At 41.5% G+C, this 72089-nt stretch overlaps 3 protein-coding genes and 2 pseudogenes across 3 annotated transcripts; 3 read left to right on the top strand and 2 right to left on the bottom strand.

Annotated features, from left to right (window-relative positions):
- Positions 1–3170: 3170 nt before the first annotated feature.
- LOC107160696 lies at positions 3171–4156 on the bottom strand (annotated as a pseudogene).
- A 15148-nt stretch (positions 4157–19304) lies between these two features.
- Positions 19305–20360, top strand: LOC107160695 (olfactory receptor 2T3-like). Its single transcript, XM_015507335.2, has one exon. The coding sequence runs from the start codon at positions 19404–19406 to the stop codon at positions 20358–20360; it is 957 nt and encodes a 318-aa protein (XP_015362821.1). The 5' UTR covers positions 19305–19403.
- Positions 20361–29310: 8950 nt separating this feature from the next.
- Positions 29311–32244, top strand: LOC107160693 (annotated as a pseudogene).
- Positions 32245–38583: 6339 nt separating this feature from the next.
- On the top strand, positions 38584–39564 carry LOC107160692 (olfactory receptor 14C36-like). Its single transcript, XM_015507333.1, has one exon. The coding sequence runs from the start codon at positions 38584–38586 to the stop codon at positions 39562–39564; it is 981 nt and encodes a 326-aa protein (XP_015362819.1).
- A 23038-nt stretch (positions 39565–62602) lies between these two features.
- LOC107160691 (olfactory receptor 14C36-like) lies at positions 62603–63553 on the bottom strand. The gene has a single exon (XM_015507332.1). The coding sequence runs from the start codon at positions 63551–63553 to the stop codon at positions 62603–62605; it is 951 nt and encodes a 316-aa protein (XP_015362818.1).
- Positions 63554–72089: the final 8536 nt, after the last annotated feature.

Raw genomic sequence — 72089 nt, 5'->3', positions numbered from 1 at the left:
GAAAGCATGTCCAAGATTGCAAAACTATTAGGGCGCGTGTTGTCCCACCTGTTGTGTAAAGTGTGTGTTCATGAATTAGATGCATGAAAGAATGTGGGGTGTGTTATCCTGGAACTGTGGCTGGGGGACAAGATTCCAGGTGTTCTTTTTCAGTGTATTTCTACATTGTCTACCATGATTTGAAAAGAACCTCCATTATTTTTAAGTTTGCGAAAACATATTTTATGTTTTTAAAGTATTCATCTTATAAAAATAAAATGAAAACACGTGAAAAAGAAAAGCGGGGTTATCTTAGCTACTCAAGATGTAGGGTTAATTTAGTTTTGTTTTCTGGGGTCCACCCAGTGCTGGGGTCCACCCCAGCCTCGCACAGGCTCAGCATGCATTTTATCACTGAGCTACTTCTCCAGGTCAAGTTGTCGTTCTTTCAAGGCAACATGTTGTCAGGGATAAAGTCTTCTACGCATCACAATTTTCACCAGAAGTATGTGAGGGTACGCAGACCAGATGGGATTTCAATTGAGCCTGAATCCTAGGGTGATGTGGTTGGTAGATAAGGAAGGTGGCATGTGTTGTCACCTGTGACAGTTCCCATGATGGCCTCTGAGAGTCCCCACTCTCCAGGTGATGGTCTGTGACCATCTTTCCTGAAGTCTTCTGAGAACAGTGATTGAAAGGCTGTGGGACATCAAAGTCTGTCTCTGTATGGGCACCTGTGGGCTCACTGTGGGAGTCACTGCAGGCCAGGGCAGCACTGTGGGGCAAGGCCTGNCATCTATTAAAATTAAAACTGTCTGTCCTCTCAGGAATTCTACTTCTTGGAACATTCCCATAGAAATAGAAATGCCAGTGCACAAGGATGTATATACATGGGTATTTTTAGAATCATTTATTCAAAGAGTAAGAGTAACTGGGGTAATAACAGATACAGTGTGGTATATCCAAATAATGTCATGGGATATTGGGAAGTCATTATAAAGAATTAAAGCTATACCAGATACTCAGAAGGATCTCTGAGCTCACAAAGAGTGAGCAAGAAAATAAAATTCAATGGAAATGTAGCAATAAAAGCCCATTAAAAAACAGTGACACAATATCTATTGTATATTTATATGTTTGTATGTGAATATACACCTGCTGATGATTTGATTATGGAAGGTCACCAGGTTGCTTCCATAGTCTGTTGGGAATTTGAAGCTTTATCTAGGGAAGAGAAGCAAGAGGGGAAGAAAGCATGTCAATGATTGCAAAACTATTAGGGCACGTGTTGTCCCACCTGTTGTGTAAAGTGTGTGTGTGTTCATGAATAAGATGCATGAAAGAATGTGGGGTGTGTTATCCTGGAACTGTGGCTGGGTGACAAGATTCCAGGTGTTCTTTTTCAGTGTATTTCTACGTCGTCTACCATGATTTGAAAAGAACCTCCATTATTTTTAAGTTTGCGAAAACATATTTTATGTTTTTTAAAGTGTTCATCTTATAAAAATAAAATGAAAACACGTGAAAAAGAAAAGCGGGATTATCTTAGCTACTCAAGATGTAGGGTTAATTTAGTTTTGTTTTCTGGGGTCCACCCAGTGCTGGGGTCCACCCCGGCCTCGCACAGCACAGGCTAAGCATGCACTTTATCACTGAGTTACTTCTCCAGGTCAAGTTGTCGTTCTTTCAAGGCAACACGTTGTCAGGGATAAAGTCTTCTACGCATCACAATTTTCAACAGAAGTATGTGAGGGTATGCAGACCAGATGGGATTTCAATTGAGCCTGAGTCCTAGGGTGATGTGGTTGGTAGATAAGGAAGGTGGCACGTGTTGTCACCTGTGACAGTTCCCACGATGGCCTCTGAGGGTCCCCACTCTCCAGGTGATGGTGTGTGACCATCTTTCCTGAAGTCTTCTGAGAACAGTGATTGAAAGGCTGGGGGACATCAAAGTCTGTCTCTGTGTGGGCACCTGTGGGATCACTGTGGGAGTCACTGCAGGCCAGAGCAGCACTCAGAGGCAAGGCGTAAGTGCCCGGAGGGTCCTCCCAGGCTTGACAGGAGAGCAGTTGCTACGACAGCTGGACTTCAGTCCCTCACCAGAGCTGCCCCTCTGAACTGCTCCCAGATTTAGGGCCATAGCACCTTGGAGGTGGCTGAAGCCTGCTGTTTTCAGGTGTCTGGGAAGGATTGATGTGGTGTGGGGCTGTGTGGGGCAGGGCGGGGGATCTTCAATGCATTTCATGGTGAAGGGGAAAATAATTTCCAGTGTTTCAGAAGAAAGGCCACCTGTCTGGCCATTCCAGTGGTGAGGGTTTGCTAAGTTGAATTGGACTACTTTTACATTTAAGAGCAAAACACCATGTCATTTTAAAATTGTTAAAATACAACTCTTTTTAGAACACTATGACTGTGATGATCATATGCTGATGTCAACAATAATAAGTTGAAAGGCATCTTCCAAGACCAGTTGTGATTTTAGAACTTCAGATTTTATTATTGCTAATTTTGTTTAGAGACTATATCATTATATCAAAGTTTACCATAAGCCTCAGAATTCTCACTGAAGATGATTACAAAATCCTAAAGTTAAGGCCTTTAATTATATAGATAAATATAAATATTAATAAAACAATGAAAATGAAAAATGGTAAAATCTGGTAGACAAGAAGAAAAAAGACTAAGTTCTATTAAAGAATTTCCTGAATTCACTCAGATTTTTCTATTTACATATGGCTACATCAGAAGGAAAAGGAATACAAGTGCATAAATAATTTGTAACAACAATAATGTAAGTGGACCACAAGAGCTAGGGAAAGGGGGGATTCTCTGGGGCGGTGTCATGGAACAAGAGGCCTTCGGGTTTCAGGCAGGGGAGGTTGAGGAGGAGCTTTGGGAGTGACGGGTGACAGGGAGTGGACGCAGAGGGGACAGTTTACATTAGAAGCACCAGTGCTTCCTTTGTGACCCAGTGCATTAAAGCTAAAAAAGGAGCCAGAGCCCTTACTTGTCTCTGGGCCATCACTGCCAGAATCCAGGAAGTTTCTCCCCAGCTGGTCAGTAGTGGTCAGGGAGGCTGTGTTCTGCTGAAGCCACCACTGTGGGACTGAGAACAGCCCCACCCCCAGGAATAGATTCCTCAGGAATCCTGGTGCCCTTTCTCCCTCCCTCCCTGTCACAAAGTCATTTCCTCAGGATGTGAGGTGAAGGTGGCTCCTCTGAAAGTTGAGGCTAGAACACTCTTGAGAGCAGCTGCAGCCCCTCCCCAGGCACTTCCTCAGGGCGCCCACCACCTCCTTGTTCCTCAGGCTGTAGATGAGGGGGTTGAGCGTGGGGGTCACTATGGTGCCCAGCACAGCTCCTATCTGGTCTTGCTCCAGCGTGTGGGCAGAGCTGGGTGTCATGTAGATGAAGATGGCCTGGCCAAAGTAGAGACTCACCACTGTCAGGTGGGAGGAGCAGGTGGCCAGGGCTTTGTTCCTGCCCTTCCGAGAGTTCATCCTGAGGACGGTGAGGAAGATGACAGTGTAGGAGGCCAGGATGAGAAGAAATGGGACCAGCAGAAACACAATGGTTGACACAAATTTCACCATCTCATAGACGGACGTGTCCACACAAGACATCCTCAGAATGGCGGGCATCTCACAGAAGTAATGGTCGATCTCCCTGGAGCCACAGATGGGGGAAGTGCATGGGGTAGACGGTGTGCACAAGCGCTGCAAGAGCTCCTCCAGCCCAGGCCGAGACAGCCATCTGCAAACAGACCTTGGGGCTCATGAGGACTGTGTACCTCAGGGGGTTACAGACAGCCACGTATCGGTCATAGGCCATGAGGGTCAGCAGGATGCACTCAGCAAGGCCCAGGGTGAAGGAAGGCAAACATCTGGGCAGCACAGGCCAGGAAGGAAATGCTCCTCTTCCCTGAGAAATGGTTGGCTAGCATCTTGGGCACTGTGCTGGAGATGTAAGCTAGGTCAATGACAGACAGCTGGCTGAGTAGGAAGTACATGGGGGCGTGCAGACGGGGGTCCAGCCAGATGAGGAGGAGCAGCGTGGAGTTTCCAGCAAAGGCCATGGTGTATAAGAGGAGAATGATAAGGACCAGGAGGCTGGGATGCCCGAATCTGGGGAAGAGCCCAAGCAGCACGAAATCCGTCGAGGTTTCGTTCTCCTCCATGTTTTCATTCAAGTGTTCAAATTTGGATTGAAAATCTACAGGGGCAAAATAATACCACAGGGCTTGTGGTGTTTTGTTGACATAATCGTTGTCTCTTGGTCAGCACCTCTTCTTCATTTGCTGCTCACCAGGACTTTAAAACTCTGCATCCTAATAAAGAGACATTTAAATAATTCCATCAAACAACGCCATTACCTGGAAATTAGCAAAGTCATGTCCTGTAGTTACTTTGAACTTGGATATATGACGACGTTAGTCCCTTTGTCTGATAACAATCTCCCAGCCCATCATTCTTCCCTGTATTTTGAAGCCTCGATGTCTTTTGGGCTCTTGGCCTTCTCTCCTGGTGGGGGTTCTGTTTCTAAGCGTCCTGTGTATCCACCTCGACCCAGAGGCCTTCCCTGTGGCCCTTTATTACACAACAATACTCAAAAATTTCAGTTGTCAACCAAATTAACTAGAGCTGTTTATTCTGCTTTACTTGTGATGATCCATAATTTGTATTACATTCAGGTTTTTCCATTTTATTCTAAGTAAAAATAATTTTAAACTGTATCTTTGTATTAAATAAAATAATCTCCTATTTAAGCGAGTGGTCTTTTATTGCTGGGTCTGTAGTTCTTCAATTACTGTTCATTGGCCATAGAGTAACATAAAATTTCTTAAAATATTTTAAGGTGTCATATAAAGTCCCATAAATAATTTTTAAGATCCCATGTTTGCAAGGGTGCTGTCTAAAGGCCAATAGATAACACCTGACTCTTTCCCCTTAGGACAAGTGAAGACTTATACCCTCATCTGATAACAAATATCAGATGGTGCTCGATTATCACATGTAAAATGTAACATGGAGTCTTTGATTAGCATGAAAGGGGTATTAGCTGTGGCAGACAGACAAATATTCCATTCCAAATCCATAAGTTGATTTCCTTTGTGTACCCTAATGACTCATGTTCAATATCTTTTGCTTTTGTCAAGCAACTAGAAATTTTACTTTCATTATTTATCATATACTCATATACTTTGGAGACTTACATTTTTTCAACATGGGAGATTAATCCTAGGGCCTCACACATGCTGGGCAAAGTCCCTATCACTGCATTATATGCTGAGGCTTTTAATTTTATTTTGAGACAGGGTCTCACTAAGCTGCTGAGGCTGACCTTGAACTTGTGATCCTCTTGCCTCAGTCTCACTAATAGCTGGGATTATAGGTGTGCACCACCAGGCCTGTCTTCCCATCTCATATTCTTAAGGCTTCCTTTATTTGAGATAATGAAAATAACGCATTGTATAGTGTTAACAGCCAGTGGAAAGAGCCGCCCTTATAGGGTAGAGTCATGATAAGCCTTTCTCAGCACCTCACATCTGGAGAATTTTGTTTCCTCGAGGTACTAGACCCAGGTGCCTTGTGATTTTTTTTTTGTTTTAATATCCTTGTTTTATTTATTTATTTTATGTGTTGCTGAGGATAGAACCCGGTGTCTCACGCATGTGTGACAAGTGTTCCACCACTAAGCTACAACTCCAGCCCCACATGTGATATTTTATATGATGAAAATATTATGAGGTTTTATGGGACTACGTGGTAAAGGTGCTTTCATTAGGAATGTCTTGGTTCTTCAATAAACTTGTAAGCTGAAAAATCAACGTATAGCTCAGGGATTTGGATTTTTCATGTTCTATTTGATCTAAAAGGCTGCTCTCTCCTCTTCAAAATCATAATAAATCAATAGTCATTGATAAAGCCCTCATGCACCTACTTTAGAACATGAAGTTAAAAGCAGTACTGAACTACGCAGCTAGTCGGAGACTGTCTTGACTAAAGGACAAGCAAGGAACTGCGAGTTCTGTCGAATGGTGAACGCTTCTGTCCTCAGTCTGGGAAGATGCAGGGCAGCCTGGGAGGCGGCAGGGAGCTGTGCAGCTGGCGCCGGCCAGGCACTGGCTGATGCACTACCAGGACCCAGAGCCCCTCTGCATCAGGACCCGGATCTACCCCTGTCACACTGATCCTTACCATAGGAGTTGGGTTCCTGCTTCCTCGCTCTTCCACGGGCTGAGCAAATACATTTCACAGGTCATAACTCAGTGAGAGACATCCTTCCATTTCACTGGTTCAAACTTACCTGCTCTTGCTTTTCAACATTTTCTGCTCCTATCGTTATATGCAGTTCTTACACTCCTCTGTTTTTACGTACTGTTTCCCTGTCCAGTATTAGCAAATTTTCTGCTCAGTAAGACATGGTAAGAGCTCTAGACAACCAGAGTTAACCTCCTGCACAGAAAGCAGTTGTTTATTAATAGTGAGTTAGCGTGTTCCCTCTGGTTGCTGCTGCCCAGTGAGCTTCAGGTAAACAGGCTCATCTTGGGTCCCATGGCTCCTTGGCATTAACTTAGTCTTGTCTTGAGGAATCTGACTTCTGACATCTCATCTCAAAGGACTAACTGCATTTCTGTTGCACACCTGGCTGAGGTCTGAGAATAGCATGTGATGGCTCAGTAGCATTTTCTGGACCCGATTTAGTCCACCCACAGCTTCTGGGTGCTGCAAAACCTGGGAACATTTGAGCACTGTCTCATGGGAGTCTGTCCCCAGACTTTAATTAATGACAGCCCAGAATAAATGTTGGGCTCTTAGAAACTCCTTATGAAGCATAATGCTGTCCAGTGTTCTGTAGTTTGATTGCAAAATAACACAGTTGACTTTTTACTGCCCCTATGGAAATGGAAGCATTAAAGAAATTCCAGCTGGGCACGGTGGCACACACCTGTAATCCCAGTGGCTCAGGAGACTGAGACAGGAGGATCATGGGGTTCAAAGCCAGACTCAGCAACGGTGAGGTGCTCAACAACTCAGTGAGACCCTGTCTCTAAATAAAGTACAAAATAGGGTTGGGGATGTACCTGAGTGTACCTGAGTTCAATCCCCGGTACGGGGGTGGGGGAAGAAATTCCATATTGCAAATGTGATAACTAACTGCTTGGGCAAGTTTTAAAGAATGGAGAGAAAATGTAATTTTTTTTAAAAAAAAAGATTCTCCAAACAAACACAATCCTTGAAGCCAAATCCAGGGTGAGAAAGCCAGCAAGTGTCACAAGGCAATCCACTGCACCTATTCCAACGTCACCTGTGCTGGAGGGTTAGTTCATCTCACACCACTTCACTGAAGAGAGGGCGAGCTAAACTGAACTGGTGGTGTCAAGTGTGACTTGCTCAGCTATAGAATTAGCAAGAAATCTCATCTAAAGAAAAGCATTCAACAAGTCAAATCATTTTATCTTCTAGTAATAACTCTTTAGATCATTAAGTGGGACTGAGTGAGATGGGAGCTCTTGGGAGGGGAAAGGTTTCTCAGAAGACCCTTTTGCTCACAAGGCAGGACATAGAGGGATCAGGAAAGCTGTGTGAGAGCAGACCAGAGACCATGGGGCACTCCCTAAGGGCACTAGGGTCACCCTCAGCCTAGGCTAACTCCCCACCCGGTGGGGACAGATGAATTTCCTCTCAGGTGCTTTATGGAGGAGGCCATCACTCCCTGTAGATAAGAGACTGTCCTGGGACTCTCTCAGCTTCTTTTGTGATGGTTGTGGGTTGCTGTTTCCCTCTGTTGCCATTTGGGGTGAAGGGTGGATCAGAAATCTAAGGTGGGTGTCCTCGGCTCCATATCCAGTTGGATCATTTCCCAAGGTTTCCAGATTTCCCTGAGAAACTATAAGAGACAGAATTATCAGGTGACTTTCATATCCTTTAAAAAGTATTCCAGGATGAAAACATATACCTTGTCACAAGATATTTTTGCATGTCATGTTTGAAAAAGATACACTCCCCTCCACCCCTCCTAGGAAGGAGGGCTTTATTCTGCAATATGGAAGAAACATTCTTTGCTCACTTGCCCCAGTAGATCCACCTTTTTTTGATATACAAGTTGGCTCTTGTTATATGTTGTGTTTGTGTTCAATAGTTGTCATTGAGCACACTGAATTAGTGAATAATGAGTCATCGCCCCAAGGCAAACACAGGGCTAAGTGCCTGGGCGCCTCTGATCACATCATCTTCATGTGTTTCCTGTGTTTCTCTTTAAGGACTTACTACCCTTGAGACTCTCATGAAGGTGTAACATGGTGACCTCACTGCGTCAGTTAGCACTGAACTTGAACTCAGCACCTGGCCGAGAGAGGCTGAGCTAGCTCCACTCGCTCTGTAAGCCTCACACAACTTTCTTGATTCCAGTCACATTAGCCACTTTGAGCAGCAAACTTGTCCCCTAGAAAAGCACAGAAACATGAAAAGCATCTCACAAAAGTGCCACAGGAAAATGCTTCTTTACAGAGCCGGTTGGGAAGGCAGAGCACAATTTCCTATGTAACTGGGAACACGATCATCTGGTGCAAGTTTCTCCAGTGCTGTGCACGTTCATGGGAAGCTGTAGAAATGTCATGATCTTGAGATGACGAATTCTGGTGAGCAGGCAAGTCACAAGCAAGGAACTGTCAGATAGAGAGGATGGAGCAAGTGTAGCTGATCATTCATTGCAGCTCTCCTTTTTCATGAAGACATTTTCTTAAACACAAAAATCATGTACAAATAGTGCTGTCTTTTAAAACGATTTTCTTCATACACCCCAAATTGAATTATAATCTATTTTAAATTCGGGAAGCATGCATCTTAACTTTACTTAGGTATTTTAATTTAATTTTTCTATTATTCCCATTGATGGACACATCCAAGTCAGGAAATCCACTAGGCAGTAGTTAAGGAAACATGAGAGGGCCGGCTGAGGGCAGGAAAGGACCGTTCCATTCAGGAACTGAGCAGGTCAGAGATTCCTTGCAGAGGGAGGGAGGGAGAGGACCTCTATTTGGGCATTTTTGAATATGAAATCAACCCTATTATTTTAGTGAGTAGAATTTTACTCGTGTGAAATTATACCACTTCTAATTTTTTAATATTTTTTTTGGTTTTTTGTATGTTTGCCCATAGTTTAAGTTATATACATTTTTTTCTATTAATTTTGTGTGTACTATAAAGTAGCATGCTTGTGGATGTTTCTTAATTCTATTTATTTATTTATTTTAGTTGTTGAAGAACTTTATTTTTATGTATTCATATGCGGTGCTCAGAATTGAACCCAGGGCCTCACACATTCTAGGTGAGTGCTCTAGCACTGAGCCACAACCCCAGCCCTGTTTCTTAATTATAAGAATGTATGTATTGATGAATTATGGTTATATTCATTCTCCTGTATTTCCTCTTTCCCTCCCTCCCTTCTCCAATCCCCATCCTCTATGGTACTGGTCTCCCTTCTATTTCCATCTCCCTCTCTTGTTCTGTTTAATTTCCACATATGAGAGAAAATACACAAACCCTGACTGTCGGAGTCTGGCTGGTTCCCTTAGCAGGATGTTGTCCTGTTTCATCTACTTCCTTATAGCTGAGTAGAACCCCATGTGTATACAGACCCCATTTTCTTTATCTGTTTATCTGTTGGCAGGCATCTGAGCTGGTTCCATAACTTATTGTGAATTGTGTTGCTATGAACAGGAGTATGCATATATTGTTGTAGCATGCCAACTTAAATTTTTTAGAATAAATACCAAGGAGTGGTATAGCTGGGTCATATCATTGCTTTTGAGGAAACTCCATGCTTATTTGATAGTGGTTGTACTAAATTACAATCCTATTAGCAGTGTGTAAGTGCTCCTTTCCTCCCACATCCTCACGAGCATTGATTATTGTTTGTATTCTTGATGACTGCCATTCTAACTGAAAGGAGATGAAATATCAATGTAGTTTTGATTTGCATTTCTCTGACTGCTAGAAATGTTGACTATTTCTTTATTTGTTTGTTTTTTTTAGAGAGAGAGAGAGAGGAGAGAGAGAGAAAGAGAGAGAGAGAGAGAGAGAATTTTTTTAATATTTATTTTTTAGTTTCCGGTGAATACAACATCTTTGTTTGTATGTGGTGCTGAGGATCGAACCCGGGCCGCACGCATGCCAGGCAAGAGCACTACCGCTTGAGCCACATCCCCAGCCCTTGACTATTTCTTTATATATTTGCTCGACATTTGTATTTCTTCTTTTTAGAAGTGTCTGTTTAGTTATTTTGCCCATTTATTGATTGGGTTATTCGTATTTTGGTTGTTAAATTGTTTGAGTTCTTTATATATTTGGATATTAGTCCCCTATATGTACTTGGCAAATATTTCTTCCCCTCCGTAGGTTCTCTCTTTTCTCTTGTTTCCTTTGCAGTGCGAAGCTTTTCTAATTGGATGCGATTTCGTTTATGAACTCCTGGCACTGTTTCCTGAGCGCTAAGGGTCCTGTGGAGGAAGCTGGTGTCCGGGTCAGGATGTTGGAGTGTTTCTGTCATGTTGTCTCCTGGCAGTTGCGGAGTTTCTGGTCTAATTTCTAGGTCTTTGATCCACTTTGAGCTGATTTTGGGGCAGGGTGAGAGACAGGGATCTAGCTTCATTCTTCCCCAAAGCATCTCCATTTTTCCTGTGCCATTTGTTAAGAAGCCTATCTTTTCTCCCAGCCAAGCCTTTGTCATCGAGGTCTCTGCAGTTCAGCAAGCTCGCCACCCCACACCACGGCTGCTCTGCTGCTGCTCTGTGCTGTTGGGCACCTGCCGTTTCCTGCAACTCATGCTCAGGCTTGGTTTTCATCTTCCCAGTGCATGTTTACTCTCCCGTTCTTTTCACTGAGAGGACATGTAACCTCATATTTATCATGTCCTTGGCTACCTTTAGATTTAAAGAACACCTTTGACTTTCCTTTGAGTTTTTTTCTTTCAAAGGTGAGCTGCGATCGGTAAGTGCTATTCACCTTTGTGAAGATTTCTGTAACTTCTTCTTTCTAATGCTTCACAGGCTTGATTTCCATTTCCCTGTGCTTGTTACAATTTTCTTAAATAAACAAACTTCAATTTCTATTTCATACATTTTCACATTAATATATTTACTGGTGCTGTTTAATGTTTATCTTTCACTGCTATTACAAATGTTTGTGCAAATATAACTCACTATTTATCTTCATTCTTTTATACTTTTCTATGGACATTACCCATTTCTTGTATAGTTTTGATTCAAATAGACTGTGATTGTTTTGATTTTAAAAATACAATAGATGATATGTTCATTATCAATCATTGTGTAACAGGCTATTCTAAAACTTAGCCACTTAAAACAACAAACATTGTTTTAAGTTTTCTGAGCTAGATCTGGGTAACTGCTTGGCAGGTGTCTCAGGTCCGGGGTCTCTCACAAAACCAGTGAAGATATTGGCTGGGACAGCTATCCACTGTGGGCCCAGATGGGAATGTCCCCCTTCCAAGCTCCTTCCCATGACCATTGACAGAATCTAGGTACTAGATGGCTGGCTGCTGGCCAGGGCCACTTGGGCCTTTCCATAGGTCAGCCCCAACATGGCAGCCAGCTGCTCTCTGAGTGAGCAACTGAATGAGTGACAGAGTAGGTAACAGTGGGCAGGGCGGAAACCACAGATTGCTAAACACCTACATGCAAACGACACGACTGTCGCCAAGATCCGGTTCTCAGTTCTTAGCCAGTGACTCAGCCCACACAGGGAGAAGTTTCTGATCTCCTTGTTGCAATTTGGTGGCCACAACTGAGGTGTGTGACACACAGTATCAGACAGAGAGCCAACAGGTCCCAGGGGCCATCCCCTAATGTCCATTCATGGCAGCCCACTGATATCGCCAAATCATTCTCATGGGGAATTGTGTTTTCTGATTTCAATTTCCTTTTTCATAAAAATGACATTGTGATTTCTGCTGTATACCTTGTGGTAAATATAAAGGGTACATTCCCACTCCAGGTGGAGAATCTATCATAATCTAAAACGATGTCTCTTTTTTGTGTGTGTGTGTGCAAATTCACATCTGATCCTGGAAACTCTGAATTTTTTTTCAAGTTGAGACTGTAAAATACACTAAAGGAAACTTTGCCAGGAATGATAACTGTATGCTGATAAATAACAAAAGATTTGCTTTGTCCTCTGGTTAAAGTCACTTTGACCATTTGGTCCATTATGTGGCTTGCAGGAAGGCCCTGGTACTCACCTTTTCCTGTTGGGGATCTTGGCCAGTCCTTCAACCCCCTGGCCGCCTCTGCTCATTCTCAGAACATTCCTGGTGGCCGAGTCTGGGAACATTGCATTGATACTTCTGAGCCACAGGGACTCCTCTCTGCATGTCCCCATCTGCTTCTGCATCAGTGAGTTTTCAACTCATGGACTGATACATACTTCTGTCATTGTGCCCCAAATGCTGGTGAACCAATCGGCCACAACGAGGGCATCTCAGTCCTCGGCTGTGAAACCTGGATGAGCTTTCACCTGATGTGGGAGGTGCGGAGTACTGCCTTCATGCTGCCTGGCCCATGATGCTATGTGGCTGTCTGCATTCCTCCCTGTTCCTGTGTCCACATGAGCCATGGACTGAGACTCCTCCTGGCATCTGGCTGCTGGTTCCTGGGATCATTAGATGGCTTCACATTTCACCATGGCAGGTCCTGGGAGACCGGCCACTCCTGTGAGGTCCTGCTGTAATGAAACCCTCCTGGCCCGACACCTCACCTTAGGAGGTTTTCATGTGTCTGAGCTGTGTGCTGTCTGCTCTTTCTCCTGGCTCCCTCATCCTCCTGATGTGCCCTCATTCCCCCACTCTCCGCATGGCACAGCTTTCCCTTTTCTCTTGAGATCTGTGAGTACAGCATTTCAACCTCATTCATTCCTTGCCTTCTCCCGATCTTGGCCTCACAATACCTGCATAATAATAAAACTAATATCTCAAAAAAAAATTTGAACCAATCTACTCTTACTTGCTTCTTGTATTCTCTATTTGACTTGTTTTATCTCCTGTAATCACCATAAGACCAATTCCATTGCAAGTGGAATGTATACGTATGTGGGGATGATTGATTCTTCTGTCTCTGTATATGGTTACTAATCTATCCATTTGTTTGATCTTTTTAAGAATCACTGTCAGGTTTCCATCACTGTAACAAAATACCTGAGATAAAAAAACTTACAAGGAGGAAAGATCATTCTGGCTCATAGCTTTCAAGGTTCCTCCCTGTGGTTGCCTGGTCCCATCACTTTGGCCTGTGGCAAGGCAGAATATCATGGTGTACACCTGGTGCAGCAAAGCTGTCACTCACGGTGGCCAGGAAGCAAGGAAAGACGGGAAGGTGCTGGGGTCCCAACATTCCCTCAAAGACACATCCTGAACAACCTACCTGCCTCCTGCCAGGCCCCGCCTCCTGAAAGTGACACCTTCCAGTAGCACCACCCTGGGAACCATCCTTCAACCCTGGGCTTTGGGGGACATTTCTGATCCCAACTATAGCAATCAAGTGTTTGCTTTATTGACTTTTCTGTTTTTTATTGTTTTTAAATTTTCAATTATGTCTATTTTTGAGTGGAAATATAAAATCAAATGACAATATTCACATTTGAAATCAGTTTTGAAAATTCCTTTACTTCTCACAATGGTCAAATGGGGAAACAACTCAAAATCACGAATAATATGCCATTGCCATAAGACTGAATTGGTGTGGAGAGTGAAAATAAATAGAATCCACCCAAAACTAAGAAGGGATTAACTGGTGAGGATAGACTTGGCACATTTTTGTAGACAGAACATTATGTATGTTTCCTGACACATATTAGGTGACTTCAGCAAATATTTTCACATGGTCTTCAGTCTGCTTAGCTAGAAGGCACATATATAAGGTTGTAGTGTTATTATCCCTGTTTGGTGTGAGCGAAGGCAGAGACCTAGAGTGGCTCATAGAGGGTCTTTCAGCTAATTAGGGAATCTCTGTAAGAATCTGAATCTTGTTGCTATAAGTTACATGATCAGACTGAAGCTGGAGAAACCACTAATATCTAATTTATAGCAGCAACTAAATGTAAATTAAATGTAAATGTGCATGGAAAAAGTTTGATTTCTCAGTGAATTCTCTATTTTGAAGATAACTATTAAACATATGAATAAATATCCCCAATTTTTGATTTAGTGAGAAATGTAAATCTGAGCATAGATGATATTATAATGCTGCTAAAGATGTTTGGTGTCTGATCAGAATGAACCAGAAGAAGAAATCAAAATTACATGTCTTTATTCTTTCCAATTCTAAGAATAATGTTTTTATCTTTGTGATCTTCCTGAGTTCAATCCCTGGTACACACACACACACACACACACACACAAAAAGAATGCTGATAAGTCTCTGCTGCAGCAGATTGGAAGTCCCACAGATCACGGTTCTCCATCCTGACTCAGGGTGCAGACTGGCTGTCCTTCCCTCACCAGGCACAGCGCTCAGCAGTCAGGGCAGTGTGGGCACTGACATAAGAAGCCATGTGACACAGATCACCAGCTATGTGCAGAGAGAATCCTATTCTTATGCTTACTGAACATAATTTCATAAAAGAATGGTAAGAGATCTGCAAGAAGACATGCAAATGGCTGCAAGCTACAGGAAAACTTTCCACAGAACCAGGTGTATTTAGGTGATATGTAATTGAAACTGTGCAAGTCAACATACCTGGCTTGTGATTTCATTTTTAGAATAATTCAAATTGCAATGGCAATGAAAACTTCCCATTAGAAATAAACTACCTTTAAACATTAACTTGTAAGGCCTATGATGTTTACCCAGAATAGGTGGAGCGTCAGCATAAAGCCACTGTCACAGGTATGAAAACAGGATTGAAACATTTTTGCATGACACAGAGCTTTGAAATTTAACTGACACATTATTTCTCTGATGGTTTATGAATGGTTTCCTACAGGAGGGAATAAATACTGAGGATGTATTCTATCTTTTCATTTTGTTTTTGAGACTGACATCTGAACATTTACCAAATCTAATGATTTACATATAATATTGTCTACTGTGATCATTGTCCTCTAATACGGGCAAAGGCTAATGACAGTTAATAACCTATACCACTAAGAAATAGTGTGTTTTGCCTTTTGAATGGAAATAACTTATTTAGTATAATTTATTTAAAATATTTCATAGCTGAGTATGCATATACATATATATACACACATATACATATAAATTAATGTAGTGTTCACCTTGCTCAAATTCCACTCCAAAAATTTGAAAGAAATATCAACTCTTAAAATAAGTTATAGACACATTGGAGCCCTGCCTGTGTCCCTTTGGGTCCCTGCTTCACTGTTCTCAGAAAAAGCACTTCCCTTGCAGTGGGTGTGTATCTTGCTTATCAGTTTTTAATGACTGCAGCAAATATGTGTACTCATATTTAAAATGTTAATATGTCAAGATTTTGCAGGGTGGTGTTTTGTTAAATGGTGTCACACTGATCATTTTTTGACCTCTTTTCTTTCAGCCCTGTTTTTTTGAAAAGTTTCAATGAATTGACATTAATGTTGTTATTTATGCATGCATTTTTCCATAGAGAAGTATTTAGGTTTCCCACTTTCTTTCAAGGTTCATATTTTTGTACATTTCCTTGGAATGCCTAAGGTGTAGGGGAAGAACTTCTTTAAGTTAAAAGCCATTACTAATTCACTCCCAAAGGGGTGGCACTAATTTAATTTTTGAACATAAATTTGCCTTCTCCAGTTATTTATTCACTTAACAGATGCTAATTAATTTTTCCTATGTGCCAGGTATGATGGTATTGCTAGGGGACATGGGGAAGGAAACAAGCACTGTACCTCCTAGCACAAACAAGCAGTGAATGGTTAGAACATGTGACCTCCTCACGCCACATGAGCAGGAGGTGAGGAAGGAGTGTTGCTCTAGGTTCAGACCTGGGTCCCTCCGAGTGGGCAGGGTTGAGAGACACCGACCCCTGCGACTGCTTGAGGTGATGCCAAGTGCACCCCGTGTTGCCGTGAGCACCTGGAGTCTGTTGGTGGCACTGGGCATCCCCTGGTTCAGTCTCTAGGATCCAGGGCCATGGAGAGCTTCATTATTGATTTCTCTTTGTACTCTTGAATCTGTTTATGTGTTTTCTAGATTAACCTTATAAAACTGTTTTTTTTTTTCCTTTTTGGTGGTGCTAGGGATCGAACCCAGGTCCTTGTGCATGTGAGGTAAGCACTCTACCAATTGAGCTATATCCCCAGCCGCTTTATAAATTATTAACTGAAGTGTGATATACATGAGTAAAACATTCATATTATCAGTGTACAGCTCATGGGTGCTTTTACACTATAAAATTTATGTAGGGAGAATTTTGTGGTTTTATGTTTTCAAATACATTCATCCTCCACCTATAATTTTTAAAAAGTTCATATTTTTTAACTTTCATACTTATACAACAGGTACCCTTTTAAAATACCTTCCATTTTAATTATAGATATACATGTCATTCATGCAGAATTTTTGTTGGAATTTGAAAAGAGGCAATGAAATCGGCAGTAGGTGACAGAGGCCTCTGGGAATGGCACTGTCAAAGCTCTGGGTCCCCTTAGAGGTGTCAGCTCCTTTAGGGTACAGAAGACCCTTGCAGGAGCTGGCAGTGCAGTGGGTAGGGTGCTGGAATTCAGACAGCTTGATTGAGTAAGACCAGGCACGGAACAGCCTGGGGGAGTCTCAAAATGCAAAGGCACAAAGGCGCAAAGGCAGAGGAGTGGAGTTTGGAGGTAGCTGGAACCTGGGGGAAGCAGACAGGCCTCAGAGTCAAGGTGGAGATGGGCTGGGTCTCAGTCCCGGAGTCAGTTGGTGTGAACAGACACAAGCCCAGTCAATGCCTGTGCCTCCCTGTGCTGGGAAGTGCGCAAGGGTGCTCAAGATTGGCGTCCCATGCTTTTCCATTTAAGTTAGGTAACAAAGAGACAGACCTTCAAGGGAGGTCTCTGGGCCTGGAGGCAGAGGGCAATGAGAAAGGAGGCTTACCCTGCCCCAAAGAAGGCCTAGACCAAGCCGGGTGTTGGAATTGAATGTGTCTTGCGATTCACAGACACAAGAGTACATGTGCTGCTTGACTGGATTCTGAGAAGCCACAGGGATTTTAGGGTCTCCACTGAGATCACGCAGTCTGAAGCCAGCAGGGCAGCTGGACTGCAGCTTTAGCTGATGCCCATTTCAGTTGTAGTCTTTGCCTTCCCCTGGCGGCCTCCACATGGCTCCGAGTCTATGGGGCTGGGCACTCCCACAGAAACAGAAGGGACAGTGGGAAGCTGTTCTGGTGATAACATGTCAGGCATGAATTCCTTTGAACTTTGGGGCTATGGAGTGAACTTGGACACAACTAGGAAATAGCTGAACTGTGAGTAGGTTTCTTGTGGACCTACTATGGGCTTACAAGTCTGCCAGGAGAGTGCCTACATGGCCCCTATCCTTGCTTGATTAGGGTACTGAAGGGCAATGCTTGGTTGTGTTGAAGAGGACTTGAAGCGGTCATTGGGTGGTGCACAGAACAATTACAGACTGAGGAGAAGACAGTTGGGACCTTCAATCCTGTCTGGGTTCATAGTCTGACTATGTGTGTTCTGCACAATCCTGCCTTTCTGAAATTCAGATTTATTTCATTGAGAGAGACAATGAATACCAAATATGAAAACATGATTTTAAGCTGGGAAAATAATTTAAAAAACAATATGCCTGTCCTACTGAAAAAGATGGAGATTTTTATAGCTTTACCCCATCAAATTGGCAAATATGTACAACTGCCATGTTTGTTGTAAGTGGAAAGTTACAATATACTTGGAAAACCAAATGGGAAAAAAATCAAGAGCAGGACAGCAACAGAAACCAGAAAGGTGGACTTCTGGAGAGGCTTAGGACAGCAGGCGTCCCGTCCTGAGTGCAGGCCAAGCGTGGGGAAGATGGATAGATGACAAGTGGTGGCTGCAGTTCCTAGGTTCCTAGGTTCCCCTGGGGAGCTGGTCCAGGCTTCATCAGCAGCGTGGAGGTCACACAGCAGGTGTGTGTCTCAGTTCCCTCAGGCCAAGAACCTGCTGATGAAACTCCCTACTTGCCTCCCCAGTGTACCCATCGCCCATCTTTAGGACGGGGACAACTTTGCTGGGCTGCTGTGGTGCAGATTCACTCACTGGGGAACAGAGAAGCGAAGCACAAGGCTTTGCTCTGCCAGGTCTGCTGGACTCTGTACCAGGAAGGAGGGGAGGCCAGGGAACACTAGCTGCTGATCCTTGCTGCTGTCTCCTGCACGAGTCCCACTTCAGCTTTCCTGAAGGCTCGCCTTTTCTGCCTGCCCATGGTTCACTGCGCTTTGCTTTGTGTGTACCTGGGACTCAGCTGCTGTGTGACTTTTCCTCTGCATGCTGTTCTACCATGAGTGCAGCAGCCCCGGGACAACCAGACTGACAGCACAGAATTCCCACTCCTCAGTAGTCTGCAGCCTGACGTCTCCTTAACTTTGAGTGCAGGACGATTTTCCTCATGCCCAGTGTGACTCACACCAGTCAGCTGAAAACCTGCAGGTGCATCTCAGGTGGAGCTGTTCCTGAGCAAAGCTGTGGATCCTAAGGGATGACTCTACTGGTTTTCTAAGTGGACTTCAGGGCTGGAAGGATCCAAAGACGGGCAGGGGCTGCAGCACCGAGTCTTAATACAACTGCTCCCATGGCCCTTCAACTCCATTCCCCCATCACGGCACATGGAATGTTGAGCTCCCAGGCACTGTTTTAGGGGAGAAACAGCACCCTCAGAAGGAAAAATAAGTGCTTAATTTGTTTTTAAACTAAATAGTTGATATTTAGAGCATCTCCAACTTTTATTTCTGCCATTTCTTGTACATATCATGTTCCTGCAGGATGGTTAGTGGATTAAATCCCTTGTAGGGGTGGCCAGCCACTGCTGCTCCTTGCCCTGCACGGGGTCCACATGATGCAGATATAGGAGGAGAGGATACTGGAGGAGACTGTGGTTTTCAGAGGATGTGAGGTGTGATTTTTAGCTCCACTGACATTATCAACCTCGACAGCTGCCTCACTCTGACTTCCAGCAGTGAGACCCGGATGAGCCCGCAGGTCCCGAGATTCTGGAGCAGCTTAATCTGCTCCTGGGGCCGCCTACAGCTTCACTTCCCTGAGATTTGAATTTACGATTACACCTCGGTTTAACCCAGTGTGTGGGGAAATAGCTCCATGTGCATATCTTACCCAAGCAGACTGGGACAGTCACGTAGGCATGATGGAGGGAGAGTGACAACCCTCACTCTTCGTAGGTGAAACTACCTGCTAGATATGCATGTGGGGAAGGAAACTTCATGGAATCAAACTTAAGCACCAGTTTCCTCCTCGTGGGACTCTTTGGGAACACCACCCACACTACCCTCCTCTACACTTTGACCTTCATCATTTTCTTGATGGCCCTAGCTGGGAATGCCCTCCTCATTCTTCTCATCTACTCAGAGCCCCGCCTCTGGACCCCCATGTATTCCTTCATCAGCCAGCTCTCTCTCATGGATCTCCTGTACATCTCTGTGACTGTGCCCAAGATGCTGGTGGGCCAGGTCACGGGAGACCATACAATCTCCCCTGCAGGCTGTGGGATCCAGATGTTCTTCTACCTGACCCTGGCAGGGGCTGAGTTTTTCCTTCTGTCGGCCATGGCCTATGACCGGTATGCTGCCATCTGCAGACCTCTGCATTACCCACTGCTGATGAACCAGAGGGTCTGCCGGCTGCTGGTGTCCGGCTGCTGGCTCCTGGGAGCACTGGACGGCTTGTTGCTCACGCCCATCACCATGAGCTTCCCCTTCTGCAAGTCCAGGAAGATCCTGAGCTTCTTCTGCGAGGCCCCTGCCCTGCTGAGGCTCTCCTGCTCGGCCGTCTCCCTCTACAAGATGCTCATGTACCTGTGCTGCGTCCTCATGCTCCTCGTGCCCACCGTGGTCATCTCCAGCTCCTACACCCTCATCCTGCTCCTCATCCACAGCACCAGCTCAGCCGAGGGCCGCAGGAAGGCACTGGCCACCTGCTCTTCCCACATGACAGTGGTGCTACTCTTCTTTGGTGCGGCCATCTACACTTACATGCTCCCCGGCTCCTACCACACAGCGCAGCAGGATGTGATGGTGTCGGCCTTCTATACCATCCTCACCCCTGTGCTGAACCCCCTCATCTACAGCCTGCGCAACAGAGATGTCACTGCGGCTCTAAGGAGCCTGCTGCAGTCAAGGAGGCCCCTCCCGAGGGTTCTGAGAGGGAGTACCTGGGAGTGAGCCTGCCTCTTCCCCTCCCTCCTCCTCCCCATCTCTCCTCTCAGCTGTCCTCAGGATCCAGAGCCAACAAGGAGCCCTCCCATAGTCCCACTCCTGTCTGGAGCTTCTCCTCTATGCTGCTATTCATCCTCTTTTCTCAGTGCATTTCACTTCTTGACATCATTTAACTGTGTCTCAGTAGCTGACCTAGTGACTTTTACTCACCTGTCTCCATCCTGGGTTCACAGGGCATGTCCTGTGACCTAGGGGCCAGCCTTAACCCTAGCAGAGACTCACTGTGCAGACTTCAGACCTTGTAGAGCCCTGGAAGGGACGCTGGCTTCTCCCTCACTCTCACTACCCTGTAAGCCACCATTGACCTGTGACAGCCACAGGTGCCCAGCAGCCTGATACGGTGCCTCAGTAAGGACAGGGGAGCACAGTTTTCACAATGTTAAAAGTGAGCTGTAATTCTCCACATCATGTACGACTACAAGAATGGGGTCCTAATTAGAGGAAAAGTTATACTCTGTGTATGTATAATATGTCAAAATGCACTCTACTGTCATGTATACCTAAAAAGAACAAATTAAAAAAAATAAGTGAGCTTGATAGTGTAAACACAGTGGTTTTAAACTACTGAGACAAAATGTCATTAATATTGAAGTCCAGGGAGATCATAGGTTCTTCTAATTTTACAGGATGTAAATAAAAGTGCTTCCACATATAATTCTATAATTCTTTGGAATTTATACTACTGTAGAAAATGTGTACTGTATTTACATTGAATATAAAAAGTGTCTTGGAGGAGGATGGAATTTGGGAAATTTACACTTCTCGACAATTTTCTTTCCTTCCTTCCTTCCTTCCTTCCTTCCGTCCTTCTTTCTTTCTTTCTCTTTCTTTCTTTCTTTCTTTCTTTCTTTCTTTCTTTCTTTCTTTCTTTCTTTCTTTCTTTCTTTCTTTCTTTCTTTCTTTCTTTCTTTCTTTTTATGTCAGGGACTGAACACAGGGATGCTTAACCACAGAGCCACTTCCCAGCCCTTTTTATTTTAAATTTTGAGGGAGGGTTTCACTAAGTGTGTAGAGCCTTGCTAAGGTGCTGAGACTGGCCACAAACCTATGATCCGACTCTTTGGCCTCAGCCTCCCAAACCAAGCTTTTTTCTTTGAAATTGGGGAATCCAATAAGATGATTTTGGACTTACAACTAGGCTGTGTGTCCCCTGCCAGGTGTCAGGCTGTCAAGGACATATCTGTGTGTCTACCAGCACAAGATCATGATTACTTTCAAAACTGATACAATCTACATGTCCAGTGCTTCTGGAATGCAAGGAGGTGGGAAGACATACATCATCTGTGGCCAACAGGCAAGAAGGTGACAGGAGTCCTGAAGTCATCTGTCATGCCAGGTGGCTCACTGGCCTCACTTTATTTACCATCAAGGAAGGTAAGCCGGGTCTCCCAGGCCAGGGGCACATCACCAGGGCTGGCAGCCACACTGTGCTTCTGACTGACCATCACTCCTGCAGGGTATCAGGGGAATTTGCCTGAATTGAGGAAAAAAGGGTCATCTGTTAAGAAAGAGGGGCTTATATTTAGAGGTGGTTAGAATGTAGGTTAGAGATTGATGTGATTAAACTAAGTAATAAAAGGAGCAAAGCTGCTCAAGTGAGCGGCAGCACTGTGCATCATCCCAACATCACCGGGACCTTGGGGTCACTGCACTTGTGGTCGCATTGCTGGTGTCATGGGGGAGTTTATGTTGTTTTTTTTTTTCTTGTTCTCTTGTTTTTTAACAAGTGCTTTGTTTATCTGTTTGCCACTCTGGAGAACAACGTGCAAAGGGGTTCTACTTAGGAAGTACCTATTGATCTTTGTATTTCCAAGAGTATATGATTTGGGTTAATTGATAAGCATACAAGGAGCTAGCTGCTTGATCTAACATGAATTATAAAATAAACGAGAGCCATAGTGATTCATTATGGAGTTGTTGGTACCATGAAGATTCATTGTTGTCTTCAGCTCCTCCATAACTACTGCAGCCTTACCCCACTTCTTTCTTTCCCTCTCCAGAGCCCAGGAGAGAGGACCTGGGCATGTGCCAATGTGGACAGTGGATGGCACAGAGGAACTCCTCTGCTGGGCATCGCCCTGAGTCGTTATTGAGAATCGGGTAACACTGAGGAGAGACTGATGGTGCTCACTGTGTGTTTCCATCTGTGCCCTCCTTCACCTCAGTGTGTTAGGGGTGTTTATGGGGATCAGTTAACACTGAGGGTGGTGAACAACTCTCACTCACTCCCCAACCTGTAAGTGGGAAACCTCTAAGGCTGTCTGCAGTTCAGCACCAAAATTTCTTATCAATGAGATGTAATCTATGTGACATAAAGTTAAGCTTTGCAACAGTTCATGGTTATTGGCTTAGTCTTATTTACCACACTGCTCCATTGCACAACTTCCCGCTACATCTTGTCCCCAAATACTTGTTTTACTTCAAATGAACCATCTAATCCATTACACACATTTTCCATATTATGCTAATTGCAGTCACTGGAAAATACTAAATTTATTCTGTATCTTTGAATTTACATATTTGTGAAATAAATGTAATCATTCAGTATATGATCTGTGTTCTGGCTGAAGTTACCCTAACATCATTGAAATTAAGCTACCTTGTTGCATGTATCACTTGTTCATTCTTTAAGGATGAATGACATACCATTATATGTATATACCAGAAATATTTAATCGACACATCCATTTGTAGACATGTATTTTTCATTCTGCTAATATAATGTGACTGATTTATTGATTATCGTATGTTTTTCCATATTTGACATCTCTTGTAAACACTTTAAACTCTCTATGATTGTGCTGAGTAATTGTGTCAGTGAGCTTTGCATTGCTGTGACAAAAATACCTGATCAAAACCAAAAACCAGCCAGGCACAGTAGTGCATGCCAATAATCCTAGAGCTCATGAGGCTGAGGCAGGAGGATTGTGAGTTCAAAGCCAGCCTCAGCAACAGTGAGGCACTCAGTGAGACTCTGTCTCTAAATGAAATACAAAATATGGCTGGGGATGTGGCTCAGTGGTTGAGTGCCCAAGTTCAATCTCTGGTCCAAAAAAACAAACCAAACCAAAACAAACAAAAAAAAAACCCAAAAAACAACTCGGATGAGGGAAAGCACATTTTTGGCTCCTAGGTTCAGAGTTGCAGTTTAATCATTGGCCAATTCCATGGCTTTGTGCCCGTGGTGTGGGCACATTGAGGAACAATACTGCAGAGGGAAGCTGCTCAGGATGTGGCTGCCAGGAAGCAAAGACTGGGAAGGGGAAAGGAAATCCAAGGAAGGTGACTGTTTCCAGGGCTTAATTCCATGGCTCACCTCCTCCAGCAATAGACCCAAAGCCTAAAGCTACCACCCAGTCAATTCATTCAAACTAGGAGAGACTAATTAGGTTGGAGGTCTCACAATCCAATTATTTTACATTTGCAAATTCTGGCCTCAACTCAGGAACTTTTGGGAGACACTTCACATCCCATCCATAATATTTCAACCCCAGACCTCCAAAACTCACGTCCATTTCACAATTCAAAATGAATTTAGTCCATCTCCAAGGGTCCCATAGTCTTTGCCCTGAAATCCAAGTCCAAAATATCACCTGAAACTGAAGGTAAACTCTTGGCTGTGAGCCCTTGTAAAAGTCAAAAGCAAATTATATACATCCAATATCCACTGGTAGAATGTAAATCTTCCCATTCAAAAAAGAAATAACAAGGCTATGGAAAGAATGGATGGGCCAAAGGAAATGCAAACCCAGCTGAGCAACCATAACTCCACATGTAATTTCATGTAGAACATCTAGGACCTTTGACTGCAAGATGTTATTTCCAGAGGGATTGACAATGCCTGCCTTTTCCCCCTTGCGGGGGGAGGGGGGCGGGGGGGGCGGGCAGAGCACAGGGCTCTCTTTTCCTTTGGCTTTCTCTGCAGCCAGCAGGATTCCTTGGTGGAGTTTATGCTACTTGCATCCATTAAATTCTGGGGATTCCATTCCAACTTTGGCTTCACTTTCACAGCTTCACGTATCACCCTCTCAGGGGCAGCCTGCAGGGACAGTTTGCCTGACCTCCCAGGCCTTTCTAACAATGACAGTGGAAACTTCTGTGACCCCTAACATAAGCACCCTACATTCCTAAAGAGCCAGCACCACAGAGATGATGCCAAAGTCTGCTGCCAACTCACACGTAGCTGGGTCCCTGGAATTACTGCCCGGGTGGTTTCTGAATGTCTTTCTGGTTGAGTGTGGTAAAGCAACTTCCTGGGCCCTGTTTGCAAGCAGGGTGCCCCATAAGCCTTCTCAAGGGAATTTTCCCTTCTACATTTTTAAACATGTCATGGCTGTGGTCTTGCAAATTCTTTCGATGCCCTCAGCTCATTTTCAAATGTCTCTGTGTGAAATGCTTAAAGTCTCTTTAGGTGCTGCTATCTCTTACAACCACACCTTCCTAGTCCCTGTTTTTTTTTTTTTTAAACAATCCCTTTAAAACTCTGATCCAATCTGTTTTTTGACTTTAATATAAACATCTTCTTTCTTAGAATGCTATGTTTCTCTGGTATTGATACAAATCTTCTAAAAATTTTACAAAACTTGGAAAAGTCTGAATGTTCTGGCATAATATTCTCTGTCAAGAATAGTACCTTAAAACATGCTATAGAAGAAGTTACTACAGGTAAATATATGTATGTGAAATGTGAAGCAATTATCTTATGCAATTTTAATTATGGTGGAATACTAGAAAATGAAAGCTGAAAATAAAAGTAAAAGCACTTAACAGTACAAAACTTCTGTAAAGATAGGGCTCCGCATAATGCCTAACTTTTAAAGTCTTTATATCACATTGTTAGTACATTTTGTTTTTAACACTATCATGGAGTAGCCTAGTTTGCATTAACAGACATCTGAAATAAGAAAATAGTCAAGCAGCACATGTGGTGTTCTAAAAATAAAAACAATACACTTATTTATATTTTCAGCATCACTCATTACCTGCCAAAATGAATGTGGAGGTTACGGAATGTAACATACTACGATAAAAAACAAAAACAAAAAGTGACCAATGAAGGCAGAAAATAGGACTTAAAAGACCTGATCTCAATTGACTTTAAAGTATTCATATAAGAAATAAATTCTTGATTTTGAAGGTACAAGGATAATTGTAGAATTTTATTTTTGGTTATATTTGAACTGTATGAATGGTGGGTCTGAATACAGAGAATTTTCATGGTCATGGTCTAATGTGGAGGTAAAATATACAGTAGTTGATGAGTTTGAGAGACTGTAACATGCTCTGGTTGCACAACAGTCAGGCAAGCTGTGGTTTATATTTGTGAAGTTGGATGCCTGTGAAGAATGATTAAATACATGTTTCTAATATTTTAGTGTTTTATATTTAGGTTATTTATTCTTTGTATTTAAAATTGAACAGCTACTGTGCTATATTGATTTTATTGGTAGTATTGAGCAGGCCTTGTTTCAACATGAAACTAGTTGCAAAACTCACTATATTGGAAATAAAAATGTATTTTGACATATACAAAATAAAATGAATAAAAAAAGAAGAAGTTACTACACTTTTTGTTGGTTGCTAAACTCTCATCAAATTTCTAACTATGGGGTGTCCTAAGTATTTTGTCTTCTACAATTTCAGTTCTACAACACACTGAAAAAACATAATCACCAAAAGGCTCTAACAAGTACTCTTAAATGCAGTTTCCATAAAAGGGTAGACCTAATATTTCAAAAGAGCTCCTTTTCCAATAGATATCTTTCCAATTTATATTAGTATAAAAATCTAATACACATTTTCTTTGTGTATTAATCATTGTTCATGATTAATACACAAAGAAAATGTTTTTTGCTAAATTCTGCAGAAATACTATACTACCCTGTCACCTGCAGGGTTTTACATTATTTGACACAAGATTTGAGATATCATAAAGTCCTTATGTCAATGTTTCCTGTTTCATATCCTTTGCCACCTGTTTTCTTGATATAAAACCTCTTAAAACACACATTTAATATACAAAGCTTTCATCAAGAGGGACACCCCCTCAGTAGAACTGGTGTTTGCATTTAGGTTTGAATCCACCCCGCTCGTTGATTCTTGATTTTACTTTTTGCACTTTAGGAGTCTTTTTAAGGAAATCAGGTCCCAAGCCAACAGGATGAAGATTTGGGCCTGCTTTTGGGATAGAGTCAAACTAAAAACTTCTTCTTTGTAAAAGAAACAAACAAAAAATGTAGTGGCAGCCTTCAGAATTGGAGAAAATCTTTGACACATGCACCTCAGATAGAGCACTGATCTCTAGGATATATAAAGAACTCAAAAAACTTAACACCAATCATCATCATCATAATAATAATCTAATCAGTATAGGGACTAAAGAACTGAACAGATACTTCACAGAAGAAGAAATAGAATTAATCAACAAATATATGAAAAAATTTTCAACATCTCTAGCAATTAGAGAAATGCAAATCCAAACTACTCTAAGATTTTATCTCACTCTAGTCAGAATGTCAATTATCAAGAATACAAGAAATGATGAGTTTTGGCAAGGATGTGAGTAAAATGGTATACTCGTACATTGCTAGTGAGACTGCAAACTGGTGTAACCACTCTGAAAAGCAGTATGGAGATACTTCAGAAAATTTGGAATAGAATCACCATTTGACCCAGCTGTTCCACTCCTTGGTTTATACCCAGAGGACTTAAAATCAGCACACTACAGTGACACAGCCACGTCAATGTTTATAAGCAGCTCAATTCACAATAGCTAAACTAGGAACCAACATAAATGCCCTTCAACAGATGAATGGATAAAGAAAATATAACATCTATACACAATGGAATATCACTTAGCCTTAAAGAAGAATGAAATCTTGGTATATGAACGTAAATAGATGGAGCTGCAGAATATCATTCTAATCAAAATAACTCAATTCCAAAAAAACAAAGGCCAAATATTTTCTCTGATATGCAGATGCTGATCCATAATGGTGGTAGGGCTAGGGAAGAATGGAGGAACTTTGAATTGCACAGAAAGGAGTAAGAGGAGGAGAGGGGATGTGGGATGTGAAGGGTGATGGAATGATATGAACATTATTATTCTAGATACATGTATGATTGCATGACTAGTGTGACTCTGCATCTTGTATAGCCAGAGCAATGAGAAGTTGTGCTCCATTTGTGTAAAATGTGTCAAGATGCATTGAGTTGTCATGTATAACTAATTAGAACAAATAAAAATATAATCTATACAAAAAATGGTGTTTATTATTTAATTACTTTCCAGCTTTTACATTAAATTTAAGTTATCTAGCCACCTGCATCACGTAAAACTTCAATACCATCCATTAGGATTCAGTGAGCTATAGCTGGGGAGGAAATGCGTGTGAAGGTGGAGTTTGCAGAATTCTTCTGGGGTCCTCTAAGTGTCCTTTGATCTAGCAGGGAACATTGGAACACTGATAACCAGAAGCCATGGGACAGTCAAGGGGTCTGTGGGTAATTTTTGGTTCAGAGGGAACAGGTTATAAAACCATCTGGGTGTGGGTGCTTCTATGAGAGAAACAAGAACACATGAGAACTGGAATGAGATTGGTACAAAATAAATGTTGCAGAATCTGGAACATGATCATGAATATCATTAAGATGATAGGAACTAGTAACTCTTTACTAGGAGGTAGGAGCTCAGATGTTGTTCCCATGTCAAGGCCCTCTAGACAAAGAAAGTGACCTTCAGTTAAAAACAGAATATAGCAGCAAATATAAAGATATTGCTAGCCAGGTTTGGTGATGCACACCTGTAATCCCAGGGACTTGGGAGGCAGGAGGATCGTGAGTTCAAAGCCAGTCTTAGCATCAGTAAGGAGCTCTTCAACTCATTGAGTCCCTGTCTCTAAATAAAATAAAAAATAGGGCTGGAGATATAGCTCAGTGGTTAAGTGCCCTTGAGTTCAATCCCTGGTATCAAAAAAAAAAGGATTTTTTTTTCACATATAAATTCTCTGCATCAAGAGACAATATCACCTTCACAGACAAGGATATGGAAGATTTTACTAAGAGTATGAATTTGGGGGACCTACAGTTAAATGTTTTAAAACATTAATGTCATTGTGACTATGTGAAGGCACAGCTTCTGAGTTTGTACTCTTGGTTGCAAGGGACAAGTCTCGGCAGCATGGCTGGATGAGCCAGTTCCTAGGAGCAGGCTGACAGCAGGTGACCTTACCATGGGCCCCGACTTACTGGATCAAATGAGTTTCCTGAGCCAATAGTCAAGTTACTCTAGTTTTTTGGTTCTGCTTTCTGAGTAAGAACTTACAGGACCCCACGATTTGTTAGTGCAGCTAGTGATGTGAAGCTGGAGTATAGAATGTGCCCAGGGATAGAAGCAGCCCAATTAGATGTGCACCACTGTTCGCTGAATCATGTGTGCGGATCGATATTTACATGAAGGTCAATTCAAAAATTTTCTTCTAATTTTTGTGATTCTATGGATGATGATACAGTTGTTCAACATTTTAAAAAAATGGAGACACACTTTTTGGTCCAATGTAATAGCATGAAAGACCACAGACTTCTGTAGAAGATTCCCCCAAGACAGGATGCTCTTCCACCCTAGGAGTCAGGCATCATGTCCAGAGTTTGGTCTGTCAAGTGAGCCTGTGTTCAGCTCTGTCTACTCATCAGGGTGTAAGCTTTATAGTCTTGGGACATCAGAACTCTAAATCATGGCATGTAGCACTTTTTTTTAATGTAGTATGCCTTATTTATGTTGGAATTGAATATGATTTAGGGTATAAGATGGGGTGCAAAACTTCCTTTCAGAAATTAAACTTTTGGTGGTGTTTAACCTGGGAGTGACTTTTCTCCTCCCAGAGTCACCTCTTTTATGATGAAAGTGGAATATGCAAGGCCAGTATCAGTCCTGGATGTTTTAAGTGTTGATGTGAATGTAAGAAGCAATCCCTGGGAACTACCACTGCCTGGCCTAGGATCAGGAAGCAACATTTTCTCAGTGGCTGGACCCACATACCAGTCCCTGTAGAAATGCAAGTAATTTATTTTTGGCAAAATACCTCTTTGGAATTGTCTAATAGCACAGTGTGGGCCTCACTTCTCAGAGCTGGTATTTTACTAGGTGGAGAGACTTCAAGTAGAAAGATCAACAAACTGAACTACAGATATGCAGGAAACCCCAACTAAGGAGTTTATTGTGAGGTTCCCAGATGGAAGATTTGAATTTTGTACACTGACATCCAGAGTCCTTCCCTAAGCCCCATTTTTGTGAAAATCTGGAGAAGGGGCTAAAGTCTACAAAAGGCCCATGTGTTATTTCAGCTGTCACACTCCATTCTGGCTTCTACTTACTGGGCCTTACAGAATTGTGGTCACTTCCACCCGGGGCATTTTCATCTAAAATGCTGTTTCATGTTTGAACGGAGTTATGGAGGGAAATAAATAATTCCCCCCAAGGTCCTGGTAACAAATGGGTCTTGATGGAACTCAAACAGAAATATGGACAAGCACAACATTGGCTTGACAGTTTTAGGCAGATCCTGAGTCAAATCAAACCACATGTGTCTTTTTCATGGAGAAAGTAGGAACATTAAGAACAAGATGGCAAGAGTGACAGGAAAGAAGAGCTCTAATTGGTAAAAATACCATAATGCATCCAAAATCTTAAACAGGAGGACAGCAAAGCAAAGAGCTCAGACATGAGAAAGAGCACTCAGCCAAGGAACCATGATAGGCAACTTCAGCTGGGGAGGGGACCTTCCTGGTGTCTCAGGACCCTGGGAAGGCTTCCCTCTGCATGACTGTGAACACTGGCTCTGCAATGTCCTTTAGAGTCCAGATTGAGTTCACCTGCTTTGGCAGCCTGTAGTCATTTCTAGGATGACTGCTTAGGTTTAAGTCTGAAGGAGGAGTCCACAGGGCCCACTGTCAGGATCTCACTGACACACTAGCTAACCACAATTGATGAAGGCTCTTTTCAAATGGACCCAAAGTCCACGTTTTTCTTCAGCCTCTTCTGAGATTGCGGTCTCTTACCTGTGGGGAGCATTCGTCATTGTCAAGAAGGTTCAAAACCATCATGTCTGAGCTCCTTACGGTCTAATACCCACTCACGTGGTTTGTATCTCTTCTCTTTGGTGCTCCTCTTTCTCTATGAGCAAGTTAAAAAAAAAAAGGATGAGTGCTGTACTGAACAGTGGATGCAGAAGTCTCTCTGTTCCACTTTCCATGTCACTTCAGGAAACCTGTGGCCAAGCTCGTGGCCACAGCAGGAGAAATACCAACCACCCTCATGTCTCCATGCACCTGGGCAGCAGCCTCACAGGGAAGCAGGAGGCTGTGTCAATGAGCCCACCTTCACTCACATGCTGCACCCAACACACCCTGACCTCAGAAACACTGCCCTGTCTTGGGTTGGCTCCTGCTGACCTTGTGTCAGTATTCGCTCATCAGTACCAACTCACAATCATGAGCCCTGACTGAGGGAACAAGTCTCCATGGAACCATGAACACCCAGAGTCCCAGCTACCCAGCACATTCCTCACCTGAGCCAGGATGCAAACCTTAACCCCTGTGAATCTTAGGCTGGATTCTGCTGGGAAAGGCCGTTGCTGCCCTGCCAATGCTGTACAGGAACTGTTAACTGTTGCCAGCCATCTGGGAAAGACCTACAGTCTTCTACCAGGGTGACTGTGCACCAAGGAAAATAAAATAACCAGATTCCTTTCCACACTTCCTAAGAGCCAATAAATCTACATCCTCACCTCCTACCTCCTTAACACTTCATCCTACACCTCAACCCTGGTTCTCTCATTGTCCACCATCAGAAACTATAGATCCTTTTGCGAACCTCCTGTTTGTATTGAATATAATGATTGAACTCACCATTTCTGTATATTTTGACAAAACCATAAACATCTCAATAGCAGCTATTTGGTTTAAAGCTATATGTTGTTTGTATCACAATATGTTAATATTGTTCTCCCCACTAAAGGAGAGATATTGGAATCCTGCAGGAACACCATAAGCCTAGAGGGTAAAAAGTGTAACACCTCAGATCCACAGTGATAGAAGGGAAGACACCCAAACACCATGGAAAAAAAAAAGGGAAGAAAGTGCCCCAAACAAACCAAGATATTAAATTATTAGAATCCAGTGCCAGCACAGCAGAAGAAATGACAGAGATGGAGTTCAGGATGTACATAATTAAATGTTCTGTGCATTAAAGAATGATACAAGAGAGCAAATGTGGCCATCTGCCAGCCCCTCCAGTACATGCTCCTCATGAACCTCAGTTTTGTGTCCGCATGACCCTGGCTTCCCTGCTCAGTGGTCTGCTGTATGCAGGTGTGCACACTGGGAACACATTCTGGCTGTCCTTCTGCCATCAAACGTGGTCCCTCAGTTCTTCTCCTCTCTGCTGAGGCTCCCGTGCTCTGACACCATAAGCAGCAACGTCCTTCTTCTTATCTTTACTATAAAAGTTGGTGGTGGCTGCTTTGCTATAATAATCATGTCATACATTTGCATGTTTTCTGCTGTGCTGAAATTTCCCACCAGAGCCCCAGGGAAGGCCTTCTCCACCTGTACCCCTCACATCCTCGTGGTGTCCGTCTTCCTCAGTTCTGGCACAGGTGTGTACCTGAGGTCCTCAGCAACCTCTGACACACTCCAGGAAATGGTTCTCTCTGCCTTTTATACCATGATTCCTCCCTTCCTGAATCCTTTTATCTACAGTCTCAGGAACAAGCAGGTAAAGGAAGCTGTGGGGAGAGTAATAGGAACACAGTTGTTCTCGGGGAAAAGATAAAGATGCATTTCAGCATTAGCCTAATTTTACTGTTAAGATTTATAATTAGATGAAGGTCTTCAAACCTGGGCTTTAAAAGTTACACTGCCTACTCTGGTATCACTTAATTAAGACCCATGAAAGTTTTAATATAATAATTTTGTGATTTACACTATTATTTCTATTAATCCTTCATAAAATGACATTAGGTTAAACTATAGAAAAAGAGAAAGCAGTAACATATTTAAGACTTACTCCATATATGAGACTACCTGCTGAGCTATGAAACAATGTCCACATTTTGGCAATAATACATTTTATTCAGGCACAAACATGAATAATAAAGACAATTCTGAGTTAAAGGTGTTTTTTCTCTGTGTCCCTCTGCATGTGAGAGGGTACAAGGGTATAAATTCAAATGGATGCTCTAAGGAGAGCAGCCAGGAGGTCTCTCGAGGTTTGTATTGAAGAAACTTGACACAGAAACCACTGACCATGCCTTCAGTGCATGATGGAGAAGACCCTGAGCATGCTCTGTTGGCTGCCAGGATCAGTATGGCTCCAGCTTCTGCTGTAGAAAACCCTATTTTCACACTGTGCTTGCTGTAGCCAAGAAACTCAATGCATTCCTCCAAGGAAACAGCCCACAGGACAACTGGATTTGCTCCAGCCCTAAGCACAGGCCTCCCACCTCCACAGAAGCCATCATGACTAGGAGGGGCAGGTCCCTACCTCACTTGCCCCACCCTGAGAGTGCTTGATGAATGTTGTGTTCATGAGGAGTCTGCGACTGGCTCTGCCCTGAATGATGCTGCTGGCCTCTCTGAGGTCCTGAGGGATGGGAGGAAAAACAATTCCAAGAGTCCAGGGACAGTCCAAGGCCAAGATGGACAGGATTCCATGGCAGGTCATAGTGCTCCTCTCCCTCCATGGCCTGCATGGAGATCAGCACTGTGATCCCTGGACTCCTCTGGGGCTCCAAGAAGCAGATTCCTCTTCCTCATTATTCTTATCTTTCTTTCCTGATTTCTTAATCATTCCTTCATAAATATAAAAACAGAGGAGTCCTTTTCATCTGGGATCCCTCACTTGTGGAACACTGCTGACGGATTGAGAGAAGGTGTCCACCCACATCATTCTTTCTCCATTAAACTTGTTTCTAGGCATCTGACTTGGTATTCTTTAATACTGCTTTTCATATTCTGTACTTTCTTCCTAGACATAGGGAAGTTTATACTAGAAATGATAGTTAACCTGTGAAAACTAGACCGATCACCAGTACACCTAAGATTGGACTTATTTTAGAAGCTACATAATTCTGATGACTAACGCCAGGTCCTGCTCAGTACGTCTCAGGTAAAATGTCCATAGTGGAGTGGAGGCTGCTGGCCTTGGCCAGTGTCTGCTGAAGATCATGAGTGAGACAAGGGGACGATGCTCATGGGTCACTCTGAGACTGTCCTTCATTAGGCTTCCCTCTGTGGCTCATCATAATAGTGTTCCTTCCCTGTGCTCGGCTCTGTGCCTTAGTTTGGTCTGTACCAATATGAGTACAAAAGGTTAAAGATCCCTTTGTAACTTTTGAATTTTGAGGAATATAGGATCACCCGATAGCTATATAATGGTGACCAAGTCAAATACTGAGTCCTGTTCTTGGACATTTTTCTTCCTTTCATTGTCCATGGGACTCAAAGTCAAATAAGGTGCATAGACATAATAAATAATGTTGTCTCTACTGCAGATGAAGTCACTTACATTGTACTCTTTTCCTAGCCTGTGAGCCCCTGGGACCATGTGGTGACATGCCTGCCTATTGAGTCCTTTAATCTCACAGACCTAGTGGCCTAAAGACCAAGGTGCCCATCATTACTCATGGCTGTAGATACAGGGTCTTTGTTTGTTCTCTCTTTTTCTGGATCAACACAGATTTATTTTCTACCTTATTTTTCCTTCAGGACAAGCACAAGTTGGGGGATGACTAGCTAAAGACAACTTGGAAAAGGCCATATTGAAATGAAGACCACAGGATAATAGCTCTGATCAGAATACAGGCCAACATTCTCTACAAAATCTGGCAAAGCAAATCCAGCAGCACTTCAGATGGATTATAGAACACATTCATGTGGAATCTCTCCCAGGATACAAAGAAGCCCCTACAGAAGATCACCAACAAATCCCACATCATCTTAACACAGCAAAGGGCAAAACATCCATCAGTAGATGCATGGATTTTTAAAGTGCTGGTGTATACATATAATGGACAGTTATTCATCCCTTAAAAAATGATATAGTGGTAAATGCTACAATGTGAAATAATTTTGAAAACATCAGGCTGAATCATGTCATAAAACAACACATATTGAATTATTCTAGTCAAACAAAATGCCTGGGACATATAAATTAAAAAAAATGGAGATTATACACAGATGTTTCCAGTGATTGTAATTAATGATAAGCAGAGAGAGTGTTTTTAATGAATTAGACGGTTCGTTTGAAGAAATACAAATATTTGGTAACAAGATGTAGTTGGATGCTGTGCAATTTTGAAATATAGTATATAACACTGAATTGATAACTATGGAAGTTACCAACATTAACTTTATATCATGTGGATTTCATCTCAAGGATAAGAAATGTTGCTGCTGACCTGTAGATACTGTTAGAGGTTTCCCACTTACAGATTGGTGAGTGAGTGAGAGTTGCTCACCACCCTTAATGTTAACTGATCCCTGTAAACACTCCTCACTCACACTGAGGTGAAGGAGGGCAGAGATAAAAACACACACAGTGAGCACCATCAGTCTCTCCTCAGTGTTACTTGATTTTCAATAATGACTTATGGCAATACCCAGCAGTGGAGTTCCATTGTGCCATCCACTGTCCACCCTGGCACATGGCCAGGTCCTCTCTCCTGGGCTCTGAAGGTGCTGCTGCTTGGTGGTGTGCTCAGGCCTCCTGCTGTCTCTGCAGACTGAGCTTTGGGCTCCCAGGGGCCCTGCTCCCACTGGCCAGGCACCAGGTTCACATAAAGCAGAGATGACTGAGGTTCCCACATCCCACATGGTACAGAGCTGGCTGGACTGACCCATCTGGCTGCAGACACAGTGGATGGGAGATTCCAAGGAGAGACAGAGTTCTGCTCCCAGGTGGAGAACGGGCGACACTCAGGAGTGAGTACTTGGCAGTTGGAGTCCAAGCTCATCTGAGCCTCATTTTGATTTTGCTAAGCAAATTGCCATCTCATTCATATTGTGAGGTATCCCAGGAAATGCTTGGTCAATTCTGCAAGAATAACAGGAACAGAGAAGTCTTGTAAACAGTGTAGTATTTTCTGTGTTTTCTAATGTTTACATATTAGTGTAACTGAAGTACTGTAGACGTATGAACACTTTTTGCAAGTATATAATGTGATCTCTCTTCATGCTGCCTCTTTTTGATTTAAAATTATACTTTTCAAATTATTTTACTGACCACACACTTAGAAAATGCACAAAATTATCTGCACAGATAAGAGAGGTGGCCAGGAATACATTCATATCATGACAGAAAGAAAATTGCCAAATAGTTGAATTCATTTAGCAGATGATTTTCTTATTTTTCAGTAGCATTGAAAATAAAACTTCTAATATCCTATAAAATTGTCATTGAAGCATTTTGAATTCACCAACTTCACCTTTCTGTCATAATGACAATTATGATCTCCTTTTCAATAATTTTTCTCATTTTATACTAAAGGTATATCAGGTGTGATGAGAATTGTGTGTACAGAGGTAAAAATATAAAAATACAGTGGTGCAGCCTTTGAAAGCACATTATCAAGCTCAGGATGTGATAAGTGCTTCTCAGCATTCCCCAATGGCTGATCAACAGCATTAATTCATAATTGCTAATACAGAAAAATGTAATTTAGAAAATGATCAATTCCTATCTCTTACAACCCAAGCAATGCTTTGCATTTTTACTTGCAATCCATTTCCCATACACTTCTTTATTTTAAGCACTATCAAGAGAAATACCCAAAGGGAAAAATGTCAGCTGTCCCCACTTACAGAGGGAAGCACTTGGAGCAGTCTCTCTACATACTTCTAGCATTAAACATATGCTAATATTACCTTTTACTTATTTTTCTGACCCTCAAGATATTTGATCTTGGTTTTCTTTATGCTCCCACCTTTTGGGTTTTCTAAGGGAAGTTTCAACAAGCCTTTTTCACCCAAAAAGTAGAATGTAGTTCTGAACACTCTAAAATTATGGAGGTCAAACTACAAAAATTAAAGCCTATTTGTTATTTCTCAAAATATAGGCTCATAAAGTATTCATATTTTCAAGATCTGCAGGAATACTCTGAGGACCTATGAAAGTTAGGTGGTGTTTCATGTATTTACTGTATCACATCCATAGTCTGAAGTTTTCTAGGAGACTCATCCATGAGAAAATTAAGTTAAATTTAGAGAAGTTTTCAAGTTGTAGTTAAACCACATAAGCAAAGAAGGACATCAATTAAGTTGATATAATTCAAACTACTTACTAGAGAAATTTCTAAATTCTGTTGCAAAAACAAAGACAGTAAATGGTTTAGTATAAAAAAATGAAATGAAGAAAATGTCTCAAGTGGTTCTTTGCCAGCTTCCAAATCCTAACAGATAGTTGATTTTCCAACTATGACAACTATGTTTGTCACAAATGCCTGGGGTTAGTCAGCAATCACCCATGAAGTGCCCAGAAGTTAGTATAGAAGGGGGAAAGGCTGCTAGGTTTTTAATATAGAATTATCTCATCACTCATCACATTCTCAATTTGTCATATATATTTACACCTTAGATATATTGTGTTATTATATTTGTCCTCTAATGGTAATCAATTTATTTTAAAATACCAACATTTTTTTATCTTTTCAAATCCTCAAGGTCTGAAATACCTGTCACCATATTTATTTCCTTTGTAATATTTTTTGGGCGAGTACTGCTTTAATGACATCTCGATTTGCAAGTGCACTTGACCTCACACCACCCTGCACTGTGTGTGCTACAGCAGTGCAGAAGGGGCAGAGCCTGCTTGGGAGCTCTTCACCTATAAATCAGGGGCATAAAGAAAGCCAGTCTAAGTGAGTGGTCTGAACAATGAACCAGGTGCTAGGTTATTAACCACTGCACAGGAAGTCATGCACTGCTACTGAAAGGTAAAATGATGGATAATACAATGAAGATGCAGGTGACTCAGGAGTGAACTGGTCTGAACTGCTGCAGAAGTGTTGAAACTGTGAGCAAAACCTTCCTTTTAGGGTTTACAGCCAGTTTCAGTTTGTGGGATTGTGACATGGATAAGAAAGCAATATAATAGAAGGTGTCACCAAGACTAAGGCAAATTATGTGTTGGACAAAAGAAGCTTCAACTTCATGGTGCTGAACATGAAATAAAAATAGAACAAAGTAAAAGTAGAAGTTAGGTCAATGTCAGCTGGGCTGGGACCAGGAGGTTGAAAAGACCTTATGCTGCTCAGTTGGAGAGGAAAGAGCCTCAGTGGGGGCTGGGACTGGTCTGGCTGAGGTACTGTGGCCATAAGACAGCATCATGCATGTCCTGGGGAGCAGCAGTGAGAGTGGGGGACTGCAGGCAAGTCCAAGTGCAGTCAGGTCACCTCAGTTTTCACAACACTGGACCTGTGAGCCTGGGTGGGAAAGTGAATTCTTGAGACGCTTTCCAAATAAGCACAGTTTTTTTTTTTTTGTGTGTGTGTGTGTGTGTGTGTGTTTGGAGATATGTTCTCCACCATTATGAATATTTTCCTTTATATTAAAAAAGTAAAAAAGTAATTATTCAATTATTAATTGTGGATATAATGGCAAAATAATGTGGAAATTATATTCAAGGAATAAATTAAAGGTAAATAAATCTGAGAACATTAAAGAATGCACTGTCAGACAGGTGGCCATGCAGGAGAAGAGGGGAAAAACCCTGGAAATGCTCCACATGTGAGTCTCAGGTGTCAGGGGAGACCTGATGGAGAGCTGAGGACATGCCCTGCAGCTCACGCCCAGACTCTGGGCTGCAGACCTTCACACCTGCCCTGGGAGGTGCACTCTGCTCAGAAATGAGTAAACATATCAGAAAACCAAGAGTGACATTCCTCTGCAGGAAAGCAACAGAAATAGAAGAAATACTTTGAACAAGAATATATAAAATAATTTCATTTTTTCAAATAATTGTCATTGTCAATGTATGTTTTTTAACATATGCTAGACAAGTACTGTATGACTGAGCAACAACCCCAGCCCCAAGCAATTATATTAATCATGTTTTTATTTTTTCCTTTCTATCTCTCATCTATTTATCTTCCCAGACAACCAGAATTTCCAGCAAATGGCCAATTCCACCATGGTAACTGAATTTATCCTCCTGGGCTCTACTGATGGCTGGGATCTGAGTTTCCTCTATTTCACAGTATTCCCAATGACCTACCTGGGTACCTTGTTAGGAAACCTTCTCATTGTCACTGTCACCACTGCTGACAAGCACCTACACACACCCATGTACTTCTTCATCAGGAACCTGTCCATCTTGGACATGTGCTACATTTCCATCACTGTCCCCAATGCCTGTGTCAACTCTCTCACTGGCAACAGGGTCATTTCAGTGGCTGGCTGTGCAACACAGATTTTCCTGGTAATTTTCTGTGCATGTGTTGAACTTCTGTTTCTCACCATCATGGCCTGGGACCGCTATGTGGCCATCTGCCAGCCCCTCCAGTACCCCCTCATCATGAACCCTCAGATTTGTGTCCGCATGACCCTGGCTTCCCTGCTCAGTGGTCTGCTGTATGCAGGTGTGCACACTGGGAACACATTCCATCTGTCCTTCTGCCAGTCAAATGTGGTCCATCAGTTCTTCTGTGATGTCCCCTCTCTGCTGAGGCTCTCCTGCTCTGACACCACCAGCAACATGGTCATTCTTTTTGTCTTGGCTGTGGCAGTTGGTGGTGGTTGCTTTACTTTGATTGTCATGTCATATTTTCACATATTTGCTGCTGTGCTGAAATTTCCCACCAGAGCCCCAGGGAAGGCCTTCTCCACCTGCACCCCTCACATCCTTGTGTTTTCCCTATTCCTCAGTTCTGGTGCAGGTGTGTACCTGAAGCCTTCATCAACCTCTGACACACTCCAGGACCTGCTTCTTTCTGCCTTTTATACCATGGTACCTCCCTTCTTGAATCCTCTCATCTACAGTTTCAGGAACAAACAGGTAAAGGAATCTGTGAGGAGAGTAATGCAAAGACAGTTTTCTCAGGGAAATGATAAAGTTGCATTTCAGAATCATCCTAATTTCATTGATCATGGTTCTTAATTAGATACAATACTCTTCATATTTGAGCTTTACAAGTTACACTGTATACCTTTCTATTACATCATTAGAAGCGGAGTTATTTTATAAGGTATACTTTTTGTGATTTACCATATCATTTCCATGGATCCTTCATACAATGTGTAACTTTATTAATGCATTTAAAATATAAATATAATTCACTGTGTTTTCTGAAATCATTTGTAAATATATACATTAAAGTTTCATTATATATATAAAAAGTACCTGTTTCAGATGCTGTCACAGAGGAAAGCTTTACAAATAAAACATGGAGATAACATATAATCAATAGTCTGTTCTTGCACAGAGAAATGTAAAGCAGATTTTAACCACGGTGATACTGTGATAGTAGGAGCCAATGTGACTCCATTTTGTTTTATGACTTCATCCTGTGAAACAACCATGCCAAGTAGAAGAGTCATGACTGGGGCAAGATGTTCTTTTCCTTTTGCTATAGAAACCTTTAAGAACATGGAACTACCTAATGGGGTATTGTTTCTGTAACTAGGGTAATGGGGCTCTGTTTCTGTAACTGGGGTGACTGGGCTAACTGTGATTGGTTAGGCTTCCCTCCGCTTGACTGCACTGTCCCGCTTCTGTAACCTGGCTTGCTTGCATTGGCTAGACCCTCTGAACGTTCCTTTTGCGGTTTTCAGGCTTATAAGGAGTGCCCTTGCAATTGTTCGGGGCTGATCAGGGGAACAGCTTTATGTTCTGGTCAGCCACCACCGGTGTGCTTCAATAAAGGCTTGATTCAATTATACGTGAGTGGTCTGGAAGTCAGTTTAAGAAACCCTGGGATGAAGCTTTAACTATAACAATACATAATTGTGTCAGTTTAATTTGAAAACATATGAAAGTCAAATCCTAAAGAACTTTTTACCAAATACTTAGAGATAATTACAATAATATTTTTCTCCATCTGGAATATGAAAAAGGAAGACACTCTTTGTCTGTGAAGTAAACAGAGAGTGATGGTTACCACCCGCTTTATCCCACAGTCAAATATGTCCACTGGGGAAGAGCACTTGCCTTCCTCAGGCATGTCGGCTGCCAGGATTTTAGTATGTCCATGAGTGACCCAGTGTCAGGGAGCTAATTTGGGGATTGAGTTGAGGTCAGCCTTCTGATTGTTCCTCCCCCAGGGTTTATTCTGTAATGTCTATGGTGATGCATCATGCCTGATAATGACCAAAGACGGAATGTTCAAGTGTCTGACCTAGAGTGTGTCTCCTGTCAACTCCAAAATTCCCCCCAGTTTCCTGGAATTTGGAAAGCAACCCTGTATCTGTCTTGTGGCCATCTTTAAGTTGTTGTTGCTGTTGTTTTCAGCAGGGTTGAACCCAAGGGCCCAGCCCCAGCCCTTTTTCTGTTTAATCACAGAAAACAGGGTCTGGCTAAGTTGTTCAGGTACATTCTAAGTTGCTGAGGCTGGCTTAGAACCTGAGATCCTCATTCCTCAGAGTCCTGAGCCACTGGGATTGCAGGTGTACACCCCTGAGTCCACTTGTGGCAACACATCATCTCACACAGATATTCCTCTCCAAACATTTTAGTGTCTTCCCTGGCATATGCTTTGCTAACCATTAATTATAACTGACATAGGCTCAATGTCAAGTTACCTAGGAATGCTTATATAACAAAATGATCCAAATTGCTTATGCAATATCACAATCATTATATTAAATTCCAAATTTTAAAAAAACAATTTTGTTTACAAGTACACTAGTAGGAAAAAAGTGGAGAAAAGTGATAATGCATTTATTACTGAATAAAATTTAAAAAAGCTTAAATAAGTGCAATTAATTATCTAAAGCATTTCTTAAAGTGTGCAGACAAGGGAGTACTTGTAATGGGAACCAGTGAGCACCCCAGCAATGGCTAATGCAGGAAGCCTTGATCTGCTGTAACATGATCCTCACAAGCTCCGTCCACACACTGTGTCCATATCTTCAGGTCCTCAGTGCTCCAGTGTTCCCTGCTAGAGTAAAAGGAGTACCCCAGATGAATTCTACACACAATTATATATGCACACAATTATATCTGCGAACTCCACCTTTACACACATTTCCTCTACAACAAAAGCTTACTGAATCTTAATTCATGAGTTTTTCATGAGTTGAGGTGGCCATGTAATTGAAGTTTAAATTTAATGGATAAAGTTGGAAAGACATTGAATTGCAACCACCAGTCCTATTGAGAGGTGTCCATTTGAAACACACTTTTAGATATTTAATTATGTTTCATATTGAAAGGCTGGTGGTAAAGGAGATGAAAAAGAAAATATTGATATAATGATACCATGATATCTCACATATTACATCAAATAATACAAAACCCTCTAAGTTTTGTGGATGTGGTATGGAAATTCTGCAGAATTTGGCAAAAGCATTTACTTTGGGTACTAGTTGTGAATCCAGGAACCAATTTTTTATAGTAATATTAATTATGTCAAAGATATATTTTGGTAAGACAGGTTTTCTGAAATATCAAGTCTCCCCTTATAAGGACTCTATATTTAAGAGTCCTTGGTAGAGCCTTTTTTGTGTTTCTGTTTGTCAGTGCTTTGTAGAATCAAAATTATGCAAGACAAAGACAGCCAATAGTTAGAAATCTTTTGAGTTTTGAACATGAAGGGGTGCTATAGTTGTCAAATGCTTTTTCTACATCTATTGAGATGATCATATTGATGTAATGGATTACATTTATTGATTCCCATATGTTGAACCAATTTTGTATTCCTGGGACAAACCCCATTTCATCGTGGTGCACTATCTTTTTAATATATTTTTTATTTGATTTGCCAGAATTTTATTGAGAATTTTTACATATATGTTATTAGAGATATTGTTCTAAAGTTTTCTTTCCTTGGTGTGTTTTTGTCTGGTTTTGGAATCAGGGTGATATTGGCTTCATAGAATGAGTTTGGAAGTGTTCCCTCTTTTTCTATTTCATAAAATAATTTGAGGAGTATTGGTGTTAATTCTTCTTTGAAGGTCTTGTAGAATTCGGCTAAGAATCTCTCTGGTCCTGGGCTTTTCTAGGTTGGTAGGTTTTTGGTGGTATTTTCTATTTCATTACTTGAAATTGATCTCTTTATATTGTGTGTGACCTCCTCCTTCAGTTTGGGTCGGTCATATGTCTCTAGAAATTTGTTGATTTCTTCTACATTTTCTATTTTATTGGATTATAAATTTTCAAAATAGTTTCTAATTATCTTCTGTATTTCAGACATGTCTGTTGTGATATTTCCTTCTTCATCTTGTATTTTAGTAATTTGAATTTTCTCTCCATTTCTCTTCATTAGCATGGCGAGGGTTTTATCTATTTTTTTTTCAAGGAACCAATTTTTTGTTTTGCCAATTTTTTCAATTGTTTCTTTTGTTTCGATTTCATTGATTTCAGCTACAATTTTAATTATTTCCTATCTTCCTTTGCTTTTGGTGTTGATTAGCTCTTATTTTTCTAGGGATTTGAGGTGTAATGTTAGGTCATTTATTTGTTGACTTTTTATTCTTTTAATTAATGAGCTCAATGCAATAAAATTTTCTTTTAATACTGCCTTCATAGTGTCCCAGAGATTTTGTTATGTTATATCAGTGTTCTCATTTACCTCCAAGAATATTTTAATTTCATCCTTGATTTCTTCTACTATCCATTCATCATTCAATTTTATATTATTTAGTCTCCATTTGTTAAAGAAACTTTTATTTTTTTTACTTTATCATTTATTTCTCATTTAATTCCATTGTGATCTGATAGAATTCAAGGTATTATCTCTGTTATTTTTATTGTTGTTGTTTTGTATTTACTAAGAGTTGCTTTGTGGCATAAGATATGGTCTATTTTAGAGTAGGAGCCATGTGTTGCTGAGAAGAAAGTATATTTGCCTGTTGATGGATGAAATATTCTATATATGTCTGTTAAGTCTAAATTATTGATTGTATTATATAATTTTATAGTTTCTTTATTTAGTTTTTGTTTGGAAGATCTGTCCAGTAGTGAGAGGTGCATTAAAGTCACCCAGTGTTATTGTGTTATGGTCTATTTGATTCTTGAAATTGAGAAGGGTTTGTTTGATGTATGTAGATGCTCCATTGTTTGGGGCATAAATATTTAGAAGTGTTATGTTTTGCTGAAGACATAACACTTCCCTTGACAAGTATGGACTGTCCTTATTTGTCTGTTCTGACTAGATTTGGTTTGAAGTCTACTTTTTCTGAGATGAGAGTGGAAACTCCTAGTTGTTTGTTGCAATCCATATGATGATAAGTTTTTTCCATCCTTTCACTTTCAGCCTGTGGATGTCTTTGCCCATGAGGTGACTCTCTTGAAGACAGCATATTGTTGGTTCTTGCTTTTTAATCCAATCTGCCACTCTATGTCTTTTGATTGCTGAGTTTAGACTGTTAAGATTCAAGGTTATTATTGAGATATGATTTGTTTTCCCTGTAATTTTGACTTATTTCTGGTTTTTAATTTGACTTAGTTTCTCCTTTGGTCGAATATTCCTTTAGTGTAGATCTGCCCTTTATGGGTTTTCACTTCATCCTCATGGAATATTTTGTTGAGAATATTGTATAGTTTATGCTTTCTAGTTGTGAATTCTTTTAATTTTTATTTGTCATGGAAGGTTTTAATTTCATCTTTAAATCTGAAACCTAATTTTGCTGGAAATAAAATTCTTGATTGGCATCTAATATCTTTCAGAGCTTGAAATATATTATTACCGGATGTCCTAGCTTTGAGGGTCTGGGTTGAGAAATCAGTTGAGATTTGAATTGGTTTCCCCCTATATATAATTTTTTTCCCTCTCATGGACTTTAAGATTTTATCTTTATTCTCTGTGTTAATCATTCTCATTATAATGTGTCTTGGTGAGGATCTGCTGTAATTTTGTGTATTTGGGGTCTTGTGAGCTTTTTGTATTTGATTTTCCATTCCATTCTTTAGGTTTGAAAATTTCTGCTACTATATCATTGAAAAGAATGTGCATTCTTTGGTTTGTATTACTGCTTCTTCATCTATTCTGATAACTCTTACTTTTGGTCTTTTCATGTTATCCCATAATTCCTGGATGTCCTGTTCATGGTTTCTTACCATCTTCTCTGCATGGTCAACTCTACACTCAAGATTATATATTTTGTCTTCATTTTCCAAGGTTATGTCTTCCAAATGGTCTAGTCTGTTGGTGATGCTTTCTATTGAGTTTATAATTAGGTTTATTGATTCCTTCATTTCAAGGATTTTTGCCTTTTTTTTTTCACAATCTCTAAGTTTTTATTGAAGTGATCTTTCACCTCCTGTATATGTCCTTTGATTTAACTCCTTATACTATCCTTACATAGGCATTTGCAGGTTCTGGTAAGCAGTGGTGAGAGTGGTTATGAGAAGTTTTCCTAACATGGTACCCAGGTAGGTCATGGGGAATACTGTGAAATAGAGGAATCTCAGATTCTAACCATAAGGAGGACAGAAAAGGACAAATTCAGTTACCCTAGTGAAATTGGCCATTTACTGGAAATTATCATTTTCCTGAGAAGATAAAGAGATAAGAGAGAGAAAGCAAAGAATAATTAATACAATTACTTTACATACTCTTTTCCAGAGTGTTTTCTTATATTTTGCTGTACTTTCCCTGCAGAAGAAAGGTCACTCTTGGTTTTTTGATATGTTTACTCATTTCTGAACAGAGTGTACCTCCTAGTGCAGGTGTGGAGGTCTGCAGCCCAGGGTCTGAATGTTACCTGCAGGACTTGTCCTCAGCTCCCCATCAGGCCTCCCCAGACTTCCTGAGACTCCATGCAGAGCATTTCCAGGGTTGCCCACCTCCTCTCCTGCATGACCACCTGTTTGAAAGATTTTTCCCTTTGGGTACTTCTCTTGGTAGTGCTTAAAATAAGGAAGTGTATGGGAAACAGATTACAAGTAAAAATGCAAAGCATTGCTTGGGTTGTAAGAGACAGGAATTAATCATTTTCTAAATCATATTTTGCTGTATTAGCAATTATGGCTTAGCTCTGTTGATCAGTCACTGAGGAATGCTGAGAGGCACTTATCACATCCTGGCTTTCACAATGTGCTTCCAAAGACTACACCACTCTTTTTTGATATATATTTACCACTGGACACACATCCTCATCACACCTGATATACTTTTAATATAAAATGTAAAAAAAAAATATTAAAAAGGAGGACATAACTTTGATCAGTAAAAGCTGAGATTGATAAATTCAAAAGGTTGAGATTGATGAATTTTAAAAGCTTCAATAAAAACTGTGTAGAGGGGCTGGGGATGTGGCTCAAGCAGTAGCACGCTCTCCTGGCATGCGTGCGGCCCGGGTTCGATCCTCAGCACCACGTACAAAGATGTTGTGTCCACCGATAACTAGAAAATAAATATTAAAAATTCTCTCTCTCTCACTCTCCCTCTCTCTCTTAAAAAAACTGTGTAGAATGTTGCATGTTTTTATTTCCCACAGCTACTGAAAATTATAAATGTATATCATTTGCATCAATGAATTTTCATCTATCTACCTGTCACCTGCAAAATATTTGGCATTCTGACTCCATGTTTCCTTAATCAGAATATATTTCTTTGTCACCTCTCTAATCTGTGCAGAAAATTCTGTACATTTTCTAAGTTTCTGGTAAGTAAAAGAAATTTGAGAAGAAGAATTTCAAACCCATTAGAGGCAGCATGACGTGTGCAAACACTGTGCAGACACTCATCATACTTGAGAGGTATTTCTACTCAAGTACCTGAAATCCTAGCAGACACTACAATGTTTACAAGACTTGTCTGTGCCTGCTATTCAACACAGATTTAACTCTTAATTCCTTCCCTGGGCTAGATGATTCTCTGGATGATATTGCAATTGCTGAGCAAAATGAAAATGAGGTTCAGATGCATTTGGACTCTGCCAAATATTCACTCCTGAGTGTCACCAGTTCTCTACATGGGAGCACAACCTTGTCTCTCCTTGGTGTCTCCCATCAACTGTGTCTGCAGCCAGTATGGATCTGTCCAGCCAGCACAGTGCCATGAGTGATGTGGGAACCTCAGTCATCTCTGCTTTGTGTGAACCTGGTGCCTGGCCAGTGGGAGCAGAGTCCCAGGGAGCCCAGAGCTCAGCCTGCAGAGACAGCAGGAGGCCTGAGCACATCACCATGCAGCAACACCTCCAGAGCCCAGGAGAGAGGACCTGGCCACATGCCAGCATGGACAGTGGATGACCCAGTGGAACTCCTCTGCTGGGCATCACCCTAAGTCGTTATTGAAAATTGAGTAACACTGAGGAGAAACTGATGGTGCCCACTGTGTGTTTTCATCTCTGCCCTCCTTCACCTCAGTGTGAGTTAGGGGTGCTTATGGGGATCTGTTAACACTGAGGGTAGTGGGCAACTCTCACACTCCCCAACATGTAAGTGGGAAACATCTAAGGCTGTCTGAAGTTCAGCAGCAAAATCTCTTACTCTGAGATGAAATCCACATGACACAAAATTAACGTTTGTAACAGTTCACGGTTATCATTCAGTGTTATTTACCACACTTCACAATTGCACAACTTTTGACACTATTGAAGCCAGATTTAAAGTTAGGTAGTCAGTGTAGTTAGATAAATCGGGTCTAATACCGAGTGAAATCTAAAATGGAGGCCATGCTGAGAATGATTCCAGGAAACAACTCATGGAATGTTAATGAAGTCCTGAAAAGGCCCTAGACCAAAGTCCATCCCAAAGAAGTGTTAATGAAGTCCTTCCAGCTCAGACTACTTCTTTGGCCCACCTGTGTCCCACCCCTGGGCCTTCCAACCTACATTCCATCACCAAAACTATAAAAAGCGGAAACAACCGCACTTCCACGGATTCCACCTCTTGGGTCCCCTTCTTCCTCCAGGAGAAGTCTTTTCTGCTGTCCTTTAATAAACTTCTAATTTCTACTCTGACCTTGCCTCGGCGTGCTTCTTTGGTGTTATTCTTCAACATTGGGGAAGCAAGGACTCGTCACCGGCCAACAGCGGTAACATATTGGAGGTCCCAGACTTCTACACCGAGGTAAGTGCACGCACCCCATGTCTATTTGAAGTGCATCTTTCTCTCTTTCTTTCTGGAGGGTAAGGTGGGCACCCGACGGCTACTTAAATGCAATTAGTGCAGCTGCCACTCTTCAAGACTCGGGTGAGAGGTTTCCAGGCCTAGGCAGCTCTCAATCACCTGTTCAATACAGAGCAGGCATGTTGGGTTCTGCCAAAGCCGCTTCCAACCTTTCTGTCTGGGCCCGGAGAGCAATTGGCATGAGTACACAGTGTCCCAGTGTCCCAAATCCCGATCTGCATGGAGGTGGAGGAAGGAGTTTGGAACAACTGTGGAATTCTGGTCTGGGCTACACTCAGATGATTCCTAAGGTTCCTTTCTCTTGAGCCCCCTCCCGACAGCCCTCAGGGGTATCTAGGGTGATTGGTAGATGAATGGCACTGAGGGAAAACCCCAATCACATTTGCCTCCGTATGGGCCATGCAACACTCCCAACCTCGCATCCCTTCCCTCCTGGATGCTCCCCTTCCTTTGTTGGTCAGAAAGAGGTGGAATCCGTGGAAGTGCGGTTGTTTCCCCTTTTTATAGTTTTGGTGATGGAATGTAGGTTGGAAGGCCCAGGGGTGGGACACAGGTGGGCCAAAGAAGTAGTCTGAGCTGGAAGGACTTCATTAACACTTCTTTGGGATGGACTTTGGCCTAGGGCCTTTTCAGGACTTCATTAACATTCCATGAGTTGTTTCCTGGAATCATTCTCAGCATGGCCTCCATTTTAGATTTCACTCTGGTATTAGACCCGATTTATCTAACTACACTGACTACCTAACTTTAAATCTGGCTTCAATCCCCCCTCTAATTTGGGAACTCCTTACTGCTGTAAGGAAGGGGGGCAAAGAGGATCTTTCTGGCTTCTTCAGGCTGAAAAGGGACGGTGTGGGGCAAGCAGTTTGGAGTCCCCCTTTAAAAATCGGGTCTATCGAGTGGTCCATGATAGAAGTCCAATTGAGAAGTAATAGGCTGGAGGGCCATTTGAGTGGTGGGTGGTCTATAAGAGAAACAAGAATTTATTAGTACTGGAACCAGATTGATGCAGCAATAAATGCCACAGCACAGGAATATGCCAATGAGTATGATGACAAAAGACAAAGACTAACAATGTTTTCCACCAGGAAGTACCAAGAACCAGGAGCTAAGATATTGTTTCCATGACAAAGTTGCTGAGGACATGGCTTCTATCTGAGCATGTAAATCTTTAAGGACATTTGTCACATTGCCAGAAATGTCAGGGATGTAAACACAACATTTAACTTTTAGGGTTACAGATGTCCTTTTCCTTAAGATACAGTCTAATAATTTAATGTCATCTGATCTTGCAAAATCCTTTTACTAGTATGACCTCTGTGTCTAATAGAGAAATCTTTAATTCTGTTACTTAGGGCTGGATAACCATACTAGCAAACACTAAGCCTACCTGTGTTGGTTAGAAATAAAGGCCTTAAACTAAAACCTACTCCGGCAGTTCCTTTTGATAGTTATCAGGCATTCCTGTCTGAGAATCTCTTTTTCAGCCTCCAGTTTACTTATTTATGGAATAACTATTATTATCATTTAAAATGCCCAGGAATAGCTCTTTTGGTTTTGACTGTCTTTGCTAAGTGTTTAAGATGAAGCAAGTCAAACTGACTTTTGTTTCTATCTATTGTTAACAGTCAGCTGAATTTCCCTGGGAGTCCTCGGGGAACTTACGGCAGCTTCTCAGTTCTGCTAGTGCCATTTGCGCTAGGATGGGTTCAGGCCTTGCTTGACCATGTGGCTTCCCTTGGAAGCATCAGGGATGTCTCACTTTTCTGATGACCCTCCTCTTCACAGCAAATGCACTGATTGGCTTTCTGTCCTCCACTGGTCTCATTAATCTCCCTGATCGGGAGGTTATGTGGTCCAGAGTTGCAAAGCTCTTTGGAGAAGTCCCCTATTCCCTGATTCAGACTGACTCAGAGGGCAAGAGCCAAATATTGGTTTTCTTGGCCCTTTTAATTTAACTAATTTTAAAACTTAATCTTAAACATCCAGCAAATAAGTTTCAACAGCCTTATATTAAGAGTACTGGGCTTTAATGTCTATCTCTCTCTCCTGTAGGTGATAACTCTTTATCTTAAATTAACCCAGGTTGTGTGTTCTTAAATCAGTACCTCTGCAAAACATTAACAGGCAATTTTTAGATCATTTATAAGAAAACTACAAAATAAAATTATCAAGAGTAAAAACATATTTAGTTCATGTAATAGCTACCTTGAATTTTGGCAGAGTTATACATTATAATCCCCTGTTTGAGATCCTAGTAATCTTGGCAAAAACCAACTTTTGGACACAACTTTAAATGTACTGAAATCTGGCCTACTTCTTCCATAGTCACTTTCACATGTAATGAGATGGGACAGAGAGAAAGCCTTATCTCAGGTAAGGCGGGGTTCTTCATAAATCTTAAGTACTGTAGTTCTGAAACTGATATTTGCTTTTTTAAACAATATTTTAAAAAGCCTACATAAATTGTTGCTCAAGTTCACATGAATATTAGCTAACACAATATAATATCACACCTAAAACATGAATTAAAGAAAAGCTGAAAGCTTTTAACTTTTTGTAGAAAAGTAGTAATGTACTTTTGTGTTTTGCAATAAAACCTTCACACAGATTAGGCTCTCATTAACTTAAAAATACATTTAAATTGTATCTCAGTGTAAAAAGTAACATAGAACTTTACATATCTTATTGATAACAAGTCCAGTTATAGAACACAAATGATATAAATAAATCTCCAACATGTTTTTCTTTTTTAAGCCTAAAATTACCATACAACTTTAGAACACAGCTTGATGTAATGCTTTTTCTAAAGCTCTACCTTACAGACTTGTATACCTGGAAGATATGAACACATTAATAGCACCAATTACATTGATGTTTCAGGTTGTAGGACTGAGAGAAAAGCATGGGATAATTAGTAAAATCTGCCCAGGTTCCCTAAGGTGCATAGGTAACTTTCACTAGTCTGTTTTACCGCCCCAATGTTTAAAATGTGCTGTGTTCTCTTTAAGCTGCTAGAGAGGCATTTTTAGAATCCATTCATCCTGTAATCTCTCTGATAGAAAGCGCTACCTTACAACCAGTAGATATCCCTCACCCTTAGGCAGGCGGTTCCTTTAGTCTACAGAGCAAAGGCAACAAAAGAGCGCATGATTCTCTTTTGCAATGGATTTTTAGTGGCCGGGAGGATAAGCAGTAATGCCCTTAAGTCTGAATCCTCCCAGGGTCTCTGGCACAGGGCAAACTGAGACACTAGCACTTTGCCAAAGGGGACCAGAAACCCTCTTGGCAAAGCAAGGTGAGAGACAGGTTTTCTGGACCATTTAGGAAGCTCAAGCTTAGGGAGATGAACAGTTTTCTCTGGTGCAGGTGCCTGAGTCCTGTTTTTTTTTCTCTTCTCACTCAGATGGGAGCTTCACTCTCCAATATGCCAGGTACACCACTTACCTGCATATTGAAAAATTGGAATAGATTTGACCCTCAGACGCTCAAGAAAAAGCACCTCATTTTCTTCTGCCACCAGGCCTGGCCTCAATACCTACTCCCTGATGGAGAAACCTGGCCACCAGAGGGAAGTATCAATTTTAATACAATTTTACAGCTTGATAAATTTTGCAAAAAGGAAGGGAAATGGTGTGAGGTGCTGTATGTTCAGGTTTTCTTTGCTCTAAGGGAAAATCCTAAATTATTCCAACAATGTAAAGTAGACTTAGCCATGATATCTGCCATGAAGAGAGAAAATCTTGGGGACTTACCTACTGAGGAGAAAGAATCAGGAGAACCCATAAAATCTCCATCTCCTGTTGGTGCACAACAACAGCCTTCCTGTCCTCCATATCCTGACCTCCCTACATCTGCCCCAACAGGCAAACCAAATATACTACCTCTCCAGGAGATGCCAGGAGGAGAATTTGGGCCAAAGTACATACCCCCTCTCCCTTCAAGACCTAAGGCAGATAAAAACTGACTTGGGGAGATTTTCAGAGGACCCAGATAAATATATTGAGGTATTTCGAAACTTATGCCAGGTATTTGACCTCACCTGGAAAGATATTATGCTATTACTCAACCAGACCTTGACTTTCAATGAGAAAGAAGCAACTCTGAGAGCAGCTGAGGAATTTGGGGATGAACTACACCTCGCTCCTTCCCCAGCAGAACAGACTAGGAGCAAACCTAATTACCCATCTGGAGCACAGGCAGTTCCCAGAAATGATCCTGAGTGGGACCCAAATGACTAGCAAGATGCTTGGAAAATTAGCCATTTCCAAGTGTTGATCCTTGAGGCCCTTAGGAGAATCAAGCAAAAGCCCATTAACTATTCTAAGATTTCAGAAATTATTCAGAGATCCTGCCGCAGTCTGGTTGGGCACACAATCACGAGCCACCACACAGCTTGTAGATTCAAACAGCAACTCTTTATTCCTGAACTCACACCAGCCGTCTACAAACACGTTCTGGGGAAATCCACGTTCTCTGCCCAAATCCACCTCCACTGGGCTTCTATCTCCCAAAATATACTGTCTGAATCCTGTGAGAACTCAAGGGGAACTCAGGCAGCAGGATACGCCCTATTCCCAGCAGGAATAATCTTAAACCTGGAACGCCCTAAACTGGAATGCCCTAAACCCAATTATCCTAAACCAGGAACACCCTAATCCGCCCTGGTCCTTGAGCAAGGTCACCTACATTCAATGTCACTGCAAAATGTCCTATTTCCACGAGTCCTTCCACTAAGCAACATGGGGTACGCTGGCAAGGAAATTGTCATACCTACTTGGCTAATGGCTCCCAGCAAGACCCCAAGAAAGCCCTGCTATTTTCATGGAGAAACTCAGAGAGGCAATGAGAAAACACACCACTGTGGATCCTGAATCCACAGAGGGCCAATTACTTTTAAAGGACAAATTTATCACTCAGTCAGCCCCAGACATCCGGAGGAAGTTACAAAAATTGGCATATGGCCCTGATCAATCTTTAGATAACATCTTCCGACTTGCTACTTCGGTTTTTTATAATAGAGATATAGAGGGGAAAAAGGAGAAAGAGCTCAGAGACAGAAAAAGAACTGAAGCTCTTAGAGGAGTAAGCTCCCAGGGTGAAGGAGGAAGATGAAATGCTCCTCAACCCACAAAAGGGACTTGTTTTCATTGAGGAGAAGAAGGACATTTCAAACAGGATTGTCCAAAAGTCAAGCATCCACCTCAAAGGCCCTGCCCTAAATGTCAAGGAAATCACTGGAAGAGTGACTGTCCTCAGAGGCATAGGCCCTTGAAGCCAGACTCCTCCACACAGGCCTGATGGGGCCCGGCTCTATTCTGGCTCCCATAACTCCTATCACCGCATGTGAGCCCCGGGCATGCTTCTCCGTAGGGAGCCGAAAGGTCAACTTCATCTTAGATACTGGCACCAGTTATTCTGTGCTCAACTCTTATCCCGGACCCCTTTCCTCTAATACTGTAACCTTACAAGGGGTGCATGGATGGCCTATTACCAGAAGGTTTACTCCCCCACTGAGTTGTGAGTGGGACGGGGTGATGTTTTCTCATGCATTTCTGATAATCCCAGAATGTCCTACCCCTTTATTGGGAAGGGACTTACTTTCAAAACTTCAGACATCCATTACAATGAATTTAGGACTGAGAGGACCGTTATGTTTGCCTTTATTAGAATGTGATATAAACCCTGAAGTGTGGGCTACTGAAGGCAAAATTGGAAGGGCAAAAATTGCAGTTCCAATCAAAATAGTCTTAAAGGACCCTTCTGTCTTTCCACATCAGAGACAATATTCCCTATGCCCAGAGGCAAAAAAGGGCTTATTGAAGATCATTCAGAACCTCAAAAGACAGAAACTTTTAGTGCCCTGCAATAGCCCATGTAACACACGCATTTTAGGAATTCAAAAACCCAATGGGGAATGGTGACTAGTTCAGGACCTGAGAATAATTAATGAAGCAGTTGTTCCTCTCCACCCTATGGTTCCTAATCCATACACTCTGTTATCTGAGATTCCAGCAGCCGCTGCTTGGTTTACAGTGTTAGATTTAAAGGATGCCTTTTTTTGTATACCCTTAGACTCCCAATCACAATATCTGTTTGCCTTTGAAGAACCAGATAGTGGATCTCAACTAACTTGGACTGTATTACTCCAAGGTTTTAGAGACAGTCCTCATTTGTTTGGCCAAACCCTAGCTAAGGATTTAACAGAGTTCAGAGATAAGACATCTCTGACTGTCCTACAATATGTAGATGACATACTTTTGTGTGCCACTACTGAAAAGGAATGTCAAAAGGCTACTAAAGAGCTTTTAAACTTCTTAGCTGATAAGGGTTATAAAGTTTCAAAGAAAAAAGCTCAATTATGCTAAGAATAAGTTCAATATTTAGGATTACAGCTGTCTCAAGGAACTTGCAAGCTAAGACCAGAAAGAATAGGACAATATCCTCTACCTCAAATCATAAGACAACTTAGAGGCTTCCTAGGGATAACTGGATACTGTAGGCTTTGGATCCCTGGATATGGGGAAATAGCTAAACCTCTCTATAGCCTCCTCAAAGAGACACTATGCCAAGGAATGACTTCCCTCATATGGGAACCAGAACAAATTAAAGCCTTTAAGGCATTGAAAGGGGCCTTACTCCAAGCCCCTGCCCTCAGCATACCCACTGAACAAAAATTCAACCTATTTGTTACTGAAAGAGGAGGAATAGCCCTAGGAGTGGTCACACAAAAGAAAGGACCAGTTTAACAGCCAGTAGCTTATCTATCTCAGTAAGGAGCTTGATCTAGTGTCTCAAGAATGGCCTCATTGTTTGAGGGTAGTAGCAGCTGTGGCCTTGATAGTCCCTGAGGCAATTAAAATCACCCTGGGAAGAGACTTTATAGTCTACACCTCCCATGATCTCTCAGGAATTTTAAATACAAAAGGTGAACTATGGCTCTCAGATAATCAATCACCTTCTAAAATATCAAACCCTACTTTTAGAAGGACCTATAACTCAAATAAGGACTTGTTCTAATTTAAACCCAGCTACCTTCCTCCCAGAGAAATCCTGAACATAACTGCCAACAAGTCCTAGCTATAAATTACTCAGCTCAAAAGAATCTTCAAAACCTTCCTCTATCCAATCCAGACCTCACCATGTTCACAGATGGGAGTTCCTTTATGGAATATGGAGAATGCAAAGCTGGATATGCTGTGGTGACCTTACATGACACCATAGAGGCACAATCTTTGCCCCTAGGCACAGGCTCACAACTAGTTGAATTGATAGCCCTAACAAGAGCATTGGAAATAGGGAAACAACAGAGAATTAATATTTATACTGACTCTAAATATGCCTACCTAATCCTGCATGCACATGCAGCAATTTGGAAGGAAAGAGGATTTCAAATGACTGGGGGAACGTCTATTTAAGAACTATGAGCAAATCTTAAGAATGCTAGAGGCTGTCCATTTACCCAAAGAGGTAGCAGTAATTCATTGCCAAGGACATCAGAAAGGGATAGATGAGATAGCAGATGGGAACAGACTAGCAGACCAACAAGCCAAAGAGGCTGCTAAGGGAAATTCACAGATAACTACATTAGCCCCTTTGATATGGACAGGCCCTCCCCCAGAGATAAGACCTCAGTACACCCAGGAGGAAACTAAAAAGGCACTATCCAAAGGAGGTATTCTTTTACCCTCTGGGTGGATTCAAATGGAAGATGACAAACTTTATTTACCTGCTAATTCCCAGTGGAAGATTTTACATACCTTACATCAATCTTTCCACCTAGGAGAAGAAAATACTCTCAAATCAACCCGAGAGATATTTGAAGGAAAGGATCTTTCAAAGACTATCCACCAAATAGTCAAAGCCTGTGACACATGCCAAAGAAATAATCCACTTAATTCTGCCAAAAAGCCCCCAGGATTACAAAGGAAGGGACAGTTCCCTGGGGAAGACTGGCAACTTGATTTTACCCATATGCCTAAGAGTAATGGATTTCAATATTTATTAGTTATGATAGACACTTTTACTGGATGGACTGAAGCCTACCCCTCCCAAACTGAACAAGCAGGAGAGGTAGTCAAGGCATTATTACAGGAAATAATCCGATGATTTGGGTTGCCTTGAAGTTTGCAGAGTGACAATGGAGCAGCCTTTAAGGCAGCTGTCATTCAGGGGATAGCCAAAGCCTTAGGCATCAAATATCATCTCCATTGTGCATGGAGACCTCAATGCTAAGGAAAGGTAGAAAAAACTAATGATATTTTAAAAAGACATCTAAGGAAACTCACTCAAGAAACCCACTACCCATGGCTTCCTTTAGCATTGCTCAGAATCTGGAACACCCCCAAAACATTAGGGTTCAGCCCATTTGAGCTCTTACACAGGAGACCATTCCTAAGAAATGATATCCTTAAAGACCAAGAAACTGCAGATCTAGTGATTCATATCACAAAGTTGACCAAATTTCAATCTGAAACTCACAAATATCCTATATCTGAGCCAGTTACTTTTCCACCTCTATATGAGCCTGGAGATCTAGTTATGATTAAGACCATACCTTCAAACTCTCCAAACCTAGACCCTATTTGGAAAGAACCTTTTTCTGTAATCTTATCCACCCCTTCTGCAGTAAATGTGCTTTGACAGGAGAATTGGATCCACCACTCTCAGATCAAAGCCTGCCACTCTGAGCCAATACCCAAAGAGACTTCTTCTTCCCAAGAAACTGAGGAACAATACTCCTGCACTCCAGTAGAGAACCTAAGATATCTCTTCTGCAGAGAAAATGGTGATCTGTAAACTTTTCCTTCTCTCTTTCTTTGCTACCATAAATAGATCAACTGAGGCTAACTCTTTTCTAATGTGGGCTCAACAATATGCCACTAGGTTACAGAAAGATAATTGCTGGATATGTGGACTATTACCCATTTCCAGCACTTCTGGACTACCTTGGTGGGTATCTCCCTTACAAGGAAATGACTGGATAAATTTACAATCCTTAATGTTACAACAAAAGAAAGAAAGACCCTATTTATTAAATGCCTCTCGTGCAGATGTTAATTTATGGCCTATAAATGAAACTTTATCACAACCTGGTCATGGAAAGATTTTCATTTTAAATCAGACCAACCTTCAGACTTCCACCACTGTTAAATCCAATATAGGCCCATCTAATTCTCTCCTTCCACAACCTGCACCATCAATATGTCACAGATATAAATTATCTGTCAGATTTGGGATGGAGATTTATGGCTCACTCCCACTATTGGGCATTTAAACTAAAAAGCCACAATCTATTGGGAACGACAAAACCATACCTATGACACATGGCCTAATGCTACTCGAGAATTAGGATGGACCCCAGAGTCACAATGCCAACAAATTATAGTTTTACAAGCCAATGATTGGTTTGGAACAAATTGGCTCTCTAGACCTAAAACTATTTGGCCAGCACCCAATGGGACTCAGTGGATATCTGGAACTAACCTATGGCCCTGGCTTCCCCCAGGCTGGATAGGAAGATGTACTATTGGGTACCCCTGAATGCAGGGGAGATGAACCCCAAATATAACACAGCCAGTAAACCTCCCCAATCTCAAACACAGATGGGGATGATCTGTGTTTCATTGGTATGATTATCTAGCTTCTCTGTTTATCCCACAAATTGGTTTAGAAGATGTAATGTGGCATGTAGAGACTTTAAACAATTATACTCAAACTGCCCTCCATGATGTTGAGGAGAGTATCTCTCTCCTTAATACTGAAATAACACTTATGAGGAAGGCCATCTTACAAAACCGGATGGCTTTAGATGTCCTCACTGCAGCTCAAGGTGGTACTGGTGCCATTATTAAAACTGAATGTTGTGTTTACATCCTTGACAATTCTGGCAATGTGACAAATATCCTTAAAGATTTACATGCTCAGATAGAAGCCATGTTCTCACCAACCTTGTCATGGGTCTCCTGGTTCTCTGATACTTCCTGGTGGAAGACATTGTTAGTCTCTGTCTTTGTCATCATACTCATTGGCATATTCCTGTGCTGTGGCATTTATTGCTGCATCAATATGGTTCCAGTACTAATGAATTCTTGTTTCTCTTATAGACCACCCATCACTCAAATGGCCTTCCAGCCTATTACTTCTCAATTGGACTTCTATCATGGACCACTCGATAGACCCGATTTTTAAAAGGGGACTCCAAACTGCTTGCCCAACACCGTCCCCTTTCAGCCTGGAGAAGCCAGAACGATCTTCACCCCCTTTCCTTACAGCAGTAAGGAGTTCCCAAAATTAGAGGGGGGAATGAAGCCAGGTTTAAAGTTAGGTAGTCAATGTAGTTAGGTAAATCAGGTCTAATATCGAGTAAGATCTAAAATGGAGGTATGTTGAGAATGAATTCTGGGAAAAGTTGAACAACTCTTGGAATGTTAATGAAGTCCTGGAAAAGCCCAGGACAAGAGCCCATCCCAAAGAAGTGTTAATGAACAGCCCCCAGCAAACTTGAAGATGCTGACTCAGAAGTCCTTCCTGCTCAGATTACTTCTTTGGCCCACCTGGGGCCTTTCCACCTACACTCCATCACTGAAAACTATAAAAAGTGGAACACATTCGCCCTTCAACCTATTCCATCTCTTGGGTCCCCTTCTTCCTCTGGGATAAGTTTTTTCTGCTGTCCTTTAATAAACTTCTACTTTCCACTCTGACCTTGCCTCGGCGTGCTTCTCTGGTGTTATTCTTCAACATTGGGGAAGCAAGAACTCATCACTGGTCAACAGTGGTAACATTATTATATGTATATGGCAGAAATATTTTAATCAGCATATCCATTTGTGGACATATCCTTCTTCTTTCTCTTAACATAATGTGACTGATTTATTGGTTCTCATATGTTTTGCTATCCTTGATATTTCTGATTCACATTCTGCATTTTCTATGATGATGTTGAATAATTGTGTCAATCAGCTTTGCATTGTGGTGACCAAAATGCCTTCATAAAAAAAAAAACAAAGAAAAAAAACCCACAATAAACAAATACCACGTATGATGAGCCAAAGCATATTTCAGCTCATGGGTTCAGAGTTTTATTCCATAATTGGCCAATTCCATGGCTTTGTGCCCATGGTGAGGGCATGTTGGGGAAGGACACAGCAGATGGAAGCTGCTCAATTTATGGCTTCATGGAAGTAAAGACAGGGAAAGGGAAAGGTGATGCAGGAAGATGAATAGTTCCAGGGCTAACCCCAGTGTCCTATCTCCTCCAGCAATGTTCCCACATATCTGAAGCTACTACACAGTCACATTATGCAAACCAGAATAGACTAAATAGCTTGTAGCTCTCACCACCCATTATTTGACCTTTGAAATTTCCTGCCTCAACTCCGGAACATTTGTGAAACACCCTCACATTCCACCCATAACATTCACTGCTGGTCCTTTAATCTCATGTCCATTTCACAACACAAAATCAACTTAGTCCATCTCCAAGGGTCAATTACAGTGCTGCTCCAAATTCCAAGTCCACAATCTCACCTGAAACTGAAGGCAAATTCAAAGGGCTTATGTTATGCTCGAATTCGGGACCCCCAAAAAACCACCAGAGACCAAGATCGATGTAAGCAGCGAAGAGGTGTTTATTGCAAGCTAGCTTGTGCACACAGCAACTGGTGACACTGAGAGGCCCCAAGCCCAGAGTATGTGCTGAACTACATGGTTTCCCAACACCCCACCATAAACTACTGGGGGTCATCTGGCATCCCAGGTATTTCCCTGTCTCATGCTGATTGGTGGCTGCTAGGGGGTTGCTATGGGTTCCCACCTAGCCTGACTGAATCAGAAACCTGGCACAGCAGATCTCTCCTGTTATTTGTAGATAAAAAATCAGCAGGGTGGGTATTGGCCTAGGGGTGCTCTGCAGATCTTTCCAAGGTTGTGCCCCCTTCCTTGGACAGGCTTTGCTCTCAGGTAGAGGCTGGCTTTTCACTTGAAAATTCCTGCCTTTTTAAAATTCCCAGTTGCAGAGCCCAAGGGCTCTCTTTGGCTTTGACCATCTTTTCAGATAGCAGTTTTTCTTGGCTGAGAGTTCTTTGTACTGCATCTGTTAATTTCTGGGTATTATTCCAACTTTGGCTTCACCTTCACAACTTCACTTATTACCCTGTTAGGGGCAGCCTGTAGGACCTCATGCCCTGTTATAGTTTGCCTGGCTTCTCAGACACTCTTTTGAAATGATGGTGGAAGCCTCCAGAACATTTTACCTTGAGCACCCTGCATTCCTGCAGAGCAAGCACCACACAAATGATGATAAAGCCTGCTGCCAGATCACACCATTGTTGGGTCCCTGAAATTACTACCAAGGTGGTCTCTGATATTTTCCTTGCTGAGCATGGAAAGATAATTTCCTGGGCCCCCTGTGCAAGCAGGGTGCCCCTAAGACACTTCTCAAGGGAATTTTCCCTTATATATCTTTGAGTCTGCAAGGTGTGTGGTCTTGCAAATTCCTTACATTCCTTCAGTTTCTTTCCTAGTCTCCTTGTGAAATATTAACCATCTGTAAGGGACTGCCATCTCTTTACAACTACACCTTCCTTGGCATTAGTTTTTAAATGACCACTTTAAAATTCTGATCAAATCTGGTATCTAACTTTATTAATATAAACAAATTCTTCCTCAAAATGCTATATGTCTATAGTATTGATATAAACATTATAAAGCCTTTATAAAACTTGGAAAAGTCTATTGCTTTTGGCAAAATATTCTCAGTCTTGGATACTACCTTAAAACACTCTTTAAATTAAGTCACTATGTCTTTTTGGTAGCTAAACTCTCAAAAGATTTCTAACTATTGCCTGTGCTAAGTCTTTGTCTTCCATAGTTTTGATTCTATAAAGCACTGACAAACAGAAACACAAGAAAAGGCTCTACCAAGGACTCCTAAATATAGTGTCCTTATAAGGGGAGATCTGATATTTCAGAAAACATGGCTTACAAAAATATATCTTTGACATAATTAATATTACTATAAAAAAATTGTTTCCTGGATTCACAACTTGTATCCAAAGTAAATGCTTTTGCCAAATTCTGCAGAATTTCCGTACCACATCCACACACTTAGAGTGTTTTGCATTATTTGATATAAGATGTGAGATATCATGGAATCCTTATATCAATATTTCCTTTTTTCATCTCCTTTACCATCAGCCTTTCAATATAAAACATAATTAAATGCCCAAAGGTGTGTATCAAATGGACACCACTCAATAGGACTGGTGGTTGCGATTCAGTTAGATTTGTTGCTGAGAAAATGCATGTAAAGATGGAGTTGGCAGAATTCATCTTGGGTTCCCTGGAGGTCCTTCTGTTCTAGAAGAGAACATTGGAGCAGTGAGAACCAGAAGCTCTGGGACACAGTGTGTGGGTGGAGCTTGTGTTCTGGTTGGATATGTTACAGCAGATCAAGATTACCTGCATCAGCCAGTGGTGGGCATTTCACTGGTCCCTATTTCAAGTATTCCCTTGTTGGCAGACTTTAAGTAATGCCTTAGATAATTAATCACACATATTGAAGATTTTTTATTTTCCTTGGTAATAAATACACTTATGCTTTTATCCACTTTTATCCTAATAGTGTAGTGGTGAACAAAATTGTTTTTTAAAATTTGGAATTTAATATATTGATTGTGATATTGCATAAACAATTTTTCTCATTTTGTTATATAAGCATTCCTAGGTAACTTGACATTGAGCCTATGTCAGTTATAATTAATGATTAGCAAAACATATGCCAGGGAGGACACTAAAATGTTTGGAGAGGAATATCTGTGTGAGATGATGTGTTGCCATAAGTGGGCTCAGGGGTGTACACCTGCAATCCCAGTGGCTCAGGACTCTGAGGAATGAGAATCTTAGGTTCTAAGCCAGCCTCAGCAACTTAGAATGTACCTGAACAACTTAGCCAGACCCTGTTTTCTGTGATTAAACAGAAAAAGGGCTGGGGCTGGGCCTGTGGGTTCAACCCTGCTGAAAACAACAGCAGAAACAACATAAAGACAGCCACAAGACAGAGACAGGGTTGCTTTCCAAATTCCAGGAAACTGGGAAGAATTTTGGAGTCGATGGAAGACACACTCTTTGGTCAGACACTTACATTCCATCTTTGGTCATTTCAGGCAGAACACATCCCCATAGACATTACAGAAGTAAACATTGGGGGAGGAATGATCAGAAGGCTGACCTCAACTCAACCCCCAAATTAGCTCCCTGACATTGGGTCACTCGTGGACATACTAAAATCCTGGCAGCCGATGTTCCCGAGGAAGGCAGGTGCTCTTCCCCAGAGGACATATTTGACTGTGGGACAAAGCGGGTGGTAACCATCACTCTCTGTTTACTTCACGGACAAAGAGTGGTTTCCTTTTTCATATTCCAGATGGAGAGAAATATTATTGTGATGATCTCTAAGTATTTGGTAAAATGTTCTTTAGGATTTAACTTTTGTTTATTTTCATATTAAACTGACACAATTATTTATCACAGTGCTTAAAATATGCTTTCCATTTCTCTCTGCAAGAGCAGACTATTTGACTATGTGTTATCTCCATGTTTTATTTGTAAAGCTTTCCTCTGTGACAGCAACTGAAACAGGTACTGTTTATATATAATGAAACTTTAATGTATATATTTACAAATGATTTCAGAAAACACAGTGAATTATGTTTATATTTTAAATGCATTAATAAAATTACACATTTCATGAAGGATCCATGGAAATGATATGTTAAATCATAAAAAATGAATTTATGAAATAACGTAGCTTATAATAAGTTGACTTTAGGGTAGGCAGTGTAACCTGTAAAGCCCACATAGGAGATCCCTTAATCTCATTGAACTCCACTCAGTGATATTAGGATAGCACATCTTTATCATTTCCCCGAGAACAACTGTGTCCCATTACTCTCCCCACAGCGTCCTTGACCTGTTTGTTCCTGAGACTGTAGATGAGAGGATTCAGGAAGGGAGGAACCATTGTATAGAAGGCAGAGAGAACCATGTCCTGGAGTGTGTCAGAGGTTGCTGAGGACCTCAGGTACACACCTGAGCCAGAACTGAGGAATAGGGAAAACACGAGGATGTGAGGGGTGCAGGTGGAGAAGGCCTTCCCTGGGGCTCTGGTGGGAAATTTCAGCACAGCAGAAAATATGCGAAAATATGACATGATTATTATACCAAAGGATCCCCCACCAACTTCCACAGCAGAGACAAGAAGGAGGACCTTGTTGCTGGTGGTGTCAGAGCAGGAGAGCCTCAGCAGAGAGGGGATGTCACAGAAGAACTGGTGGACCACGTTTGACTGGCAGAAGGACAGACGGAATGTGTTCCCAGTGTGCACACCTGCATACAGCAGACCACTGAGCAGGGAAGCCAGGGTCATGCGGACACAAATCTGAGGGTTCATGATGAGGGGGTACTGGAGGGGCTGGCAGATGGCCACATAGCGGTCCCAGGCCATGATGGTGAGAAACAGAAATTCAACACATGCACAGAAAATGACCAAGAAGATCTGGGTTGCACAGCCAGCCACTGAAATGACCCTGTTGCCAGTGAGACAGTTGACACAGGCATTGGGGACAGTGATGGAAATGTAGCACATGTCCAAGATGGACAGGTTCCTGAGGAAGAAGTACATGGGTGTGTGCAGGTTCTGGTCAGCAGTGGTGACAGTGATGATGAGAAGGTTTCCTAACAAGGTGCCCAGGTAGGTCATTGGGAATACTGTGAAATAGAGGAAACTCAGATCCCAGCCATCAGGAGAGCCCAAGAGGAGAAATTCAGTTACCATGGTGACATTGGCCATTTGCTGGAAATTCTGATTGGGAAGATAAAAAGAGAAGAGAGAGGAAGAAAAAAAAAAAAAAAGAACAGCGTCTGGGTGTGACCTACAGGCCTTGTCCTAAGCTCCCCATCAGACTTCCCTAACCTAATGAGACACCCATGTGGAGCATTTCCAGGGGTTTTCCCCTCTTCTCCTGCATGACCATCTGCCTGACAGTGCATTCTTTTATATTCTCAGATTTATTTACCTTTAATTTATTCCACAAATATAATTTTCACATTATTGTGCCATTGTATTCACCCTTAATAATGCAAATAATAATTACTTTCTACTTTTTTTTAATATATAGGAAACTATTCATAATGGTGGAGAATATATCTCCATGAACACGAAAAAATTGGGCTCTTTTGGAGAGAGTCTCAAGAATTCACTTTCCCACCCTGGCTCACAGGTCCAGTGTTGTGAAAACTGAGGTGACCTGACTGCACTTGGACTTGCCTGCAGTCTCCCACTCTCACTGCTGCTCCCCAGGACATGCATGGTGCTGTGTTATGGCCACAGGACCTCAGCCAGACCAGTCCCAGCCCCCACTGAGGCTCTTTCCTCTCCAACTGAGCAGCATAAGGACTTTTCAACTTCTAGGCTCCAGCCCAGCTGGCATTGACTTAAACTTCTACTTTTACTTTGTTCTATTTTTATTTCATGTTCAGCACCATGAAGTTGAAGCTTCTTTTGTCCAACACATAATTTGCCTTAGTCTTGGTGACACCTTCTATTATATTGATTTCTTATCCACATCATAATCCCACAAACTGAAAATGGCTGTAAACCCTAAAAGGAAGGTTTTGCTCATAGTTTCAACACTTCTGCAGCAGTTCAGACCAGTTCACTCCTTAGTCACCTGCATCTTCATCTTTTCAGCCCTCTGCAAACCGGGGTCCTCCTCAGCCCCTTGCCAGGTTAGCCATACATGCTCTTAGAAAAAAGACCTTCCTTCTCATCCTGCCTGAGCTCCTCTGGAAGTCTGTGTGTCTTCCAGGGCAATAGGTGAGTGGTCAGACTCAGGTAGGTTGCTGTTAATTTGGTGTTGAGTGTGAAGTTCAATGGGTCAGTCTACCTGCAATATGTTCCTCCTGAAACACACCTGACATTCAGCCTGAGGGACCCTCTTGTTCACTGCTGACTTTTTTTTACTGTGATGTATTAATTTCCTTTTCCCTTTAGTTGATATTGGGCTTTAAAGGAAACTCCACTGGAATCTTTCCTCTGAAACCTTCATAATCTCTATTTTTTTTTTCCAATTTTGTTGAGTGTTAGAAATCACCATGGTATAAAACCTTTCAGCCCATCAATATATATTCATCATCCCAAGTCACTGGTGCAAATTCCTTGATTTGGGATCTTGTATTATCCATCATTTTACCTTTCAGTAGCAGTGCATGACTTCCTGTGCAATGGTTAATAACCTATCACCTGGTTCATTGTTCAGACCACTCACTTCTGAGACTGGCTTTCTTTATGCCCCTGATTTACAGGTGAAGGGCTCTCAAGCAGGCTCTGCCCCTTCTGCACTGCTGTAGCACACACAGTGAAGGGTGGTGTGAGGTCAAGTGCACTTGCAAATCGAGATGTCTTTAAAGCAGTACTCGCCCAACCAATATTACTAAGGACATAAATATGGTGACAGGTATTTCAGAACTTGAGGATTTGAAAAGAGAAAAAATATTGGTATTTTAAAATAAATTGATTACCATTAGAGGACAAATATAATAACACAATACCTAAGGTGTAAATCTATATGACAAATTGAGAATGTGATAGGTGATGTGATAATTCCATGTTAAAAAACCAGCAGCTTTCCCCCTTCTATGCTAACTTCTGGGTACTTCATGGGTGATTGCTGACCAACTCCAGGCATTTGTGACAAATATTAGTTGGAAAATCAACTATCTGTTAGGATTTGGAAGCTGACATAGAACCACTTGAGACATTTTCTTTGTTTCACTTTTTTTATACTAAACCATTTACTGTTTTTGTTTTTGCAACAGAATTTAGTAATTTCTCTAGTAAGTATTTTGCATTATATCAACTTATTTGATGTCCTTCTTTGCTTATGTGGTTTAACTACAACTTGAAAACTTCTCTAAATTTAACTTAATTTTCTCATGGGTGAGTCTCCTAGAAAACTTCAGACTATATATGTGATAGAGTAAATGTATGAATCACCTCCTAACTTTCATAGGTCCTCAGAGTTTTCTGAAGATCTCCAAAACATTATTACTTTATGAACCTATATTTTGAGAAATAACAAATAGGCTTTAATTTTTGTAGTTTGACCTCCATATTTTTAGAGTGTTCAGAACTACATTCTCCTTTAATGGGTGAAAAATTCTTATTGAAATTCCCTTGGAAAACTCAAAAGTTGGGGACATAAAAAAAAGAAAAAAACAAGGACCAGATATTTTGAGGGTTCAAAAAATAAGTACAAGGAAATGTTAGCAAATGTTTAATGCCAGATGTATGTAGAGAGACTGCTCCAAGTGCTTCCCTCTGTAAGTGGGGACAGCTTACATTCTATATTCTATAGATATAGCAGTAGAAAGTACAGCAAATACTACACTGTTTACAAGACTTCTCTGTGCCTGTTATTCTTGCACAATTAACCAAGCATTTCCTGGGATACCTCACAATATGAATGAGATGGAAATTTGCTGAGCAGCATCAAAATGAGGCTCAAATGAGTTTGGACTCTAATTGCCAAGTACTCACTCCTGAGTTTCGCCTGTTTTCGACCTGGGAGCAGAACTCTGTCTCTCCTTGGCATCTCCCATCCACTGTGTCTGCAGCTAGATGGGTCAGTCCAGCCAGCTCTGTACCATGTGGGATTTGGGGAGCTCAGTCATCTCTGCTTTATGTGAACCTGGTGCCTGGCCAGTGGGAGCAGGGCCCCTGGGAGCCCAGATCTCAGCCTGCTGAGACAGCAAGAGGCCTGAGTACATCACCAGGCAGCAGCACCTCCAGAGCCCAAGAGAGAGGACCTGGCCATGTGCCAGAGTGGGCAGTGGATATCACAGTGGAACTCCTCTGCTGAGCAAAGCCCTAAGTCATTATTGAAAATCAAGTAACACTGAGGAGAGACTGATGGTGCTCACTGTGAGTTTTAGTCTCTGCCTTCCTTTACCTCAGTGTGAGTGAGGGGTGTTTACAAGGGATCAGTTAACATTAAGGGTGGTAGGCAACTCTCTCTCACCCACCCACCTGTAAATGGGAAACCTCTAACAGTATCTCCAGGTCAGCAGCATCATTTCTTATCCTTGAGATGAAATCCACATAACATAAAGTTAACATTGGTAAGAGTCCATGGTTATCAATTCAGTGTTATATACTATATTTCAAAATTGCACAACATCCAACTATATCTTGTTACCAAATATTTCTATTTCTTCAAATGAACCATCTAATATATTACACACACTATATCTGCTTATCATTAATTACAGTCACTGGAAACCACTGTGTATAATCTCCAGTTTTTAATTTATATGTCCTAGACTTTTTGTTTGACTAGAATAATTCAATATGTGTTGCTTTTATGTCTTAACTCTGCCTGGTGTTTTCAAAATTAGTCCACATTTTAGCATTTACCACTATTTCATTTCTTTAAGTCAATGGATAAGAGTCCATTATATATATACACCAGCATTTAAAAAATCCATGTCCACTGATAGATGTTTTTCCCTTTTCTCTTTTAACACAATGTGGGATTTGATAGTGATCTTCTATAGGGGCTTCTTTGCATCCTGGGAGAAAGTACACATGAATGTGGTCTATAATCCATCTGATGTGTTGCTGGACTTTTTGCTAGGTTTTATTGAGAATGTTAGTCTATATTCTGATCAAAGCAATTATTATGTAATCTTCTTTTCTTGTACTTTGTGGTCGCTCTCTTCTCCAGTGAGGAGGTCCACAGAACAGGGTAGAGGAGAATGTGGCTGTGGAGTCACTATTGAAGACCTCCAGAGACCAAGCAGGAAGCGGGTCTGATTTTATTTGCAGTTACCATGTATATATACTCAGGCACTAGCCAAGCAGATTACATGCCGCCACCATTACAATTTTTGGCCAACTGTCATTGCAGTGACCAATTGAGGAGCGGGCCTTGGAGTAAGAACAGGGAGTGCAACACAGGGCCTCATGCCCAGGTCTGTGCCTATGGGTTAAGAGGTTTGCCGCTCACATGCCTAGCATGGGGGATGGTTTGCCACTCAGATGCTCTTAACGTATGCCTTGAATGCAGAACTCCATGCATTTGACCCCACATTGTGCTGCCATTTTCCATATTGTCTTTAACTACTCATCCCCCACCTTGTGCCTGTCCTAAAGGAAAAATAAGCAAGAAAATAAATCTGTGTTGATCCAGAAAAAGAGAGAACAAAGACCCTGTATCTATAGCCATAGGAATGATGGCCACCTTGGTCTTTAGGCCACTAGGTCTGTGAGATTGAAAGACCCAATAAGCAGGCATATTACTGTATGGTCCCAGGGGGCTCTGAGGCTAGGAAAAGAGTACAATGTAAGTGACTTCATCTGCAGTAGAGACAACATTACTTATTATGTCTATACACCTTATTTGACTTTGAGTCCCATGGACAATGAAAAGAAGGGAAATGTCCAAGACAGGATTCAGTATTTGACTTGGTCAGTATTGTATAGCTAAAGGGTGATCCTACATTCCTGAAAATTCAAAAGTTACAAAGGAATCTTTAACCTTTTGTACTTGTATTGGTACAGACCAAACTAAGGCCCACAGCCCAGCACAGGGAAGGAACACTGATTATGATGAGCCACAGAGGGAAGCCTAATGAAGGACTGTCACAGAATGACCCGTGAGCATCATCTCCTTGTCTCATTCATGATCTTCAGCAGACCCTGGGCCAAGGCCAGCAGCCTCCACTCCTTTATGGACATTTCATGTGAGACATAGTGAGCAGGACCTGGTGTTGGTCATCAGAACAATGTAGTTTCTTAAATAAGAACAATCTCAGGTGTACTGGTGATTGGTCTAGCTTTCACAGGTTAACTATCATTTCTAGTATAACCTTCCCTATGTCTAGGAAGAAAGTACAAAAAGAATTATAAAAGAATACTAAGTCAGATGCCTAGAAAAAAGTTTAATGGAGAAAAAATGATGTGGATGGACACCTTCTCTTCAATCCATCAGCAGTGTTCCACAAGTGAGGGATCCCAGATAAAAAGGACTCCTCTGTTTTTATATTTATAAGAAGGAATTATTAAGAAATCAGGAAAGAAAGTTAAGAATAATAAATAAGAGGAATCTGCTTCTTGGAGCCCCAGAGGGGTCCGGGAGTCATAGTGCTCACCTCCCTGCAGGCCATGGAGGGAGAGGAGCACTATGACCTGCCATGCAATCCTGTCCTTATTGGCCTTGGACTGTCCCTGGACTATTGGAATTGTTTTTTTTCCCATCCCTCAGGACCTCAGAGAGGCCAGCAGCATCATTCAGTCCAGAGCCAGTCGCAGACTCCTCATGAGCACAACATTCATCAAGCACTCTCCAGAGTGGGGCAAGTGAGTTGGGGGCCTGCTCCTCCTAGTCATGATGGCCTCTGTGGAGGTGGGAGGCCTGTGCTCAGGGATGGATAGAAATAATAGTGTAAGTCACAAAATTATTATATTAAAACTTTCATGGGTCTTAATTAAGTGATACCAGGGTAGGCAGTGTAACTTGTAAAGCCCAGATTTGAAGACCTTCATCTAATCATAAATCTTAACAGTAAAGTTAGGCAAATTCTGACAGGCAGCTTTATAATTTCCCTGAGAACTACTGTCATTGCATTTCTGTCCCCACAGCATCCTTTACCTGCTTGTTCCTGAGACTGTTCCACTTGAAAATGGGGGAAAGGCTGGGCAGGTTGGCATATGCCTGTAATTTCAGTGTGAGGCTGAGGCAGGAGGATCACAAGTTCATGGCAAATCTGTGCAACTAAGCATGGACCTGAGCAACTTAGCAAGACCCTGTCTCAAGAATACCAGTGGCAGGAGGTCCATAGTACCTAGGGGAGCTGTTCTTGTGCCCCAGGACCTCTGGCAGGATCCAAAACCAAAGAGTGATAGACATCTTCTAAATGTCCCAAATCTCAATGAAATCCAAACCAAGATTCAGTAAGAATTTCATTCAGTTTGGCATGGTTTACTACAAAGAACTCTAATGTGAGCACACAAACTGTGGCCTGTCGGTGTATCCTGAGGCGAGCAATGTGGTTTAGAATTTTGAATAATACTTTTGTTTGAATTTCTCTTTCTATTCGTTTATATTTTCAAATTTATTAATTATATTTTCTTATTTTTTTGTCTTCCAAATTAATTATTTCTCTTTTAATATTTTGAATTTTTTCTTATTTTGCTCAAGATTTTAAGTAGTCTTTTTCAAATTATTAAACATCTGCAGCAGTTTCTACATTTAAGTTATTCTTGACATAATTTTATTTTTTTCTGTTTTATTTGAAATCCCAAGTTTGCTGACTTACAATGTTAGCTTCAATTTTTGTTTTATATTTCTCCTTGGATACCTCATACATAATATTTGAGTTCTATTTCACAATAGCATCACCTAATATTACATTTTTCTTTAAAGAAAATTATTTTTATCATCAATTCTGATTGTAATTTTCTATCATGTGAGGCTTTTTCCCCAGGGGCTTAAGCACTTAGATCTTTTTGTCCACCCAGGGATGCCAATTGCTGGGTTTTGTTCATGACTAAAACACTCATGGGTCACTCCAGGGGAACTGGGCTAACTGGGCTGTTCAAAATAACCACACAAGAGACACAAATACCTTTTTCATTGGGGTCGCTGTGACAGCTCCTCTGACTTTAAGGGTCCTCAGAAGGAGAGAGAGAGAGAGAGAGAGAGAGAGAGAGAGAGAGAGAGAGCATGCTCTGACCACTTTTATTGAGAAGAAGCTATTCAAATGAGGCAAGGGGTCAAGTTTCAGAGGGCTGAGTCTAGCTTCATGATGCCCACTGTCAGCAGGTTGACTGACACCTGGTAGGCCACACCCAAGGGCACAGTAAGATAAGGGGACACAAAAAGGCATTTCCATGGAACCCTCTATCCTAAATAGGGCAAGGGGTTATATTACAAAGGAACAGGTGAGCATAGCTCCACCCATGGGGATGTAGCAAGACAATGTCCTTGGAACCCAGGAAGGGCAGGGCAGTCTGGCATGGCTGCTGCCAAACACCTCAATCACTCAGCCAGAAAGTGACTCAGTCACATGCAAGGTTGGTCTCCCACAATCATGCTGTTGTTGACTTTCTTCTCACATTTCCTTCAATTTTTTTACATTTGATTATGATGTTTCCTACACTGAAGTATCTTACACTTAAAAGAAGAATGTTTTTATTCCAAGCCATCAAGGTCTATATTCAGAATATTTTTTGAGATGAGTTTGTGCCTCCTACACCTGGTATGTTATGGATGATTCCTGGGATAATTGATGGACTCCACCCAAAACTGTTAGAAATAATAAACAAATTCAAGAATTAATAGGATACAAAATAAATACACAAAACACTTATCATCTCTATAGAGTAAAAGCAAAATTGCTACAAAACAAATCAAGAAGTCAATATATTTTAATGGCTTTAAAAGATATCTAAAAATAAATTTAACTGTCTGCTTAGGTTGTCTGGGATGAACCTCTTTGTCTTTATCTTCTACTTTGTCATTAAGCATCCCAACCCTCATATTACAATGTGTTTCTGTCTGATGTAACTTTTCTTTGAATTGTCCAATATCTCTGTTTTTAGTTTTGGAATAATACTTGCAATTGAGGTCAGACAGGCAACAGAGCTGTTTGGCCTTTTTTGTCTTTCTCCTGTCTCTGTTCTGTCTTCACAGCCAATGCAGGGTGGGTTGCATCAGGCACTCATTGAACTTGATGTCAAGAGTAATAAACCATCCCCTCTTGCAACCTTTAGAACATATAATCACTAAACCAATTGATCAGTGTTCATGGCAATGAATTTAAACAGTCAAGTGAAACAGTTAAAGGAGTAGGGAATTTATTCACTGAAGACAAGGGAAACATTTAATTCATTTTATTTTATTTTTGTTCTTTCAACTTTGCCACATATTGGGACTGCCCACTAATTACTGTGAGGAACGATGCCCTAGAGACAGTTTCTTCTAATCACTTTTTTTCTTTATGGAAAAAAAAAAGTTGTTGCCCTTTTTCTTCCCAGCTGCTATTGTCTGTGCCCTCCTTGTATTTAAATACAGAGATACTCAGGGCTGAGAAAAGTCCCAAGACAGGTAGGTCTGCAGGTCACCTGGACCCTGCTTTGCCCAGCTCTGTTGCTGATCTGCTTCCTAACTGGTAAGCTGCTGACTTTCTGAGATAGAAAGTAGATATGAAAATAGAATAAATAAAACTAGAAAAGGCTCAGAAGGCATAACAGGTCTCAGACTTGAAGGGGATTGAAGCTATGTGTAACTGTGGAGCAGAATATATTAAAAACACACAAATTATCA

This window comes from Marmota marmota, unplaced genomic scaffold (genome assembly GCF_001458135.2).
Source record: "Marmota marmota marmota unplaced genomic scaffold, marMar, whole genome shotgun sequence".
NCBI classification, from domain to species: Eukaryota; Metazoa; Chordata; class Mammalia; order Rodentia; family Sciuridae; genus Marmota; species Marmota marmota.
The sequence above is the reverse complement of the archived record's forward strand: the minus strand, read 5'-3'. Positions and strand labels throughout refer to the sequence as shown.

What these genes read in the sequence shown, in the direction of transcription:
- LOC107160695 (XM_015507335.2), top strand. Translation starts at nt 19,404, where the DNA reads ATGGAATCAAACTTAAGCACCAGTTTCCTCCTCGTGGGACTCTTTGGG.
- LOC107160692 (XM_015507333.1), top strand. Translation starts at nt 38,584, where the DNA reads ATGGCCAATTCCACCATGGTAACTGAATTTATCCTCCTGGGCTCTACT.
- LOC107160691 (XM_015507332.1), bottom strand. Translation starts at nt 63,553, where the DNA reads ATGGCCAATGTCACCATGGTAACTGAATTTCTCCTCTTGGGCTCTCCT.